At 37.6% G+C, this 72,089-nt stretch overlaps 2 protein-coding genes across 3 annotated transcripts; both read right to left on the bottom strand.

Annotated features, from left to right (window-relative positions):
• Positions 1–28,312: 28,312 nt before the first annotated feature.
• Positions 28,313–35,360, bottom strand: LLPH (LLP homolog, long-term synaptic facilitation factor). 2 transcript variants are annotated; one of them, XM_074226210.1, is made up of 3 exons: positions 34,193–34,369; positions 32,839–33,049; positions 28,313–30,751 (listed from the first exon to the last, which is right to left on the bottom strand). In XM_074226210.1, exons 2-3 carry the CDS (start codon positions 33,041–33,043, stop codon positions 30,579–30,581), a joined length of 378 nt encoding a protein of 125 aa, XP_074082311.1. In that variant the 5' UTR covers positions 33,044–33,049; positions 34,193–34,369; the 3' UTR covers positions 28,313–30,578. The 2 variants fall into 2 exon arrangements, with proteins under 2 accessions (XP_074082311.1, XP_074082310.1); XM_074226209.1 differs by lacking the exon at positions 34,193–34,369 and adding an exon at positions 35,287–35,360 and having other exon boundaries at positions 28,315–30,751.
• Positions 35,361–39,305: 3,945 nt separating this feature from the next.
• On the bottom strand, positions 39,306–67,742 carry TMBIM4 (transmembrane BAX inhibitor motif containing 4). The gene is made up of 7 exons (XM_074226208.1): positions 67,592–67,742; positions 61,782–61,890; positions 59,377–59,482; positions 57,768–57,801; positions 56,696–56,813; positions 54,405–54,450; positions 39,306–48,603 (listed from the first exon to the last, which is right to left on the bottom strand). The coding sequence occupies exons 1-7, from the start codon at positions 67,686–67,688 to the stop codon at positions 48,397–48,399; spliced, it is 717 nt and encodes a 238-aa protein (XP_074082309.1). The 5' UTR covers positions 67,689–67,742; the 3' UTR covers positions 39,306–48,396.
• Between the last annotated feature and the right edge of the window lie 4,347 nt (positions 67,743–72,089).

Genomic DNA, 72,089 nt, shown 5'->3' with positions numbered 1-72,089 from the left:
ATAATTGCCTAGCTGTGTGACCTTGGGCAAATCACTGTTAACTCCATTGCTTTAAATAACTAATTTTTTAAAAAAGAAAACTATTTCCCCTACTCTTAATTTAGTAATCTTGCCCAAAAAATGGAAATGGAAGTATTCTGGTATAGACTGTTTTGAGTAAAGCCATGGTAATTACTGCTTCTCTTTCTATTAAACACAATCAATTGGCATTTATTTAGTTTGAACAACTGTGTTAAGTGCTGGGGATATTAAAAAAAAAAGACAAATGAGAACCCTTGCCCTCCAGGAACTTACAATCTTATTTCTAGATATTTGCCAACTCTCTCTCTCTCTCTCTCTCTCTCTCTCTCTCTCTCTCTCTCTCTCTCTCTCTCTCTCTCTTGTTTTTGCAAGGCAGTGGGGTAAAGTGAATTGCCCAAGGTCATGAAACTAGGTAATTATTAAGTGTCTGAGTTTGGATTTGAATTCAGGTCCTCCTGACCCCAGGGCCGGTGCTCTATCCACTGTGCCACCAAGCTGCTCCCCAACCCTCTCTTTAATGATATTTATAGGATTTTCCTATGATGCCCTGTCAAACTTACCAGTGTATGGCTTGCATTTTTTATTCTCCTCTCCCCCTCCTAAAAAACAAAAATAAGGGACAGCTAGGTGGCGTAGTGGCCCTGACTGGCCCCAGAGTCAAGAGGTCCTGAGTTCAGATGCGGCCTCAGACACATACTAATTACTAGCTGTATGACCTTGGGCAAATCACTTAACCCCATTGCCTTGCAAAAACCTAAAAAAAAATTAAGAATAAACACTATTTACCCCACTCCAATCTACCATTTTCTGTGATCTTTCAATAATTATTCAGCAATTGTATCTGCCCATTTTCTCAGGAACTATAGATAAATGGTTCATTTTTGCCATACCAAATATCAGTGATGAGAATGAGGTCAATTGTGTCCCCCTAGAATTAGTAACTACAATTCCTCTTGTTGTTTAGTTAAACTTTGAACACTTGTATGTGGACCCAAGCAGTTTTTTTTCTTTTTAACCCTTTCTTGGATTTTGTCTCCTCTGAATTTCTAGATTCCTCAGTAATCATTCCTCTTCTTTCTTTAAGGCTATTCTCTAGTATGGGAATCTGGGAATATATAAAACTAATCTTTTCCCTCCTCTTTCACTTTTATTTTAAAGTCTTTTTGATAAAACTCATAAGACACCTGGCAAATACATTCTTTTTTAAATTTATTTTTATTAAAGATATTATTTGAGTTTTACAATTTTCCCCCCAATCTTACTTCCTTCCCCCACCCCCACCCCCACCCCCATGGAAAGCACTCTGTCAGTCTTTACTTTGTTTCCATGTTATACCTTGATCCAAATTGGGTGTGATGAGAGAGAAATCATATCCTTAAAGAGAAGAGAAGTCTAAGAGGTAACAAGATCAGACAATAAGATATCCGTTTTTTTCTAAATTAAAGGGAATAGTCCTTGAACTTTGTTCAAACTCCACAGCTCTTTATCTGGATACAGATGGCACTCTCCTTTGCAGACAGCCCAAAATTGTTCCCGATTGTTGAACTGATGGAATGAGCGAGTCCTTCAAGGTTGAACATCACCACCATGTTGCTGATAGGCTACACAGTGTTTTTCTGGTTCTGCTCATCTCACTCAGCATCAGTTCATGCAAATCCCTCCAGGCTTCCCTGAAATCCCATTCCTCCTGATTTCTAATAGAACAATAGTGTTCCATGACATACATACACCACAGTTGGCAAATACATTCTTACCACTTTTTGTTAGCTATATTCCATAGATCATGAATCTAAGGCTAAATGGGATCTCAAAGGTCATCTAGTCCAACCCCTTCATTTTACAGATGAAGAAACTAATGGACAGTGAAGTTAAGTGACCCAAGGTCACCTCTACCAGAAAGTATAGAGTAAATTCCTGGAACCAGTTACCCTATGTATGTCAAACACCTGGAACAGGTTGAGAATAGATCCCTTATCTTTTGGGGGATGTGGTTCTTTCTGTGTCATTCCAAATATACATTAATTCAGAGAATTAACAGATTCTGAGTATGTTGAATTCTTAGAAGCTAATTAAAATAATAACATCATAAAAAGCAAGATGATTATTTTTAAATGTTTATTTCAGTGTAATTTACAGATTAAGAAACATTGTGTAGTAGATAACATTGGGAGGAAGTTCTGAATCACAATTTCTTCTGAGATATATTGGCCTTATGTATGACACTGGGTCAGCCACTAATGTCTCAGTGCCCTGAGGTCACTCTCTAAGACTCTAGGTGACTTGATGGGTGCCCTTTGACTTGGATGAAGAGAATTCCTTCCCAAACCAGTCCCAATATCAATGAAATCACTAGTCTAGTGACCCTATAAAATAAATAAATGAACCCAGATAATTTACAGATAATAGAATATAGCCCCATTACACACAAACACACACATACACACACACACACACACACACACACACACACACACACCAGACATTGAACCTTGAACCTCCCCTGAAATTAAGTTAAAAAAACAGTCAATGGCATGACTAAGTCTGAGAATGTGTCATAGATTCTGACTTATAGACCCTCCACCTCTCTATTTCTCAAGAGTCTAACAATGCCTTACACATAGTATGCACTTTAAGATTTTTGGTGAATTGAATTGCAAACCTTCCTTGGAGCAGACAAAGCAGTCAAACATTTTTATCTCAATTATCATTATTAGACTGCTATTTTCCCCCTAATTGATGCGAAAAGCACATGTAACTTAAAGGTTCTTTGAGGTCTTGCAGAAAATTAATTCTGAAATGGAAATAAAATCAATTTGAAAAAAAGAAAATTAATTCTATCAATATCATCCTGAACTTTCCCTTAACTAGGTTGTTATTATTGTCGTTCAGTCATTTTGGGGTTTTCTTGGCAAATATACTGGTGTGGATTACCAGTTCCTTCTATTCTTTTTTTACAGATGAGGAAACTGAGGCCAAGAGGGTTAAGTGACTTGCTGATGTTTACACAGTTATTAAGGGTCTGAGGTTGGATTTGAACTCAGGTCTGGAACACTATCCTTTGCATCACCTAGTTTCCCTGACAAAATTCAAAATTCCAAAATTCCAAATTCAAAACAACATTTAGACTGTGTCTATAAAATGCTCTCCTCCCCCCAATCCCCCCCCGCCAAAACTTTATTGATTTAGAAACATTAGTCAGCTGTTCCATCCAACTGTGTTTTTAAAAATCAAATATTCAATGTCATGTTTCAAAAAAACTGAATAAAAAAATGAAAGGGCAGCCAGGTGAAGAGCACTGGGACCCAGTTCAAATCCAGCCTCAGACATTTGATTCTTTCTAGAAAGTCACTTAACCCTAATTGTCTCGCATCCTGGCCCATCTCCAGTCATCCTGATTTATATCTAGCTCCTGAACCCAGATGGCTCTGGAGGAGAAAGTGAGGCTGGTGACTTAGCACAGCACCCCCTCACTCAAATCCAATTCACATGCTTATCATGGCATCATCTCCTTGATGTCATGGTCTTCTTCAAGAATAAAGGACAACACACCCTAACAGCAACATGGAGGTGATGATCAACTTTGATGGACTTACTTATTCCTTCAGTGCAACAATCAGGGACAATTTTGGGCTGTCTGCTATGGAGAATACCATCTGTATCCAGAGAAGGAATTGTGGAGTTTGAACAAAGACCAAAGACTAACCTTCAATTTAGAAAAAAAAAAAAGTTATCTTATTATGTAATTTTGCTATGTCTTACACTTGATTTTTCTTCCTTAAGTATATGATTTCTCTCTCATCACATTCACCTTAGATCAATGTATACCATGGAAACAATGTAAAGAATACAGAATGCCTTCTGTGGGGGGTAGGGAGAGGGAAGCAAGAATGGGGGGAAAAATTATAAAACTCAAAATAAATAAAATCTTTCTAAAAAGTGAAGGACAACAACAACAAGAATAAAGGACAGCAAAAAATGTACAGCAAAGTGAGCAAGGAAGTCCTTTGAAATGAAAATGGTTGACTACTTCAACTCAATATTTTAAAGTGCCTACTATGTGTAAGACTTTAGAGACATGGAGTTAAAAAATGTGAAATGATGCTTGCTCTTTATGAACATATGTTCAGATAAATATTCAGATAAATAAATAATAGAACATACCCCTATTGGTCAGGGGTCAGGAAAGATGGCATTTAGGTTTGAAAAATGGTTGAGGTGAGAGGGAAGTGCATTTCAGACTATGCAAGGATAAAGATACAAGGGATGGAATGCTAGGATAATTTTACTCTTCTTAGGTTCATCCTGTGCATTAAAGGTGATATCTCGGGGCAGCCACTTAGGTGGTGCAGTGAATAGAGGACCAACCCTGAGTTCAAATCCAACCTCAGAGACTTAGCTGTGTGACCTTGGGTAAGTCACTTAACCCCATTGCCTTGCAAAAATCTAAAAATAAACAAAAAAGTGATATCTATTTCTAACATGGGATCTATTCCATAAATATCTATTCCAATATGGAATAAGTTATAGGAAAGAGGGAAGTAATGAGAGAAGATGAAGAAACTGGACAATTTTTAATAAATATGTAGAATTTTTAGAGTGGAAGGTTTTCTAGCCCAACTCCCAAATCAGAGTTCCTCTTCCACTTCTTCAAGTCTTAACAGTAATTTCCTTTGAAGTAAATTTCCAGAACATATACTACCATCAAATATAAATACAAAAAAGTTTGAAAGTCAAAGCTAAATTTATTTTAAGAATGCTTATGTTTCAGCTGCCCTTTATCAGCATAGAAAAATGGACTTGCTTTCTATCAAGATCTCAAACAAGAAGTGCATTGCACATACTACAAGTCTATCAGACAGGAATGCATGAGCCTGGTATCCTGGCTGCTTGGGACTTAAACTCTGGTTGAATCAGCTGTCCAAATACATTTTTAGTTATCTAATTATTCATTGAGACTTAAATGTCCATCATCACCAACCTTGGCTATGAAGTGTAATTGACTCCCTTTTCTGGTTGGAAATCTTCTAAATGCTTGGGGCGGTGGTGGGGGGCACTTCATTCCAAATGAAAAGGGAAATTTTCAATTGATCCTTCAAACCACAGCAGTGCTTAGAGCTTATTCATTTTAAAACTTCTCTGCTGCTTTGGCTGCAGAAATAATCATGTATTTATTAAATTGAAATATTGCCCTATCTTACTGCTTCCTATTCTTTCCTTCCAATTCTTAATACTCTTTTATTACAGGAAATGAAGCAAATCAATAGGGAGTCCAATTATATTCACTATAAGAACAGAAGTGGATAAAAATAAGATTAGTCAAGGCTGCATCTTTAAATCACTTCAAACCACTTACCTTACATGAAATTCTTCATGACAGAAAAGAAAAAAGAACAGAAAAAGACTCAAGGACTGAAAGACATAAATAATGATACTTAATTTTCTTTAAAAATATACATTTGGAGCACTTTCCTTCCTTGAAGAAATGAAAAACGATAAATGAGAAACATTGCATAACCTTCAGACTTATGTATAGTTTAGTTTTGCTTAACTCTTTTTACCCTTATTCATTTCTAATCTTTGCTTAAAGGGATGATTCTCTAGTGAAAAGGGAAAGGATATATTTGGAAAAAAAGTGACACAAAAACAAAGACCTCAATTTTTAAAGTTTTTAAAGTCTAAATGCAAGTGTGATATCTCGGGGCAGCCACTTAGGGGTGGCTTTTTTTTTTTAACATATTCAATGCAAGTGTGAAAAATATTTTCAGTTTTTTTAATTTCTTCTACATGCTTGTAGTTCTTCTCTTTTTATTTTTTCTCTTTCCTCTAGTTCTTTCTTATGCCTCTTTGTTTCTTCTCTTTCTAGCTTTCCTTCCTATTTTTCCTCTCTTTCCTACTAATCATTTGTATGTCTGATAGAATGCCCTTCACTATACAACTAGAGAGACAAAAGAGATACTTGTATCTAAAATAAGAGAATGAGTTCCAATGTGTAATGAAATACAAGGGATCAACCAAACTCAGTTGTAGGTTACTCTATAGCTACTTGTCTTGTTTTTATAGTTAATCTCCTTATTACAAATTCTCAGCTAATCCTGAGGTATGTTTAGATATTTCCCTTTTAATTACTAAAAATTTTGATAGCTCTCAACTGAACAACTAAGCTCTGAGTCGCCATCCCAATTCATTAAATATTATTTCTACAATAAACTTTTAAAAAGCCAGACTCCTTTCCTATAAGTAATATAGTTAAAGGCCCTGGAGGAATGATCACAGAATTTAAATTTTGATCAAGTATAAATTTGGAAGTTGGAGAAAGTAGGACATGCTTCAAGTGAACAAGACTGGGTGAGTTGCTAAAGTTAGAAACAACCCCAAAGAGCCTGTGGGCTGAAGGAAATGGCATTTTGAAAAAGAACTTTGTCAAATCTATAAAAATACCAGTCATTCCCCAGTTGCTCAATGGTCAAAGGAAATCAACAGGCAATTTTCCAATGAAGAAATCAAAGCAATTTATAGTCATATGAAAAAATGTTCTAAATCATTATTGCTTAGAGAAATGCATACCAAAACAACTCTGAGATACTGGCCTTATTTTTCCATGATAGTGGAACAGTGGATAGAACACTGGACCTGGAATCTAGAAGAACTGAGTTCAAACCCAACCTCAAACATTTACTAGCTGTTTGTTTTTGGAACCTAACTCCCAGGCTTATTATAAGGAGCAACTTAGATAATAGTTGTATTATATAAGTATATATGTATGTATATGTGTATATATGTGTATATGCATATGTATATATATATGTACACACACACACACACACACACACACACATATATATATATATATATATATAGGGAGAGAGAGAGAGAGAGAGAGAGAGAGAGAGAGAGAGAGAGAGATTTGCAGTTTTGTGTGCAATCATATTTTTACTATACTATGTTATGGAAATGTTTATTTTATACCAAAAATTAAAAACCAAATATTTTTTAAAAAATAAAAACACTTGGGCATAGTGCCTATCAAAATATAGTTGAAATGGGGCAGCTAGTGATATAGTGGATACAGCACAAGCCCTGGAGTCAAGAAGACCTGAGTTCAAAACCAGGATCAGACACACCTAGCTGTGTGGCCTTGGGAAAGTCACTTAACCCCATTACCTTGCAAACACACACACACACACACACACACACACACACACACACACACACACAAACACGTATGTATTCTTCCTATTCTCTTTCCTTCCCTTTCTTAATTCTGGACAATAAAAAGGAAAAATAATGGGAAAAACTAGAGCACACACAAAGAAGAGTAATCAGGATAGTAAAGAGAATGGAGACTATGCCATATGGGAATCTATCTAAGGAACCAAGGATGTTTAGTCAAGTTAAGAAATGACGAGGGATGATAAGAACATTGTCCACAAGTATTTCAAAGACTAAGTAACTGAAGCACTAAACATGTTCTTTGTTGCCCTTTTCATGGTGACAAAAAGTTGACAAATGCTACAGATCAGGGCTTGATTTATCATTTTGTTGACTGCCCAGATTTGAGAAAGTGATAGAGAAAAAATGTTGATAATTTGGATTAAACTTAATTGAGTTTTACATTAGAAAAAAAATGATCAGTTTTTGGATATGTTGTTAGGCATAGGCTGGATACAACAAATCTCCTCCCAAATTAGATTGCATGATTTGGCAAAAGTATTTATTTCCTGATGTAGCATTTGTGCCTAATTCAGTATGCTAGAGTAATCTCTTTTTTTAATTTTATTTAAATTTTATTTTTCCTTGATTACATGTAAAAACAAATTTTAAGATTCATTTTTTAAATTTTGAAATCTGAATTATCTCCCTTCTTCCTACCTCACTCCCCACTTCCTTAATAGACATGTTGTGAAAATAAACATGGACCCCCCCAAAAAAAAGAAACCTCAAAAAAATTAAGTAAAAAAAATATGCTTCAATCTATATTCAGACACCATCAGCTCTGTCTTTGGTGATGGATAGTATTCTTTATCATAAATGATTCAGAATTGTTTTGTGTCATAGTGTTGCTAAGAAATGCTAAATCGGGGAGACTAGGTGGTGCAGTGGATAGAGCACCAGCCCTGGAGTCAGCCCTGGAGTTCAAATCCGGCCTCAGACACTTAATAATTATCTAGTTGTGTGGCTTTGGGCAAGCCACTTAACCCCTTTTGCCTTGCAAAAAAACTTTAAAAAATGCTAAACCACAGCTGATTATCCTACGATATTGCAATTATGTTCTAAACAGATCATTTCCCCAATGTATCTATTGAAACCTTTCCAAGTTTTACTGAGAGCACTTTGCTCATCATTTCTTATAGAATATCATTCCATCATAATCATAGTCCACATTTTGTTTAGTCATTCCCCAGCTGATGGGCATTCACTCAATTTCCAATTCTTTGTTTCAGAAAAGAGGTCCTTTTCTTTTCTCTTTTTCATCTTTTCTGGAATATAGACCTAGGAGTGGAATGTCATCTTTTCTTAATTCATATAATTCATATTTTTTAAATTTTATTATTTATTTTAAACAAATACAAAAATAAGAAAAAACATTGCCATGTACATAACAAAAAATAAGAGAAAATTCCATATATAAAATAAATTTCCATTTCAAGAAAATCTATGTAATGATTACTAGTCTTTATAATCAAAATTGTCCAGCTTTTTTTGCTTTCTTGTTGGCTTTCTTTTGTTCTTTGCTATATACTTGTTATTTTATTTTTCACTCCCCACCCCCCACCCTAAAAAGGCTACAATTAAGAATAGACATACACACATAAGTATATGTATAAGTATGTAAACATCTATAAATATATACTCATACGCATATGTGTAAAACTGTACTATGCTTATTTTCTTCTATCATCGGTTTCCTGAAGATGAATAACATCTTCATAAGCGTAAATCTTCCCATGTTTTTCTAACTCATCCATTTCATCATTTTCTATGCCACAGAAATATTCCAATCAATTTACTCATCCTGTCTGAGAGATTTTCTATGAAAATGTCTTCCCAACTTTCTGCATTCCTTCTATTCTTGGCTGCATTTATACAAGAAAATTTTAATTTAAAATAATCAAAATTATCCATTTTATAATTTAATAATTCTCTGACCTTATATTATAGTTTAAGTTTTGATACTGCTGTATCTGTTTCCTTTACATCTTTTTTACTGGTTTCTTTGAAGTCCATGACCTTTTGTTCTTCCATATGAATTTTGTTATTATTTTTCCTAACTTAGATAATCCATTAGCTGAATTCATTTTTAATGTATCAGTTTCCATTTTATGGGTAATTTCATCCCAATCACATTCTAAGCTATAATTACCTGTTGTATATTTTTCTTCTTCCTATTTTTCCTCACTAGTCTTCTCATCCTGTCCCTCTTTGCTTTACTTCTACCTGCTACTTTGACTCCTTATTTCTTAATGTAACCATCTCTCCATGACCCTCCCTTATCTTCTTCCCACCCTGACCTCTACCCTAGCTCCCTTATTTGTTTCTGCATTTAGAAGATTTTTATACCTTTCAAGTTATATATCTGTTGTTTCCTCCTAAACCCTTTGCTGATGAGAATAATGTTCCGTCTCTAGCTACTCTCCCCCCCACTTTTTATGTAACAATTTTTTTCCTTTTACGACTCATTTGTATGAGATAAATATTCCTTTTTGTCTCTCCCTACAGTTTTATTTTTTTAGCATCACCAAACATACACAGCTCAGCCCGTCTTTTTTTTCAAATTATCCTATTAATGACAATCATAAGAGTATTTTCACATATAAGAAGCAATCAATTTAACCTCATTGTGTCCCTTTAATATTTACCTTATGTTTCTCCTGGATGTTATATGTTGAATTTTCCCTTAAGTTCTGATGTTTTTGTCATAAATATCTAAAAGTCTTTCAGTTCATTAAATGTTCATTTTTTCCATTCAGGATTATAGTTAACTTAGCTGTGTCAGTTACCCTTGTTTGCTGATAACACCAATTCGTTTGCTCTATGAAATATAGTATTCCAAGATCTATAGTCCTTCAATGCAGTAGCTAGCTGCTAGATCTTGTGTAATCCTTATTGTATCTCCAAGAAATTAAATTGTTTTTCTTATTATTTCCAATATTTTCTCCTTAAGCTGAGAGCTTTAAAACTTGGCTATGATAGTTCCTGTATGTTTTCTTCCTGTGATCTTTTTCAAGTGGAAAAATCAGTAGATTTTTTCCTATCTCTGCTTTGCCTCCTTATTCTGGAACTTCAGGACAATTTTCTTTTATAATTTCTTGTAATATTATATCAAGATTCTTTCATAATCATAAATTTCAGATAGTCTAACTATTCTTTGTTTTTTAGGTTTTGCAAGACAATGGGGTTAAGTGGCTTGCCCAAGGCCAGATGGCTAGGCAATTATTAAATGTCTGAGGTCGGATTTGAACTCAGGCACTCCTGACTCCAGGGCCAGTGCTCTATCCACTGAGCCACCTAGCCGCCCCCATAGTCTGACTATTCTTATATCATTTTTCCTCTATCTGTTCTCTAGATCAGTTTTTTGATGAGATGTTTCACATTCTATTTCATTTTTCTACTTTTGATTTTTTTAATATTTCTTGGATTCTTAAATGTCATTAACTTCCTTTTGCCCAATTCTAGTTTTCAAGAAATTTTCTTCCTTAAGTTGTTGATTCTCTATTTCAAGTTTTTTCCATAATTTTCTTGATTTTCTTGGAGTGGTTTTATTTTTCTTATAATTTTTGCTCTATCTTATTTGATTTTTAAATCATTTTTAAATTCTTCCAAGAATTTTTTTTTTGCTTGGGTCCAGTTGACATGTCTGATTGAAAAAAGGAGTGGGTTTTTGCTATTGTTATCTTTCTCTGACTATGAACCCAGATCTTCTCTATCCTCAAAGTAGCTATCTATAGTTGGATTCTTTCTCCTTTGCTTACTAATTATTTATTTGTTTGTTTGTTTTATTTTTGAGTAGCTATAGGTTTAGTTGAGCTATAGTTTCAATTTATGGGGAATTATACCTCAAGTCTCAAATCCTTCTTACTGTTATTGTCTGAGGTCTATCCAGGACTCAACCTTGGGCTCTCCTCTCCTCTCCTCTTCTGCGTCATGGCTAGGGCCACCAGCCACACTGTCCCTCAGATGATCTTGTTCTCTATAGTCCTTCAGGTGACTGCAAAATACGGCTGTCCTCTCTGCCCTAAAATTGAAACCAGGGACTGCTCTCCTGCAAATGTCCACAACCAGCAGGGTTCCCATCCTCTGCTACTGTATTTGTCAGGTGTGTGCTAGTTCTTTCTCCCCTGCTGACACAGCCTGGGACAAGTCAGTCAGCACTGTTGTACTTGATGTCCTTTGTCAGTGGAAAGACCTTCAGTCTTCTCCTATTCAGCTCAGACCCTCACACTTTTTCTAAAGCTGCCTCCCAAACCCAGTTGTCCAGAAGGCTTGTTGCCTATTGATTCTACAGAATCGCCCAGGAGGTATTTGCATTTCACTCAGGCTGAACCTCTGCCCTTGGAGGTTGGGTCTTTTCTAGGTCTTTTCAAGTTGTCTTGAAACAACTGCTTAACACTAACTTTTGTTTGTTTCTGCTGTTATACATTTCCTCTGAGGTGATGTTCTGTCTTTTTGTGTCAAGGAACACTGGAGAGTTGAAAGCATCTTTACCTACTCTATCTTCCCAGAATCCTCTATTGTTCTCTTAATAAATATCGTTGAGTAACTGTATTTCTTGAAAATTAACCTAATCTCATGGGGTGAGGAAATGGGATTTCTAGCGTCTGAATTCTAAGGGAATTATAATATAAATCCAATTCTCTTCACAATACTTTTCTTAGGGAGTCTATTAAGGTATTATGGGGTCTGGAGGGGATCATAGTCAGAAACATTGATACTATTAGAGACTAACCTATGGTCTATGCAAAAGATTCTGGGAGACTATACTTTGCCCATTTTAGCCTTTACTGGTCCAAGAAAATCACTTCTCTGGCTGTAGATCCTGTGGAACAAATGGTTATTCTATTTACCTGCTCTGATAAGAAAAGAGGCACCAGAATAACAATAGTGTAAGATAATAACAAATATTTCATGGGTATATGATATTGAACATTGTTATCGTTGTTGTCATTTTTAGTATTAGACTCTTCATGACCCCATTCAGAGTTTTCTTGGCAAAGATGCTGGAGTGGTTGGCCATATCTTCTCCAGTACATTTTAGAAATGAGAAAACTGAGGTAAACAGGGTCACACAGTAAATATGTGAGACTAGATTTGAACTCAGGAAGATGGGTCTTCCTGACTCCATGCTTGGCACTCTATCCACTAAACCGTCTAATATAGATCTGATCAAAAACTGATCTTTTGACAAAGTTGAAAGGGCATTCAAAAAAAATCCATTGGAGCCCCAGTCTCCTTCTTACTAGTAAAATGACTTTGGGTAAACTATTCTCTCTAAGCCTTAGTTTTCTCATGAAAAGTTCCCCATACTTTGGAAATATAATTAAACTATATTTATAGCTGCTGAAAACAAAATAAAACAAATAAAAGAATAAATAAAAATGAGTAATAAATTTGTCAGGATTCAATGAGATGTTTCACTAATAATAATAATAGCTAGCAGTTATCTAGAGTTTAAAGTATTTATAAATATTATTTCATTTTATCCTTATAACAACCTTGGGAGGTAAAAGCTATTATCATTCCCATTTTACAGATGATTTAGGAAGGTTACATTCAATGTCTGCAAATACTGGAAGAATTCTCAACTGCAAGAGGGTCTACATCTCAGAACTGTATACAAAGTAACTATAATAATATAAAGGAAAAGAACATTAATAGACATGTAAACTCAGACTAATTTTAATGATCAAGCTTGATCTTAGAAACCCAAATGATGCCTCATAACTAGAAGGTGGAGTACAGAAAGAACTTACTGAAGGAATTCAAGAAGAAGCACTACATAACCACTCTAGGTGAATGCTATTGAAAGAAATGCTGAACCTGAAGTGGGATTAGATGGTTGAGGAATGTATATGTAGACACAGAATAAAGCCACATTGACCTCTGAGATTTCTTCATACACTAAGATTTGATAACAACTCACATCCACAGTTACCATCCTTCCTACCCCATAATTCTCAGAATATTCTCACTATACATCCTGGGGATTCCCATTTTTGTGGGCTACAAAGCACTTTAGCAACCATTCATGATTGCTTTCTGTTAAGTCATACTTTTTGTTCTATGCATTCAAGGAAGATGCTTCTTTAATGAGTATATCTTTCCTGACTCAGGATGGTTCATGACTGCTGTCCCAGAGGTTTGTGATCAAAATCAAGTTCCTGTCAAATCTTCAAATCAGTTGTTAGACTGGTCTGTATCCTTTGTAAAACTTTCAGAAAGGGGGGATAGTTCCCTATTGATTGTTTCAAAGAGATTTTGAGGGGTCCGTGAACTACCCAGGTGAAAGAGCTTGTGAAAGGTGTATGTGTGTGTGCATGTGTGTGTATATATATATATATATATATATATATATATATATATATACATATACATACATATAATCTTTCCATCAATGTTCAATACAGCATCATAAATTATGGAAGTTAAGAGAACTTGAGTGGAATGCAACCCTACACAAAGCCATTGTGAATGGGAACCAGATCTGACAAGATGCAGTCAGAGGAACTCAACTTACTATTAAACATTATGCAGTTGTCTTTTAAGACTTGCACATCTAGCCGTTCCCTCCCTCCTCCAAAAGACTAAAATTAGGTTTAGCTTTATTCTTTTATGGTCCATTGATTGTTTCATTTGAAATTACTCTAACTACTTACCCTGGGTAAACTGAGCCGAATATCACCACCCCCTTCCTCCCTTAAAAAAAAAAGGCTTGTAGAGGATGTCATATAATCTGATTAAAAGGAATATCCCTGCTATACACTGAGGAGAGGAGATGGAAATTACCCTGAGTACACTGCTATTACATAATTTGCATAGACTTGCATATGCTATGGATCAACCCAGCATATGTTCTTTAGATTTAATGAAATAATTTTTTCTCTCTAAAGATGGGTTAGAGTCTCTGTGCTCTCCTATCTGTCTCTCTTCCCATCTGTCTCTTTCAAATGTTATTCCATAAGAAAGTTATGGATTGATGCATAACTTTGAGAAAATATGCTAACAATCTGCATACCGGTAGGGCTGGGAGGTCTTGGAACTGCCTTATTGAGGGTTCCCCCCCCCCACCTTTTCAATCATAGATAATTAAAGGCTCCTTTTACAGCCCTTCAAATGGTTGAACTCAATGCCGTCTGAGCCTTCACTGGGCAATTAAAACTTATCCTCTGGCTCCCCTTCTTCGATGTTTTCCATCATAATGAAAATGGCAACATCATCAAACTAACCCCAGGACTCATTGGGAAGGTGGCATTACTAGATGTTGCTAGTAACTTTTGAGGGCATTGTTAAAATTAGCAGCAAGAAGCATTGTGATCATCAAAAACATTTGAGTGCCTGCTCACCAAAGGTACAAAGCCCTCGACAAATGTTGGCTGCTGTCCATCGTTACCCCCATTTCACAGATAGAGAAAATGAAACCCAGATAGGGGAACGAAGCTCATTAGTGGCCAAAAAAAAAAAATTAGCTCCATGTCTTTTGTATTCTCTGTGGATGCTATCTACATTCACCATTTTTTTCTATAATATTTTAACAGATCTCATGCTCTGTTGTAATGTAGCCAACAGAGGAATTCTAGTGAATTCCCCCACAAAATTACATTAGGATCAAATGTGATCCTTATAAACACTATCCAGATGTTTGGGATGAATGGGATATAACTCTTTAAGCCCCAAATTACAGCATAATAAATGCAAACATAAGGATCTGCCAATGCATCTGAACTCCTTATTGGAAACCAGGTCTGACCTGAGTTTAACTCTACGAGGAACTAAGAGTTTCCCCACTTGGATAGTTATGATGGATCCAAGAGCTGTGTGAGAGCTATATTACAGTATATTTTATCACTTACTTAGAGCATGACTACGTCAGCATTTGGAACCAAGCCAAATTGAATGCAAGTCTTTTATTAACACATTTTAAAAGGAATGAGAATGGCAGCTATAATTAAATATTAAGGTTAGGAAACAAACCCATGAAATGAAATAGGGCATTATGATCCCATTTGTCCTTGATGTAACTCATGGAGTTAAGATATAATAGTTACCAAAAAGCTTACTATGTAATACCACCTATGCAAAACAGCACAGGTCCACAGACTGATAAAATTAGGTAAGAATTTTAGCAGAAATGGAAAATTACTCCTCCGCCTCAGGCACTATACTTCAGGAAACTTATTCTAATTTTTCTGATTTTTACATAGTTAAAAGACTGACATAACCAACATCATCCTCTTCCTGAGTCGGTATTGTGGGCTCTCCCCAAGGATTGATCCTCTTCTCTCTATGTAGTTTTTCTCTCAGCAATTTTAATCACTCCCACAGTTTCAACTATCATTTCTCCCCAGGCAACTCTGCAGTTTATAGCTTTATTCCTGACTTCTCTTCTGAGTTTGGGGACCCATATACCCAATTGCCTAATAGAAATCTCCATCTGGATAATTCACTTGCACCTCAAATTCAACATATGTGGCTCAGTTTATTATCTTTCCTTCTAACCCTAATCTCCTTCTGACTTCTAATATGCCTGTCTGCGGTACCCCATTCTGCTCATTGTCCATGTTTGGAACCTTAAACTATCTTCCTCCCCAACCTTTCATAGCCAATCATTTGGAAAATCCCCTTACTTCCATCTCCTGCATCCAATCCCTCCACTCTATTCCAATGGCTACATCCTAGTAGAGAACCTCATTACTACCTGTCTTGACTATTGCTATAGCCTCTTATCTAGCCTTCCCTCCCTTCTTCTCTCCCCCATTCAAGTCCATCCTACATATCATTGCCAGATTAATGTTTCTTAATCTGGAATATGCCATTCCTCTTCTCAAAAGTCTTCAGTGGCTTCCAATCACTTCTGAAATAAAGTTAAAGCACCTTCACTTGTCATTGAAGACATTCCACAATCTAGCACCAGCCTCTTAGCCTTATCTTGCACTACTTTTCTTTCTGCATTCTGTGATCCAATAAATCTGGATTATTCTTACCACAAAATACCATGTGGTTTTGTGCCTCCATTCTGTTCCCTGTACTGCTTGTGATGTATAAAAAGTTCTACAGTTTCTGGGTAATTAAACATTCTATTATTTATGTCTATGGAATAATTAATAAAAGGATGGTCACTTGGCTTTCTCTTATAAACCAAAAGAGTTATCATATCTTAATGCTTATATACTTTTGGAAAAGTGGCAGGCAGGAATCAGCTCTGGTTAACAATTAATGAGAAAGTGAATATTCTAATGGACTTATTCTAATTAGTGGATGTGACTTTGATTATGTCACTCTTACTCCTAGACCACCCCCAGCCTTGGGGAATCTAGACTTCTCCCAAGAGAACTACCCTCCTCCCAAGTGTATCTGAATAAAACACAATGAGCCCAAACTCACCTAGTTAAGATTCAGTCTCCCTTAGATAAGAGGGTCTTAAATTTTTGGGCAGGTCAGTAATACCCTTTAAAACCTACAGGGGTTAATTTCTAAATGAGGAAATAGAAAGAAAGAGATCTTAATCTCAATTAATAATTGATTATTAATATGAGAGAAATAATCATTGCCCCTAGCTGATGTAACCTACACACTGAATATCCTCTTCTCTCTTCATCTATTAAAACTATCTTCTAAGATCCAAGACAAATGGCATTTCTTCCATTAAGATTTTCCTGAGTCTTTCAAAATCTTCCAATTTCTCTCATACATGCACATATTACCACAGCTTATAGTTATCTATGTTCATGCATTATTTCCCTACCATACAGTAAGCTCCATGAGCTCAGGGATGGTATCTTGTTTAAATTTTGTATCTCCTCATTCATTCCCAGGCTGCATTCCAGATTTCCTCTACCATGCCTGAGAAAACTCTTCCTTCATTCTGAAAACTTATTCCAACCAAGGAATTCACACATTGAAAGGATTCTCTATCCTAGTGGGCTCTCTCTCTCTCTCTCTCTGATTGGATGATTATTTCAAACTTCAATTTAAGGAAGGGGCTGAAGCCAGCCATGTCTTCATTCTTCTCCAGGCTACATTTGAATTCTCCTTCAATTCCATTCTCCCCCAACAACTTTCCACTTTTCTTTTAAATATTGTCTTCCCCCATTAGAATGTAACCTTCTTGAGGGTAAGAGCTGTCTGTTTTTCCATTTGTATTTATATTCCCAGTACTTAACACATTGCCTGTAAAGATTAAAGATTCAACAAATACTTGTTGAGTTAAATTGACAGTTATTAACTGATGGGGCTAAAATTTGAGCTTTAGTTTAGTTTCTGATTCCAAGGCCAGCATAATTCCTAAGTAAGGGAAGGGACAGTTAGAAAGTTAATACAATAATTCTGGTATGTGTGACTAGGTGCTTAGAACAGGGGGTCTACAGTCAGGAAGATTTATCTTCCTAAATTCAAATCTTGCCTCAGACATTTATTAGGGTTGTGACCTCGGGCAAGTCACTTAATCCTGTTTGTCTCAGTTTCCTGGTCTGTAAAATGAACTAAAAAAAGAAATGGAAAGCTATTCTAGTAACTGCAAAAAAAAAATAATAATGCTCCAAATGGGTTTGTGAAACTGGACGTGATTGAAAAATACAATGAGGTGATAAAATCCTAGAAAGATTTTAAAAAGCCATTTTACATATAGTGTTTGAGGAAGGAACACAGAAGAGGTCTGTGAACTTCTGCAGGGCCACAGCTACATGATAGTTACCATGTGTAATCAGTGTAGGAAAAAAACAATAGTTTTCTGGGCCATATCATGTGTATACATTATCACCATTTGTAATTTTTTTAAGATTAAAAAGGACAAATAATTGAGAAAAGTGTCGAGCTAACATTTTAATTACATTTATGCAGCTAAATGTCATAGAGTGGTATAATAGCAAGGTTGTTCTCCCTTCCCACCACCACCCCAGGCATTCCAATTCACAGTGACCCTTTCCTTCACTGATTTCCTACAGCCCTCTTGACAATTTTGCCACATCTCTTTTATTATCTTGTGTGATTATTTAACCAGAGCCATAGCTAGGAATTCCATTGCCTAGGGCAAATTTAGTTGAGTGCAAGTATATAAGAGAGTAGGAGGTGGGGCCCCACAGTGTGGGAGGGAATGGACATTGTACTAAGCTTCTACAGATCTAGATTTGAGTCTAAATTCTACTACCATATAACCCTACTCACCTCTATTAGCCTCTCAAGACCTCAATCTCCTCATCTGTAAAATTAAGAGATTAAATTCTCTTCTAGTTATAATCTTATAAGACTACCTTAATCTAAAAATTAAATTAATGAAATCAACCTAAAATTCATTTAAAGCCATATTTTTGCAATACTCTCCCCTCAGAATCGTGCCATATTGAACACCTTATTTATTCCATTACTTTATATCTCCTTTATACCCTAATTCATCAATCATACCATTGCTAGAAATCAAAAACCTTTCTTATTTATGGCTCTGATGATATCAGTTCTTTGCTCAAAAACTTTTGGTGGCATTTTATTACCTTTCAGGTTCCATTCCTTTGCTTTGACATTCAAAGTCCCTCTCTAACAGGTATCAATCTACCTCCCTAACTTTAATTTCCCATTACTCATCTCCATTTGCTTGACAATCCAGCCATCTTGGTCTACCATCTCCTAAATGAGGCAGGAACCCTTATATCTCTATACCTTTGCTCATCCCATTCCCTATATGCTGATATCAAAGCAGTTGTCAGATCCTGACCTTTCCATCTTCATAATATCTTTTTTTTAGGGTTTTTTTTTTTTGCAAGGCAAATGGGGTTAAGTGGCTTGCCCAAGGCCACACAGCTAGGTAATTATTAAGTGTCTGAGACCAGATTTGAACCCGGGTACTCCTGACTCCAAGGCCAGAGCTTTATCCACTATGCCACCCAGCTGCCCCCATAATATCTCTTGAATAAATCCCCTTCTTTCCTCTAATCCAGTTATCACCCTGGTGAAGCTCATCACTTTATACTTGGGTTATTCCAATTCCCTACTGGCAATGGTTTGTCTTGTTTGTCTGCCACGAGTCTTTTCTCATTCTAGTCCATTCTCCACTTTACTTGTTAAATTGGTCTTCCTAAAGTGCAAGTCTGACCATATTGCCCGTCCCATTCAATAAACTCCAGTGGTTCCCTATTATATCCAGGATCAAATATAAAATCCTTTCATTGACTTTATAACTCTCTCCCTTCCTACCTTTCAAACATTACTCCTTTCCACATATTCTGCCATCCAGTGACACTAGCCTTGTTGTTATTATTAAGACATGTGATACTCTAATCTCTATACTCCAGTCATTTTCACCTGTAGTCCACCATGTGCTCCCTCCTGATCTCTACCTCATCCCCCTCTTTGGTATGTCTTCCTTCAAGTTACAGTTTAAATCCTACCCTCTTCAAAAAGAAATTAGGAAACCCCCCTTAATAGTCAGGTCTTCCAAAATAAAGCTATATATAATCATATCAAAAAAATGCTTCAAATTATTAATGATTAGAGAAATGCAAATTAAAACAATGAGATATCACCTCACACCTATCAGATTAGCCAAAATGAGAAAAAAGGGAAAAATGATCAATGTTGGAGAGGTTGTAGGAGGATTGGGATTTTGATGCATTGCTGGTGGAGTTGTGAATGGATCCAACCTTTCTGGAGAGCAACATTGCCCAAAGAGTAATAAAACTGTTCATACTCTTTGATTTAGCAATTTCAGTTCTAAGCCTATATCCAGAAGAAATCATAAAAAATGGAAAAAGTCCCATATGTTCCAAAATATTCATAACAGCTCTTTTTTTTGTAGTAGCAAAAGAACTGGAAATTGAAGGGATGCCCATCAATTGAGGAATGACTAGGCAAGTTATAGTACATGAAAATTATGGAATATTATTGTCCAATAAGAAACCATAAATGGTTCTAAAGAAGTATGGGATGACATAAAAGATCTGATGCTAAGTGAAGGAAGCAGAGCCAAAAGAACAATGTACACATTAACCACAAAATTGTGAGATGATCAACCTTGATGGAAGCAGCTCCTCCCAGCAGTTCAAAGAGCCAGGACAACCATTTTAGGCCAGCTATGGACAATGTTATCCCAGTCAGGAGGAAGAAAAACAAAACAAAACAAAGCAAAAAACAACCTTCAGAATCTGATGAACACTTTATAAAAATTATCTTATGTATCTCCCTTAATCCATTTTCCTCATATTGAAAATGAATAATCTGTAAACATATTTATGAGGGCAGCTAGGTGGCATAGTGAATAGAGCACTGACCCTGGAATCAGGAGTACCTGAGTTCAAATGTGGCCTCAGACATTTATTATCTAGCTGTGTGACCTTGGGCAAGTCACTTAACCCCATTTGCCTTGCCAAAAAAACCCATATTAATCAAAATATGTATGTGCAATGCTAACCTGACCACCTCTGAGGGGAGGGAAGTGGGAAGGGAGGGTATATAAAAATATACACATGTGTATGGATGAAAAAAAATTTTAAATAGGTCTTCTCTCTGTTGATTATCTCCAATTTAACCTATATAAATCTTGTTTGCACAAAGCTATTTTTCATATTGCTTCCACCATAAGGTTCTAAGCTCCTTGAGAGCAGGGACTGGTTTTTTGTTTTGTATTTGCTTGAATTTGTGGTGTTTGTTTGCCTTTCTTTATATCAACTGCACTTAACTGAAGGTATACCTTAAAAAATCCTCATTACCTATACCTAGAATCACTGCCCTCCCTCTTTGCCTTTTTCATCCCTATTTGTCTTTGAAGGTCCAACTCACAGGCCATCTCCTACTGATCTCCTCCCTGCCGGTAGCAACCTATTTATTCCCTTTTCTCTCATACCTGACCTATTGGATCTTGCAGGTTCTAGGATATTCATCATATAACCTCTTAAGTTATAATTAGCAATGTTTGACTTAGATTTTTAAGCATTAGGAGGGCAAGGATCATGAACAATCTTTATTTATTTTTGCAATTTTTTCCTCTCTCCCTACACTTGCTTTTCAAATTAAGAAAAGCAAACAAGTCTCATTCAATAAACAATACAATAAATACGTAACATATATTTCAATCCTATACTGTAGTCAACTAACAATCGGAGGAAAAGAATAGGAAAAAAAGAGGAAAGGGGAAAAGAGAGAATGGAATAGAAAAACAGCAAACTTTTTTTTTCTATTAAGAGCCACTAACACAAAGAAAAGAATCCCTTCAATTTGTCTAAGGATCTAGGTTATCAATGTGAGAACTCCCTATACTAACTAAAGGAGACTGTAACTCATATAATGGAAACTCTAGATGGCACAAAGGTTGGAGTTCTGGTCACCTAACCCTGTTTGCTTCAGTTTCCTTATCTGAAAAATGAGCTGAAAAAGGAAATGGCAAATCACTCCAAGATCTTCAGCAAGAAAATCCCAAATGGGCTTCAAAGAGTTGGACATGATTGGAAAACTGAACAACAATAACCCATATAATCTGAATTGTACTTGATTCAATTTTACTACTCCAAGTTCAGCATTTGATCCATTCTGCCAGTTCTCCTTTTTTTCATTGTGTACCCCATCCCATCAATTTAAAAAAAAAGTTTACTCAAAGACCTTCATACATGTCTGACACAAAGGGCAGTTAGGCATGGCTGGCTGAGGGCAGAGAGTAACCTTCAGCAATGCCTGCTCTTGGTTTGCCTTAGGTGCATTGCCCATGGAATTACTTGTCTCTTCAATAGTACATCTAGATTCCCAGAGCTTCAGTTCCAACCCCACCCAGAATCCTGAGATATGTCTGAGCCCATTATGGAAGTAAAATTGTATATTTATGAGTACAAACAAGATTGGAAGAGTTAGTCTTATTCCCAGAGAAGAAAGCAAATGGCTAAGCAGTAAAGAATCATAGAATGATTTACAATCAGTTGAGAGGTTAGTATTCAACCCTTGTTAGGATATAGGTAACAAGGTTACTCATAAACTATTTTATGTTTCACCTCAACTAAGTATGACTCTATCAGTACCAAGTGAGCTCATTCTTGACTGTGTATCTAGCTTTAAATAACCCTTATAGTCAGGAAGTCCTTCTTTATATTTAACCTAAATCCCCCTTGTTACAGTTAAGACCCATTTCCTCAGTGGAGATTTGGAACAGCTGGTTCCCATTGTTTTCTTACTACCTTTTCTTTCAGAGTCATTGGCTTAGAGGAGTCCCCCATAATCCACCTTCAAGCAGACTTTACCAAAATAAGTATCTACCTTTCTTATAAACCTCTAAGAAGGGATATTCTTCAATATCCACCAAAAACAAAAGGGATGCCAAGACCAGTCTCTGCTGTAAAAGCAAAGATTGGGGGGGTGGGGATCCAATTTTACCTGAATCACTACAAAACTGGTTCATCAATAACTCACATCTATTGAGTCAAAATATTCTCAAAAAATAAGAAGCACAAGAACTATCATCTCCATTTTATAGATGAAAAAAAGTTGAAGGCAACTTGCCCAGCGTTATGAAGCTAGCGTCAGAGTGGGACTAGAACCTGAGTGATTTGATTCCAAAACTTTTCCACTACATCTTAATTCTATAACCTTTATTGATCACTTGTTGAGTGTAATTCATTTTAATTAATGAATACCTTATTAATCTCAACTTCAGATCAGAATAATGATTAAAACTGATGATGGAGCCCCATGGTTTTGATAGAATATTCTAATATCCCTTCTTAGAAGTTTAAAACACATTTTAAAATAACATATTTAAAAATGTTTAAATCACATGATTTAAAATAACACATTTTAAATGTAAATTAAATTAGCAACTACTTTTCTAACAATAACTCTCCAATGTGGTAATGCAAGTATCAAATTTCCCATTTTACAGATAATAACTGATATTTTCAGGGTGATTTAATGTTTGAAAAGCACTTTATATACATCATCTCATTTGAGTCTCACAATTCAGAGAGGAAAATACTACAAAAATTAATGTCCCCATTTTGCAGATGAAGAAATTGAACCTCTGAGTGATTAAGTCACTTGACCAGAGGGCCATGAAACTAAATGAAATGTATTGAGTAGAGTGCTACACTTGAAGTGAGGAAGACATGCCTTAGATAGCAACTAACTGTGTGAGCCTGAGCAAATCATTTAACATCATTGACAGTTAGACCCAGTGACTTCAAATGTCCCATCCAGTTCTAAATCTATGATTCTAAATCAATCTAACAAGGGAGACAACATGCAAATACCAAATACAAATAAAATATATTCAGGATAAATTGGAGATAATCAATAGAAGGAACATACCAGTCTTAAAGGGAGGAAGGGGTCAAGAAAGGCATTTTCTCTCCATGTGAGGGCAAAATATAATAATCTTAGAGCAGTGGCAAACAGAACCCAAGATTTCTGACTGTCCAAAATACTATTGCACTATAGTTTGGCCCTTACCAGGTCACCAAAACAGAGCACCTCCTTTTCCAATATACTAAAAATTCCAAAGCAACAGGAAAGATCTTCAGCTGACTTTTTAGGAGCAAACAACATATGTTCATGAACATCTATCTGTGCTTTTCCCAAGCTATTTTTTTTCCATTATTGTCAAAAGCAAAGAAATTTAGTGGAATGTTTTCTCCACAGAGGCACAAGTCTATAATACTCCCTGTTGATTACATATAAAGGACACAAAATATTAGTTTATTAAAAGCAGCTTCAACCATTGCAGTACAAAGCAGTTCTCTGATGGAACAGATTTATGAAGTAACAGCTGAAAGGTATGTAGATCACAAGATACATGACAAATGTACTTTATTACATGGAACAGAAATACCATATGTACCCATCTGCACAAACAGTTACTGTACAATGATACACAACACCCAACTAAGACCATTTAAAAGTTTTGCTGATATTGAAAACTATAAAGACATAAAGTGAGAACGTGTTTCATAAGATAGTATGATGCCAAGTCAATTCATCGTCTTGTGAAATTAAATACATTCTACACATTATAAGGGTATTGGGATAGGGACTGGATCTGTGATTTCATTTGGTACAGAAAACTCTCAGGTGAGCATATTCCCTCTGTCAATGCAGGTCAGCACCTTCTCAGTAACTTATGGTCTCAGAGTCTGTCTACTCTAGAACAATGAAAAGTTAAATATCTTGCCTGGGGTCACACAGACAGTATGTTTCAGAGGTGGGAACTGAATTTCTTGGCTATGAGGCCAACTCTCTATTTACTACACCAAAGCCGCCTCATGCATTTTATAAACTTAATGTAATATAAAAGTATGCCATTCTTTAAATTAAAATTTGAAGGACTTTACCCCATTCATTGAATAAAGCAGATGTTTACAAATGGCTCATGTGGACAATAACATTTTTCCATACATTAAAGTGGAACTTCATTGGAATGAATACCAGACAACATTAGTAATCTTGAGAAGATTTCAAGCTTACTTATTTTTTGCCAACAAAACACTTAATTCTGGACTTGTGTAGGGTCTAGAAACCTACAAGAGTTGGTATAGTCCATTACTAAAATACTACAATATTTAACATATCAAATTAGGACTTAGCAATGTGTTGGGTTTTTACTTGGCTCTAAATTGGGGTATCACAGTAATAAGAAACTAGTATTTCATTTATTATATCACTAAAACACCACTTTCCCCAATCTTACCCCAAGTTGGCAAATGTAGAGCAGTTGGAGAGTGGGGAAGACATTGTATTTGGATCCTGGATTTGGATCCATATTTCATTTGTGCTAACTTGTGATGACATTGAGTTTCACCTATTTGGTCTGTTTCCTCATCAATAAAATGAAAGAAAAAGATAAAATTATCTTTAAGGTCCTTTCCAGTTCCAATGTCTGTGTTCTATAAATTCATTCTATTTATCAGTTCGCCAAAGAGGAATTAACTAAGCCATTGTATATTTGCTACCTAATAGAATCACTCAACAATTTATAAATATGTATACCCAAAAATACTTTATGATAAAATAGTAAAGCATTAAATCTCCTTTAGTATTAACTACTTTAAAAAAAATGACTCCCTCTAGTTTCTGCAAGGCAAAGTTTCCTATACTTTCTACATTCACTGAATACTATTTATATGAAGGAAAGTCAATAGAAATTCCTCTTTTTCTCAATATTGGAAATTTTAATCTACATCACATTAGAGCAGGAGTGGGAAACCTTTTTTTTTAACCAAGGATCATTTGGATATTTATAACATCATTCACTGCTATATTTGGTTAAACATTTAATTCACCCCTAAAAATATTCCTAGATTTATTGAATTTCAAGTCCCATCTGCAGTTGCTATGGTAGTGCCAGATCAAATGATTTTGCAACTGGACATTTTTCTGCCCCTGCATTAGACTATGGGGTATTCAAGGACTAGCACCTCTGATATGCCCATCCCTTTGCAGAGATTACCATTCACTTTTGGTATCTATCTGGCATTCAACTCTCACCTGTAAACTATCTCAGTAGGTATTCAAACCGAGTGAGGGTAACCAACAGGGCTCAAATATGTGGGGGTGGGGTGTCTACCTCAAGTATGTGAAGACATGCCCTTGTGAAATGGTTAGATGAGAACGATTTGTTCCAACAGCCATGAAGGCAGCTGCAGCAGGTGCCGGGAGCTCCTAGAATTTGGCTAGACATCAAAGACACCGAGATCATCAAGTACATCCTAAGCCATCACCAGTTGTCTCAACTTTTGTCCTACCACTAGACTTTGATGACTCTGGAAGATTTAATGAGACTGACAACTTTGTGCAATTCTACCTCACTTAAATCCAATTCATATACTGGTCAAGACATCAGTCTGTGATGTCATTGGTTCTCTTTGAAAACCAAGGACAAGGGTCAAAAAGAAATGTGATCAACTTTACTCCAACAATTGAATATAAAGTTTCAAATGCCATTTTAAATCCTTTATTCAATAAAGGCCTTTTGCAGCAATAAAAATCCTACTAACCTTGAAGCAGTATGATGTAGTAGAGTTAATGCATTAGAGAGGAAAGAACCTACTCCAGGATTTTTGCCAATGAAACCTCAATTCAGGTCACAAAAAAGTAGGACTACAGTAAAACAACTGAACAACAAATATACAAAAAAAAACTGGGCATAGGATAAATTGAAAAACACAGAGGGAAGGCACAAGAATTAAAGGGAATCAGGGGAAGCTTCTTGTAGAAAGTAAGATTTTAATTGAGACAAAGGAAAATAGTTTATACAATCAAAAGACCCAGATACAGGCCAGTTTTTTTCAAGTTGTATTAACTATTGAGTTCTCTGAATTAGTGCTTCATCTTCAACACGATATTCTCATTCCACCTTACAGGGCTATAGTAATAATTATGTGAAATCACATGGGTAAGTAAAATACAAACTATTTAATTCCAAATTTGAATTTACAATGGTTCACTAATTTAAAAGTAAGGCATTGTTAAGTTACCTTTAAAATGGGGTCAGCCTATTACCAAGTTTCTGTGAATATTTTGAGACTTAGGAATTTTGAAGGTAGACCGGTATAAAGGCAGGTCTAGAAAATTTAAGTAGTCTCCAAAGATAATGTACATGACCCCAAAGGCTAAGTATTTTGAGGATGAGAAAATGGGGTGCATCCTTTCCCCACACTTGCAAAGGCAAAGGCTGGGCCTACAGTCAGCTTTCTGAGTTCAAATCTGGCTTCAGATATTTCCTAGCTATATGATTCTGGGCAAGTGATTTGACCCTCTTTGCCTCAGTTTCCACCCTTATAAAATTAGCAGAAGGAAATACCAAAACTACTCCAGGATCTTTGCCAAGAAAACTTCAGGGTTGGCTAGGTGGTGCAGTGGATAGAGCACCAGCCTTGGAGTCAGGAGTACTTGAGTTCAAATCTGGCCTCAGACACTTAATTACCTAGCTGTGTGGCCTCGGGCAAGCCACTTAACCCCACTGCCTTGAAAAATCAAAAAAAAAAAAGAGAACTTCAAATTGGGTCACAAAAAGTAGGACACAACTGAACAACAAATGTACTCAGAAAAACACATAGAAGATAAATTAAAAATAATAATCTGGAAAAAGGGTAAAAACATCACTTGTACAAAAATATTCATAGTAGCCCTGTTTGTGGTGGCAAAGAATTGGAAATCAAGTAGATCAAGTAAGTGTCTTTCAATGGCTTAGCAAACTGTGATCTATGTATGTCATGGAACACTATTGTTCTATTAGAAACCAGGAGGGATGGGAATTCAGGGAAGCCTGGAGAGATTTGCATGAACTGATGCTGAGTGAGATGAGAACCAGAAAAATACTGTACACCCTGACAGCAACATGGGGGTAATGATTAACTTTGATGGACACACTTATTTCTTCAGTGCAACAATCAGGGACAATTTTAGGCTGTCTGCAATGGAGAATACCATCTGTATCCAGAGAAAGAACTGTGGAGTTTCAACAAAGTTCAAGGACCATTCCCTTTAATTTAGAAAAAAAAACCTGATATCTTATTGTTTGATCTTGTTATCTCTTATACTTTATATTTCTTCCTTAAGGATATGATTTCTCTCTCATCACACTCAATTTGGATCAAGGTACAACATGGAAACAATGTAAAGACTGACAAATTGCTTTCTGTGGGGGGGGGGTAGAGGGAAGTAAGATTGGGGGAAAAATTATAAAACTCAAGATAAATAAAATCTTTAAATTAAAAAATAATAGATCTGAAGGAAGACACTGAAATTAAGGAGAATCAGAGGCTTTCTGTAGAAAGTAAGATTTTTAACTGAGACTTGAAGGAAGATAGGTTTCCACCTAGGAGGAAAGCATTTCAGGCATGGGAGATAAACAAAAATACCTAAAGCAGGTACATGTTAAAGGGCAAATGCCAATGTCTCTGGACTATAGAATATGTGGAAGAGTACAAGATGTAAGGGAGTTATGAAGACCATTGATTGGCAGAGAATTTTATACTTGATGGTATCAAACTGATATTCCTAAAAAGGTCTGACCGTTCACTTTTGGTATCTGCCCTACTCAATAAATTCCAGTGGTTCTTTACTTATTGAATACTCTAGGATGGAATACTATTTTATCTTTAGTTAATCCTTTTAAAAATGTCTATTTTATGTCAATTTAATAATTGAAATTAATAGTAATTACATAGTTTGTAAATGTACAATGGAATATATGCTCAATTTTAATTTTACTGGAGTAAAGTATTAAAAAAGTTTTGGAGACCACTGCTAAAGGAAAGAGACAAGTTTCTTTGCTAGCTTTTTTCTTTTCCCTTCCCACTTTTAACAGGACCCTTAACTTTTTGAGCTAAAACTATTTTAGGATAGGTACATTGTGCTTTACCAGTCCAGCTAATTTTTCATCATTGCTACCATGTCTTCTTTTAAAATATACCATATTGTTTATGAATCAGAATGGTCTTGGAGAATAGTTTAGTGCTTAGCATGAGCTCCATCTGGTGGTTTAAAGGTAATTGTGGAGAAGATTCTCATTGTCTAGAGACTCAAGCAAAATGGCAAAACGTGAGAGATCATAGATTTAAAGCTGGATTAGAGACTGTCTAAGAAACTAGGGACCAGAGAAATGATTTGCCCAATATCAGACAGGTTGAAAATGATGAAGTCAGGATATATAAAAATAAAACAAAAATACAAGGAAGCAATCCCCAGATCAAAGCAAGGAAGTTCTGAATGGGTTGGATAAATTCCAGGATTTATTTTTTTTCCATGATAAATTGATAGATCTGTCAGGTTCACAAAGTCCAGAACAATGCTGTCCCAGTTGCCTGGCTCCCTGCTCTGGAGAAGACTCTAGAGGCTAGACTTCTTTCCAAGGCAGCACACCTAGCTCAACTTCATCCTAAAGAACAAAAACCAAGGTCCAGAGATGCCATGACACCATTGCAATCATGTCTTCCATCAAGTTAAGAGCAAAACCAGACCTCACACTCTTCCCCTCTGCAAAATGTTGATTCTCCTTTGGATTACCTAATCTGAGGATTGATTTTATTTTTATTAATACAAGTAATTTTTTGGTATGCAAACTTAATAAAGCTAGCATCTAAGATACAGACAAGACAAAAAAATACAGCAGGACATTACTTAACAGATAAGTGGTCAAGGAATACGAATGGTTCAAAAAAATTACAAACTGTCAACCACATGAAAGAAATGCTCCCAATATCCAGTAGTAAAGAGAAATAAGTCAAAACTCTGAGTTTTCACTTTATACTCAGTAAACTGGCAAAAAAGAGTAACAGCCAATGTTGGAAGAGTTGTGGAAGGATAATCAGTCTAATGTTGGTTGAGTTGTGAAATCCAACCATGCTGCCAAGTCATTTGGAATTATTCAAAGAGTGTCTAAAATTTCCATACCTTTTGACCTAGAGATTTCTCTATTAGGCATATACCTCAAGGAGATCAGGAACAAAAAAAGAAAAGCTCCATATGCACCAAAATATTGCACTTTCTTGTGGTAGTAAGGAACTAGAAACAAGATATATTCCCTTGATTGCAAAAGAATTAGTGGTAGATAAATGTAATAGAATATTACTATGTGTGGACCTAGCAATAAATATGGTGAGTAGTGAAAAATGTGAAAACAGTTGCATATGGAAAAAGCGAATATATATACAATAATAAGATTTTAAAAAACTGGAATTTTATAACTAGATTTGAGCCTAAAATTTTTTGCAGAGGTGGGAGACCATGGATGTGGAACTTTTTCAATGTTTGAATTCTGCTATACTTTAATTTTTATTCATTATAAAAGATGGTTCTTGGAGAGGGGACAAGGGAAAAGATTCAGTGGGGAATAACAATAATGTAAAAACAAAGGTGAGCTATAAAAAGATATTTTATAAAAGAACACAATAGTTATCTACCTTAGTGGCAAAGAATTCAATTCTTAATGACATATAAAAGCAATTTCAAACTTCATGATCTAAACACAAAATATAATTTTCTTTATTTTTCTTTATGGAGCAAAAACAATAAAATTGTAGGAACATAAAAAGATAACACCTTTTTCTATCAGGGTGGAGCTAGTTAAAATTTGATAACAGCCTATGTTATATCTTCATCAAAAATATTTCCCAGAAGTTCAGGAACATGTAATGATTACATAGTTCATTTGCTGAAAATTGCTGCAGCAGATTAAGTTAGACAAAAATTTGGTGGAACAGTGATCAAGCAAAAGGAATATTTAATAACAAAAAACCAAATAAACTCTGGAAGATAGATATTTTGTGTTTCAGTTGAAGTAACTGTTGAAGGCAAAATATGGAAGCAAATGATTTCCACTCAAAGTACATATTCTGAACAAATATGTTCGTGTGATTATTTTTCCAGGCCTATTTAAGACTCTACCAGGCCAGACCTTTTGCTGCTTTTGCTGCCTTCACTTTGTTTTTCCCTTTTCCCCGTTTTGCCTTTAATTTTTTCCTTTGTCTCGGGTGCATCCAAACTGGGTACTGTCCATGTTCATCTAAAAGACTCTTTTTGTTTCTTTTAGTATCCACATCCATTTTTGATTCACCTAAAAAGATAATGAAAAATATAATTTTGAAAACTGCAAAATACTAGCAATATTTTGTAGGATTCAGGAAAGAAGCAACTAGCTTAATATAGAAGACTTCAGTTTCTATAAATATTGATTAAATGTTAAAAGTGTCATATTGAGGACCTATAAAGGAAAATGTTATCTACCTCCAGAGAAAGATCTAATTAAGAGAAGCATGCACAGTATGGTCATATATATATATAAATCTGTGCCAAGTAGTGGTCTCTAGGACAGGGAAGGGAGGAAGACAGTTTGGAACTTAAAAATTTAATTAAAAAATTAAATTTTTGGGTAGCTAGGTGGTGCAGGGGATAGAGTACTGGCCATGGAGTCAGGAGGACCTGAATTCAAATCCGACCTGAGATACTTAATAATTACCTAGCTGTGTGAGCTTGAGCAAGTCACAGCCCCATTGCCTTGCAAAAACAAAAACAAAAGAAGTTATGAGTAATAAAGGTATAAGTAGTAAGTAGGAGACATATTTTGGAGAGCATTAAAATGGCAGGCTAAATAAAGACTTTGCATTTTACCTTAGCAATATAGAGCCTCTGAAGGCTAATAAAGTAGAGAGAACAGAGACTCTGAATCAAAGACAACAGTAAGGAAGCTATTAACAATAATCTAGATAGATGATGAGGGTTTGAACGTAAGGGTAGCATCATGATAGGGGAAAAGACATACACAGAATTTATAGATCTTGGCAACTGATTAAATGTGGGGAATAAATAAAAGGGGGAAAAAAATCAAAGACGATTCCAATGGGATGAGTAAGTTTAAGAGTAAAGGAAATTGATATACTGAAATTGAGTTCCAGATGTAGAAGTTTAGCAGATATTTTCTACAGAACTCAAGTTCAGAGAAGGAAAAAAGACTGACTACATATATCTGAGACTCACCTGCATAAAGGTAATAAATAATTAAAGCCACAGAAGTAAATGAACTCACCAAAGGAGAGAATGCAGAGAAAAAAGGGGCTAAAGACAGAGGCACAGGGGAAACCTACATTTATGGACAATAAGTAAGCAAAGGAGAATGGGGGGGGGGGGAGAGATAGCAGTATCACAGCCACCAAGGAAGAAAAAAAAATACCAAGAAAAGAGAGATTTCAATAGTACAAAAATGCTGCAGGAAGTTCAAAGACAAGAACTGAGAAAAGGCCATAGACTGGCAATCTAAGTCTGGTTTGAGCAGAGCTACAAACCTATGTGCTGAGATTACAGTCACAGTGCTGAAAAAGTGGACTTTTGGGTATTTGGGGGTCAGAGAACTTGAGGAGATTTGAAGAAGCCACTATGAGGAGTATGATGATCACATAGCAATAAGGATTCAATGTCATTGTACCTCTATCCCTCCACTATCTCACTATCATCCCTCCTCACTACTCACCTCCTGGAATCAGTAAAATGTCAGATTTTGCCGTGTCTATTCTATCTTCACATCTCTCCTTCTTCTGCTATGACTAAGATATCCTCACCCTCTGCCTGTTCAAATATCACTCATTCTTTCCTCATCTGTATCATCAACTACATGAAGCTTTCCATTTTCTCCACAATTATACTATGCATGAATCATCTTCTACACTAGACTATTGATTTTTAACAGTAAAAATTATATCTCATTCACCTTTGTGAATATAACAAGGGCCTAATAAAAGTGTATATAACAAGGGTCTAATAAAAACATGACAAATAAATGGTTAAATATTGAAAACAAATGTAATAAATAACAGAAAATATAGAACTGAAAGGAAAGAAGAGGCCCTAGTATTAATTAATTAATCAAAGGGCAGCAAGTTTAGTAAAATCTTCTGTAAAGGACCTATTGGAAACAAAAACTGCCCAGGAAGAGACAGGATTAACAAAGTGCAAGCTGTATTGCAGGAAAGATGCCACACAGATAAGATCACAAGTGTATAGGAGGAGAAAGAAAGGGAGGGAGTGTGTGTGTGTGTGTGTGTGTGTGTGTGAGAGAGAGAGAGAGAGAGAGATGGTACAAGAGAGAAAAATAAAAGGGTACAAGAGAGAAAAATAAAAGGGGAGAAAACCATCCACACATGAACTCACCCTCTTGATCTTTCCCCACACAGTCTGTTTTCTCTTTGATTTTTCCAGGTGCTACCACAGTAGCTATGTCTTTTACCTCTTCCATTAAAACATCACCATCTATTTTAAGTATACTTTTTAGGCGACTAAGTTCCTTTGGTGCATTTTTCTTTCTCTTTTCTGCACGCATCTTCCTTTTCCACTTACTCCGTAAGCTTTTTGCCATTTTTGCCTGAAAGTAATATAATAATTTTTTCAAAAATCAGAAAGTTTTCTACTTAATTCATGTAGCAAATATCTGAAAACCAGGTCAATAATTTCAAGTTACAGCCCCCCCCCCCCCAGATTAACAATCTACATTCTGCTTCTGCTGATTTAAAAGAGACCTGAGAACATTATGTCCAATATACTAATTTATAATTAGAAACCAAGAATAGTATTTAAGCTCATTCCCACCCTCCAATTTTTTTTTAGGTTTTTTGCAAGGCAATGGGGTTAAGTGGCTTGCCCAAGGCCACATAGCTAGGTAATTATTAAGTGTCTGAGGCTGGATTTGAACTCAGGTACTCCTGACTCCAGGACCAGATACTCTATCTACTGTGCCACCCAGCCGCCCCCCACCCTCCAATTTTTAAGGGTTTCAATATAGTTTATTGATGAGAATTTTGCTAATAACTGCAGATAAAAGGAAATCAAGTATTTGTCAAGACGAGGAAGGCCCCAGGGAGATATGGGGATACAATTAGTCAACAGCTATTTCTTGCCTTGTTACTTCTGTTTCAGGTGCTGTGCTACAAGTTAGATATACAAATACAGAGGATGAAACAATTCTTATCAGCAGAAAGCTTATATTCTAATGGTGGAGTCAAGGATATAAAAACCTTAATGTTCTCAATATAAGATATAAACAAAAATGTATATATACATAGATACATAGAAAGTAGTATGGGAGGGAGAAATGGGGGGGGGGGGGGGAATTAGGATAGGCTTTAAGCAGAAGATGGGAACTCTCTGCAGCCCAGGTAAGGGAGAAGTAAACTGCAGGCATGAGAGCTGTTAGGTACCAAAATTCAGTAACTGCCACATAATGGATAGAAAATCAATGTCTAGCTGATTGCCTGATCACAGATTTAGAATCGGAAGAAACTCTCTTCGAGCCCCTTCATTTTACAGATGAGAAAAAAAAGGAGAATCAAAGTAGTGAAGTGTCATATGCTGCAGTATTAGAACTCAAACCTGGGTCTCTGACTCCACATTTAGCCTTCTTTTCACTGCCCTCCCAGTGGCTCAGGATCACAATCTTATTATCCTCAACTCCACACTATCTCACCTTCTATATTCAATAACATGTCAGATTTTGCCAAATCAACTCTACCTTCACATCTCTGCTCTAGGAACTTGTCTCTTCAGCAATATAACCTTGGTTCAGGGCCTCATCACCTTTCCTTTAGATTACTGATCCAGTTTCCTAACTGGCCTTGATTCCTCAGTTCTCTCACCATTCCAGTCTATTCCACTGCAAAATAATTGTCCTCATCCAAGAGGGTGAAGACATTCCAGTTAGAGCAGGAGAGTTGTGAAGGTACACATAGCAAAAGAAAAATACTATCCCTACTTCCAGAGAGAACTAGAAAACTCTTGAGAGCACAGAATGAAGCATACTTTTTTAAAACTTCATTTTTCATGGGAGCTTGTGTGTTTTCTCTTGTAACATGGCAATGTCTAGCATGACTTCGCATTCATCGTATTGCCTGCCTTCTCAAGGAATGGGAATAGTTAGAAGGGGAAAAATGTAATTCACAAAATTTTAAAAAATTTTACATGTAGGGGTGGTTAGGTGGCGCAGGGGATAGAAGACCTGAGTTCAAATACGACCTCAGACACTTAACCATTACCTAGCTGTGTGGCCTTGGGTAAGCCACTTAACCCCACTGCCTTGCAAAATCTAAAAAAAATTGAAAAAAAAAGAAGCATCTACACTCTTGGCAGGGAATCTGGGCAGGCACGTGGTAAACAGTTGTGGCTTAATCTATGCATTAGTCAGTGTCAGTAGCCTTGGCAACACGAAGCTTCTCCGTTTCTAAGTCGCCCGAATGTTTCATTGGCCAGAGGTCACGTGGGGCGGCGAAACCAATCGGAACTGCGGGCCCTTCCGGTTCTCTCACCACGTGATCCGCAGGGATTCCCTTTCCCTATCTGGGCCTCGGTTCCTCCCTCGGGGTCTCGCAAGGGTAACCCGGGGCTCTGGCGCGAGCCGGACGGATTGGGGCTGCCCTGGGAGAGAGGTGGGCAGAGAAGGCCGGCGCTGCTTTTCCTCCCTCCGGGCCTCGGAGCCGCCCAGGAGAGCCTGAGGGAGCCTCGGTCCCGCTTTTCCAGGAACCCCCCCCGTACGGGGTCACTGGCCTCCCCGGGTTACAGACGCTGGGACGCGGGAAAAGGGAACCCCCAGCGCCATAGCGCAGCACTCACCTGGAACTCGCGGTCCTCCGAGCCCACGGCGAAAGCTACTTCCGCCCGCTGCCGCACTTCCGCCCAGTGAGCCGCCGCACTTCCGCCCAGTGAGCCGCCGCGGTGGACCCTGGGAGCGGAAGTCGCTTCTTTGACCTCAAGAGGCGTGGCTTTCCCTTGCCTTTGCCCAGTTGAGCACCACCAGCTGCAGTAGTAACTTGAGGCTTACCATGTGCCCTTCGGACACGAGCAGTGTGACCCGGGGCAAGTCACTTCACCCTCTTGGCCTCAGTTTCCTCATCTGTAAAATGAGCTGGAGAAGGAAATGGCAAACAACTCCAGTCTCTGCCAAGAAAATCCAAAATGTGACCAAAGCAGCTACTAACAAATAATCTATTGTGGTCCAGGAGCTTTACAATTATTTTTTTCATTTGATCTTCACAATAATCCTGGGAGGTAGATGCTATAATTATCTCCATTTTACAGGTGAGGAAAGTTAAGTGATTTGCCCAAGGTCACACAGCTAAGCTAGTCAGTGTCTGAGGCAGGACTTGAACTCAGCTCTTCCTCACCACAGACCCATTGAAATACCAGGCTGCCCAGACATGGTTTTGGGGAGGGAGGCAAGAGACAGTGTGGTGGAATACAAAGTAGTCAAGCTTTAGCTGATAGGCAGTAAATGTGATGGCAAGACTTAGCTTGAATTCAGCCTCAGATACTTGGGAATGTCTGTGGAGTCAGAGAACCTAGACTTGAGTGGTCCTCAGACCCAGGGAAGTAGCCTAACTAACCCCTTTGTGCCTCAGTTTCCTTCTCTGAAAATGAGGGGTTTGAACTGATGATCTCTGAGCTCCTTCCAACTCTAAATCTGGATCTCATGACCCTGGATAAGTGACCACCCTCCCCACCCCAGTTCCTTGGGGCCTCAGCTTTCACTTCACCTGTGTGAGATGATTGGATAAAAGGGCCGAATCTTTTCCTTCCTTACAGTTCAAAACTTCAGACAGACACTATAGGTTAGGCATCCTCATCTGCTAAAGCCTCTTCCCTGGATGTGTCCTTCCCCTCCTGGACTCCATCAAATGGAAGTGCCCTCCAACCTGAGGCTTCTCTCTTTCTGATTATCAGTTTCCTCCTAGAATCCCTGTTCTAAGGAGGAAGACAAAGCCAGTGCTCTTCTGACTCTGGTGGACCTTAACAATGGTCCTCGATCCCCCACCCCCACCCCCTTTCACATCCACCATCCACTCTCCACACATTTTTTTATGTTTTTTTTTTGCAAGGCCAATAGGGTTAAGTGGCTTGCCCAAGGCCACACAGCTAGGTAATTATTAAGTGTCTGATACTGGATTTGAACCCAGGTACTCCTGACTCCAGGGCCGGTGCTTTATCCACTACGCCACCTAGCCGCCCCTCCACATACTTTTTGGGAACTTTTATATTTCTTTTCTCAGCATTCAACACAGTGTCTAGCACACAGGAAGGGTTTAATAGATGTTTGTTGACTTATAGACGGCCACAAAAGCTGCCAATCACCAAACACTTATTGAGAGCCTGTGATGTACCAGATGTTCTACTGGGCTCTGGATGCAGAAGCAAAAACAGTCCTTGTGGAGGGGGGAGGGGAGGGGGGAAAGGAAGAGGGGGAGAGAGAAAGAGGAAGAAGGAGGTGGGGGAAAAGGAAAGAGAGAGAAGGGGAGAGAGAGGAAGGAGGAAGAGGAAAGAAAGAGGGGAGGGAGGGGAAGAGGAGGAAAGAGAAAAGAGGGTAGGAATAGAAAGAAGAGAGAGAAGAGAAAGAGGAGGAGGAAAGAAAGTAGAGGAGGGAGAGAGAGAAAAGGAGGGGAAAGGAGATTAGACATTGGTACGGTAGCTGAGTTGCCAGGGTAGTGACCCTTTCTATTAGGTTTTCCACTCTAGATACTGCTTTGGTCATTATTATTCTCCTCTTCCCCTCTCCTCTAAGAATTAGGCAATTAGGTTTTTTCTGTAGTGCTGAGGGAAGTTTACAAAAATAACAAACCCTGCAAACCTCTCAGACTGAAAGGGGCTGTTAGCTGTGTATGAACTTCCTAATCTCATGATTTCTTTCCCAAACGGGAAAGAAGACAGGTCTAGGAATGTCTGTCTATATTTGGTCCTGGATGTTTCAGTGAGGCTTATGAAAGGCTACCATCCATCCCTCCACTTTGCTTCTCCTTCTTCCATCTCTCTTCTAATTTAGCTCAACTAAAAGTGTCTCTTATCTCCCAAAGGGAAAAATCTCTTTTCTTATCTATATGTCAATGCTTTAAAAGAGGCATTTGAGATCTAGTCTTGGGCAGCTGGGTGACACCACAGTTACACAGAATACCAGGCTTGGAGTCAGGAAGACCTGAGTTCAAATGTGGCCTCAGACACTAGCTATTACCCTGGGCAAGTCACTTAACCCTATTGTTATCTATAAAGTGAGCTGGAGAAGGAAATGGCAAAGCACTCCAGTATCTTTGCCAAGAAAACTCCAAATGAGGTCATGAAGAGTCAGACACCACTGAAATGACTAACAATAACAAAATGCAACAAGAATGGGTTTCTTTTAAATTTCACATTTAGTTTTGCCACCTCCATGGTATTTTCAGAAGAATTCACAGTAACATGGATTTGGAGCTGGAATAGAATTGAGGAACCATCTACCCCAAACCCTTCATTTTACATTTGAAGAAACTGTGTAATACAAATAAAAGATTTTACTTCTCAAGATTGTTGTAAAGATCCAAGGAGACAATATGTGTACATCTTTGCAAACCTTAAAGCACTGTATAAATGCAAGTTATTATTGTTTAGTCACTGATGCAGGTTGCCATGGAATGCCCTAATAAAGATTCCTAAACATTTTTGTGTAATAGAGCCCTTTGCCTCAGATATATGGATCCTTTCTCAGGAAATTTTAAATGCATAAAATAAAATACATAAGATTATAAAGAACACTAATTATATTGAAAATTGAACTACATTACAATACAATTTTCAAAAAAAATTTAAGGAAACAAGTTTATGGACCCCAACTTAAAAATTATGATTTACACTATATTATGTCTAAGGCCCATATTGTTCATGTGTGTTTGTTCTGAATGACATCCTGAAATGATTACCTGGGAGACTGAATTAATCATCCTTATTTTGGTAAGTCCTTATGTTTATTTTGATGCTGTGATGTATAATTCCAGAAAATAAGTGAAGCACAGCTGATTTTTCCAGAGACCACAAAATTTCTAATCCTGGGAAGGAATGTAAGAGATTATTGAAAACGAAGTCTGTTTTTTGTTGTTCAGTTGTTCCAGTCATGTCCAACTCTCAGTGACCCCCCCATTTGAGATTTTCTTGGCAAAGATACTGTCATTTCCTTCTCCATTTCATTTTATAGGAAACTGAGGCAAACAGGGATTAAGTGACTTGCCTAGGGTCACTCAGCTAGTAAATGTCTGAGGCTAGATCTGAACTCAGATCTCCAGGCTGGAGCTTTAACTGTGACACCTAGAAGCCTCAACAAAGTTATCCGTACTTATCTGTAAGAGCCTTCAGGAGCCAAGGGATTGTGAAGTTGTTGAGTATTTCAAGGAGGGGGAGGTGGAATTCTTTCTTTTCTCATCTGAAAGGAAGGAAAGGACTGACAAGAGGAGGTAATCCATTCAATTCAGTTCAAAAAACATTTATGTTCCAATCACTATGTTTAAATGCTCAGGATATCAAAAGAGGTAAAAAGACAGTTCCTGCCCTCCAGGAGCTTACAATTTAATATTCAGGATAGGACTGGGCTTCTTGTCAGTGACATGGTAACCTGGACAGAAAGAGGAAGAGAAAGCCAGTGGTGCTTCTGAATCGAAAGTTGTAGCTACTACAGGGACAGAAAAACCTACTAGAGAATATGGAGAGAAGTAAGAGGTTAGAGAAGGTAGCAGTTTTCTGTCCTTTGAGAACCACAGTGGTGAAACCTCCTCCTCTACCTCCTACTTTATACTGGCCTCCCACTTAGGCTACTTCCCATTCCTTTTTTTTCTTTTAAATAAATAATGTGTTCACTTTCTGTATTAGCCAAATATTCTGAAAAAAGAAACCATTTTCTCTAAGATAACATTCCATTTGTGGATAAAGGAAAAGTCTATGGGGATGGGAGGACAGGAAAAAGGGGTGTGTGTGTGTGTGTGTGTGTGTGAAAGAGAGAGGAATAGGAAAAGGGAGTAGGGAGGGAGGGGGAAAGAGGGTGGAAGGAAGAGAGGAAGAGAGATATAGAAGGAGAGAGGGGGAGAAAGGGACAGAGAAAGAGGGAAAGGAGGAGAGAGAGATTTGGTTCAACCCAAATTACTCCTCAGTATCATTATTTTCCCTTCCCCTCCCCCAAAATGGGGAGAAAACATGAGAACCCATATTAGTCCAAAAGAATGAGCTAAGCAATTGTATATTAGGTAACATATTTAGTAAACAGGAGGAAGCTTCCTGCAATACAGTGGCTTTGAGCAATTTTTCTCCCCATTGTTCTGCCCTGATCAGGTAAAAAGAAAGGAACCTCATCTTTTTTTTTTCTTCCCCTACTCCACAGTAGCAGAGTCAAAGGATATGACTAAAGGAAAAGTCATGGGGAGGCTTAAAAGCAGAATAGAGAAAGAGTGTCTATGTTCCTACAAGGGTGTGGACCCTAAAAACAGAATGGTGTTCTTGTTAAATGAAACATCTCCACGTTGCAGCCACAGTTTCTTAGAGTAATACTTCACAACTGGAAAACAGAATAGAGAATGGAAATTTCATTCAGGACCCTGGGAACCTGGATGTTGGAGGAAGTATTACCAGTGCCACAGCAACCCTTGTGACTTGTCAATTAAGCAGTGATGGTTCTAACACTAGCGATGATGATGATGATGATGATGATGATGATGATGACAATATTTGTCCTTCATTCTTCAAGACCATGACTTCAGAGAGATGATGCCTTGACAAGCACATTAATTGGATTTGAGTGAGGGGATGCTGTGCTAAGTCACGGAGTCATCTGGGCCCAGTGACCAGATGGATCAGGATGACTGGAGGTGGCCCTGGGTTTGAGGCAGCCAGGGTTAAGTGACTTGTGCAAGGTCACACAGCCTCTAAGTGTCTCAGGCTGGATTGGAACTCAGGACCTTCTGACTTCAGGGCCAATGCTTTACCCACTGTGCCATCTAGCTGCCCTATCTAGCAATGAAAACAAAGGGATGTCAGCAGGCATTGATCTTGGTACCACTTATTTCTGTGTGAGAGTCTTCTAATATGGAAAAGTAAAATTTGTAGCTAAAGAAACAAGAAAATAGAACCACTCTGAACCACATTGCCTTCACCAACATATAAAGTTTGATAGGTCATGCTTTAAAAGCAATAACATTGCAGTGAGCCTACCAGTATTTGATAGTGCCAAGCATCTGATTGGTCACATATTTATAATATAATCATATATTCAGATGTGAAGCCTACACCATTCACAGTGCCTAATGACCTAGTACAAAAAAAATAACAGAAGTTTCTATCCAGAAATTTTTATATGGTTTTGACCAAGTTGAAAGAAATTATTGATGTTTTGAGACTTACAAATACTATACCATCCAACCTCAATGATTCTCAACATCAGACCACCAAGGATATTGGAATTTTCATTGACTTCAATGATCATGAATGAGTCAACTGTTGTTGCTGTTGCTTATGATTTGGATAAAGAGCCTGGTGAAAAAAGAAACATGCTGATCTTTGATCTTGGAGGTGGCACTTCACTTTAGATGTCTCCATCCTTCCATTGAAGATGGAATCTTTGGAGTCAAGTCCATAGCTTGGGATATCTTCTTGGGTTCAAAGAACTTTAGTGCTCACATTTCATTATTGGGTTCAAGTGCAAGTAGTAAGGACACCAGTAAGAACAAGATGGCTTTCGACTGCCTTCACAACCCATTGTGAACATGCAAAATATACTGTCTTCCAGAGCCTCTCTCCTTTCCTTTCTCCTCTCTTTCTCTATCACCTTTGACCATTTGAAGAGCTAAATTAAAGACCTCTTCTGGGACACACTGAAGGAAAAAGGATCTAAGAAATACCAAACTAGCTAAATCACAGATCCATGACATTGTTTTAATGAGTGGTTCCACTCACATCCCTAAGATCCAGAAACTTTTGCAACATTTCAGTGGTAAGGAGCTGAATAGGAATATCAATGATGATGAGGCTATAGTGCCCCTCTCTAGGCTGCCATCTGCTGTGGGGATAAAATTTGAATGCTCATCCAGATTTAAGAAGGTTGAGAAAGCAGTTTAGTGACAAGTGGTAACAACCTACCTATCAGTTTTGAGTTCACAGAAATCTTCTCCCCCATTCCCTATTGTGCTTAAGAGATTGAAGTGTTCAAATTGATGCAAATGGCATCCTCGATGTACCTGTTGTGAACATGAACACAGAGTAAGGTTGCCATCACTAATAATAAGGGCTGCCTGAGCAAGAAAGATGGTCCCAGTAGTCACAGAAGCTGAGAAATTACAAGGTTAAAAATGAGCAGAGAAAGGTGTCTTCCAAGAACTTAATAGAATTTTGTGCCCAACATGAAATCTGCAGTGAGGATGAGAAACTCCAAGGGAAAATTAGTGATGAAAACCTTAAAGATTGTAATGAAATAATCAACGGGATCAATAAGAACCAGATTTCCAAGGAAGAATTTAAGCCTCATCAGAAAGATGTTCTGCACTGCCATCAAATTACTACGCAATCCCAGAGAGCAGGGGTTGTACCAGGAGGCATGCCTGGGGGATTCCCAAGTAATGAAGCAGTTTCTTCTGGTGGTTCCTCTTCTGGACCCCATTCATGAACCAAAAGAGAAAGCATTCTAAATAGATTTTGAAAACCCCCAAAGGGTTCAAATTTGTAGCCAAAAGTGGGTGCAATGGCAGATTAAAAATAACATCTGTGCTGCTCTGTAAATCTGAATATTTGGAGAGGGATAGAAGTGAATATTGAATTTCTTGGGACTGTAAAATGAAAATGCAATTCTTGTCAGAGAACAGAAATTTTCACTTTGTTTTGCACACACACACACACACACAAGATTAAGTAAGAATAGGTGCCTTAAAATATTGAACGTTTTTGGCTGCAAGTAGCAAAACTAGGACTAACAAGAGTTAATTGCAAGAAGACTTACTTTAGCCTACATAAGGAAAAACAATCTAAAGCTATCCAAAATAGAAATGGATTGGAAGACCAGGGGAAAAGAAAGGTCACTGAAGGCAACAGATAATCTAAAACTGGATAATCATCTGTTGGGGAGAAAATATTCTAGACGGGATTCATAATTTTGCTAAAGTTGGAAGATCTGAGGACCTGTTTCTATTTTGAGAATCTGGTACTATGAGAAATGTTTTAAACTTTATAAATAAAAGCTGTTAAGGAACTGCTCTTAAAAAGAGATAGGTAATTTCTGATGTTTTAAAACTTTGTTGAAGTTTTTGATTTATCTTTTGTGTGTGTGTGTGTGTGTGTGTGTGTGTGTGTGTGTGTGTCTGTGTATGTGTGAGACAATTGGGGTTGAGTGCCTTGCACAAGGTCACACAGCTAGTAAGTGTCAAGTGTCCAGGCCTGAATGTGAACTCAGGTTCTCCAGACTCCAGAGCTGGTGCTGCATCACCTAGATGCTCCTTGATTTAACAAATAACGAATTTAAAATATGTTCTTAAAAACTGAGGAACCATTGTATTTAACCATTGTATGAAACCACTAAATTCTCAAGTCTATTTTAAGAGGTTATGAAAATATTGGTCTATGTATATATGTATAAAAATGATCATGACTACTTTAGATTTAATTCTATAGAAGTGAATTTTCATTTTATAACAGTCATAAATCTAAAGTCTTTTACTTTATAATTCAAAATACTTTCCTTAGTACAGATTTTTGAATTAAGAAAAACAGAATTGTATGCACTACTTAATCACATTCCAAGACCCTTTGTAGGCCAGTAAAACCAAAACAAGTACCTATTATTAAAATATTAATTGTAGCATTAAAATTTATCCAAAATCATCTTATTTTCAAGTCAAGTGCTCTACTTACTTCCCTGAATATGATGTTCTGTTGATATTCATGGAAAAGCACCTGGCAAATTAAAGGTCATCTTACAAAACTGACTGGTCAACGTTGATGTCTTCTTCACCATCTTTCAGCATCCCTGCTTTCGAGCCTCTCCTCTGAAACTAAACTCAAGCTGCCACCCTAGGCAGATTCCCTGCTCCTTTTCCAGCCTGAGAGTTTTATCCCTTTTAAGCAGCCTGATAGGCTCCTTCTCTTGGAAACCACCATATTGGTGATGAGCTAAGTTTGGACATCTCATACACTTTACAGGTTTAGAGCTCCCAGACTCAACAATCCACCAGCCTCATCCTCTTCAATGACAAGAATGACATCACTACATCAGGTTAATTCTAGTTATCTTCACACTGTCATCAGAAGTGGAATTTCCTTCCCTTGGGAAGCCCATTTAGGCCTCTACAAAACCTCAACATTTTAGGGAATGCTCAATTATCCCTTAAGAAAAACCTTCAAAAAGAGCAGTTAGGTGACATAGTGGATAAAGCACCAGCCCCTTCTAGCTGTGGGACTTTAGGCAAGTCACTTAACTCCAATTCCTTGCCAAAAAAAAAAAAAACCCAAAGAAAAGCCTTCATAATTATAAAAATTAGAGTTATATAGTAGAACGCTAAACCCTTACTGGCTATGTGAGTCAAAGCAAGTCATTTAATCTCTATGCAGCCCAGGCAACTCCCTTTTTGTTCCTCCATTGTGTCTGACTCTTCATGACTCCCAGGCCCATGGCACACCAGGCCCTTCTATCTCCACTGTCTCCAAAGTCTAAGTTAATGTACATGGTTTCCATGACACTCTATCCATCTCACCTTCTGCTATACCCCTTTCCTTTTGCCTTCACTTACTCCCAACCTCAAGGTCTTTTCCAATGAGTCCTGTCTTCTCACTGGCTTAAATATTACTACTTTAAAACTGACAAAACTGAGGTCCTGAAAGGTGAAAGAGCTTCTGTATGGTCCTACTGACAGTACATAATAGAATCAGGAATCAGAATCATGCTTTCTAACTCCCAAGGTCTGTGCTCTGTATCTAAGAGATATTAAGTTAACTTGTTGCATGCACTTGACCCAGAATTCCCAAATAAAACCACAAGGTACATCTTTCTGCCTACATTTTGAAATGTAGGTTGTTTAATAGCATATGCACATCCTAAATACATGTGAACACAGTTTGAATTTACAGTTAAATATATATATACAGCATTTAAATATTTGTCATTTATACTTTATATTTTTTATCTTAAAAGTTGTTCTTTTTTTAAATACTTATATATTTGAATGTAAAATTGCATCAAGGATGATCTAAAATCAGTTTTATTACAATACTGAATATTTTGAAAGTTTCAGTTGCACAACTCCAAAATGTTCAATTACATAACTTGTTTCTGATTAAGATTAATGGAACTAAAGTCTTCAAAACATAATGTGAATCAAATAAAAACTTTCAGAATAATACTTATGAAAAACGATAAAAAATTAAAATCACTCTATAAAGTCTTAATTTTACATTATGTATTCATGAAACAAATTCTGAAACCTATGTCAAATTTAAGGGAGGAAAAAAATGAGAAGATTTTTATTGACTCATTACTGAAATAAAGGCAACAAAATATTTTAATTAAGAATTTCCTTGGGGGGGGGGCAGAGCCAAGATGGCAACAAGAGAGGAAAGTCTCTTAGGCACTCTCTCATAAAACTTCTAAACTAAGGACTTTAACTAAATTTTCGAAAGACAGAACCCACAGAGGGACCCAATGAGGCAGTTCTCCTACTCAAGGTAACCTGGAAAAGAGCAGAAAGACTCTGCTTCCCGGGGTTGGAGGGGCAGCCACCAGAGGAGTGGCCCACCAGAGCAAAAGAACTTCAGCCTCCCGGAGGCAGCCCCAGAGCGCTGGGAGCCGTGGCTCACAGCAGCAGGGGAGTTTCCTGAGCTACACCCCAGGGAGCACCAGGCACAAATTGGGGGAACAGCAGGGGACCTCTGCCAGAGCAAGCGCGTGAAGCCCAGCCCTCAGGGCACACAGCAAGCAGTGAGCAGCAGCATGCCCAAGGCAGACCAGGAAACAGAAGCAGGCAGCCCGGTAAGCAGGAGCCCCCAGGGCATGACCCCATTGAACTCAGGGAGGGGAGAGAGACTGCAGAGCTCTGCCCCTGGAACAAGAATCTGGGGCTCTGACCACATTCAGATCCTAATCACAGTCTAGGCCCCCCCCCATAGAAAAGCAGGGCTCCCCACCTCAGCCCTGTGGCAGAGGGGGGCCATATGGTCATTCACAGACCAGGAGGGAGGACATAGCCTCACACACTGAGACCCTTGTGGGAGTGTTCCAAAAGCTCAGGAAGCACCCCAAAACAGGCCTAGGCTGGGAAAATGAGCAAGCAGAGAAACAAGAGGAACACCATTGAGAAATATTTTGCATATGAGCCCAAGAAGGATCAAAATACTCAGTCTGAAGATAAGGAAGCACAAGCTCCTGCACCTAAAGACTCCAAGAAAAAACAGAAATTGGGCTCAGGCTATGACAGAGCTCAAAAAAGACTTTGAAAATCAAATGAGGGAGTTAGAAGAAAAACTGGGAAAAGAAATGAGAGAGATACAGGAAAAACATGAAAATGAAGTCAGCAGCTTAGTCAAGGAAATCCAAAAAAATGCTGAAGAAAATAGCATGCTAAAAACCGGCTTGGGTCAAATGGATAAAACAGTTTAAAAAGTTACTGAGAAGAAGAATACTTTAAAAAGCAAAATTGGCCAAATGGAAAAAGAAATAAGAAAACTCTCTAAGGAAAACAAATCCTTCAGACAAAGAATAGAACTCAGGGAGATTGATGAATTTACGAGAAATCAGGAATCAATACTTCAAAACCAAAAGAATGAAAAATTAGAAGAAAATGTGAAACATTTCATTGAAAAAACAACTGATATGGAAAACAGATTTAGGAAAGCTAATTTAAAAATTATTGGAATACCCGAAAGTCATGATCAGGAAAACAGCCTTGACATCATTTTCAAAGAATTACTACAGGAAAATTGCCCTGATATCCTAGAAGCAGAGGGCAAAATAGAAATGGAGAGAATCCACCGATCCCCCCAAGAAAGAGATCCCAAAAAACCAACGCCCAGGAATATTATAGCCAAGTTCTAGAATTCCCAAGTCAAAGAGAAAATATTACAAGCAGCCAGAAGAACACAATTCAAATACTGTGAAGCTGCAGTCAGGATCATACAGGACTTAGCAGCAACTACATTAAAAGCTCATAGGGCTTGGAATATAATATACCAGAAGGCAATAGAGCTTGGAATGCAACCAAGAATCAACTATCCAGCAAAAATGAATGTCCTCTTCCAGGGAAAAAGATGGAATTTCAATGAACCAGGGGAATTTCAAATGTTCCTGTTGGAATGGCCAGAGCTGAACACAAGGTTTGATCTTCAAATACAGGACTTAGGTGAAGCATAGAGATCGGAGGAGAAGGGGGAAATATGAGGGACTTAATGATGATGAACTGCATGTATTCCTGTATAGAAAAATGAAACTGATGATACTCATATGAACCTCCTCAGTTAATAGAGCAGGTAGGAGATTTTATAGTTGAAGCACAGGAGAAAGCTGAATTTAAAGATAAAATATGGTGTAAAAATGGAGTCAATAGAAAAAAAAAGGAAAATGTAATGGGAGAAAGAAAAAAGGCAAGGGGGAATAGGCCAAGATATTTCATATAAGATTTTTCTTTATCACAATGAACTATTGCAATGTTATGGAAGGGGGGATAGCAAGGGGGAATGAGGGAATTTTCACTCTCATCAGAGGTGGCTAGGAGAGGAAACAGCATATATACTCAATGGGGTATAGACATCTGAAGTAAGAAGGAGGGGGGGACAGGGGGAAGGGGGGGATGTGAGTGATGGAGGAGAGAATGGAGCATGGGGGGAGAGTGGTCAGATATAACACATTTTCTCTTTTACTTCTTGCAAGGGGCTGGGATTGCATGGCCTGTCCAGGTCAGGTGGATGCCGGGCCTAAGGGGTGGTAGGGGGGCTTGGGGCCTCTTGGCCCCAGGGCCAGGGATCTGTCTGCTGCGCCACTCAGCTACCCTACAGCAGAGTCAGAGTGAGAGAGAGAGAAAATATAGTACATGGTAGTGGAGAAATACAAAAGGAGGGAGTTGCAATCAGCAATGGCAACAGTGGAAAAATATTGAAGTAACTTTTGTGATGGACTTATCATAAAGAATGTGATCCACCCGCAACAGAGTTGTTGGTGTTGGAACAAAGACTGAAGCACATTTTTTATTATTATTTTTTTGGTGCCTGAGGCTGGATTGGGACCTGGGTGCTCCTGGCTCAAGGGCCAATGCTCTGTCTGCTGCCCAGCCAACCCCTACTATTATTACTATATTATTTTATTTGGTTTTTTTTTTCCTTTTTTTGGTTTTTGCAGGGCAGTGGGGTTGGGGTGGCTTGCATGTCACACAGCTGAGTGATTATTGCGTGTACGGGGCCAGATATGGGCTCTGGTGCTCCTGGCTCCAGGGCTGGTGCTCCATCCATTGTGCGACCTGGCCATACCTACAATTATTACTATTTTTTTTTTAGTTTAATTTTTTTTCTCTCCCCTTTATCGCTCAAGCAAGTCTATATTTTTTTGGGGGGGGGTATTTTGTTTAATCTTAAACAAGAATATTTTATTAATGTATTAAAAAATATTTGTACAAAATGAGAATAAACATTACAAAAAAAAAAGAATTTCCTTGGGTGCAAAACCTAATTGTAGTCTTTACACAAGAATAAATATTGTTAAAGTTATTAAGTTTAAATATTTTGAAGGAGAATCCAAAATGAAATGTAGAACAATGTGAAACATTATTCATAAGTTCTAAATCAAAAATCTGTAGCAGGTAGATTAAAAAAAATAGCAAAGCTTCAATCTCACAAATAGTAATTAGAGATCAAAACAATTTTTAACAATATTTTTCAAGCTTCATTATTTAATCAAACTATTGTTCTTATTGTTCTCAATCATTTTTTATTAAATGCTTCTAATAAACGCAATAGATGTAAGAATAGATTGATGATATCCAAGTAGAGATTGATGGCAGCCAATATATACTCTTCAGGGGACAGTTTATGCATCAGTAGATGAGTATCATAAATGATGAATCCACAGAACAGAAGAGCTCCCATTGCAGAAAAGATTATCTCCACTAATTCATTATCATAGAAGAACTATAGGTTAAAAGATAAATGTTTGTAGGTTAAAATTTGAAAAAAGTATTTGTAGGAGACTTTAAGTTACCTTCTATAAATAATAGTTATTTTTATATTATCACTAGTCACAAAAATAACAATTTTTAAAACAAAATTTTAAAAACACATAAATTCCAAATGTAGAATAAAAAATTTTAAATGCTTTATAATAATATAATAGTATAAAATAAAATTTACAATTAACTTGTTTTGGAGGGATTTTGCAAAGCTACCTAAAATTCCATAGCAGCATCCCAAATGTAAGTCTTTATTATAAAAATCCTAGAAGTCTAAAAGACAAAAAAGTAATTTTGTCTCTTTTCTATAGATGCCCATCACAACCTGTATATAGTGGTCTACGGGATGCACTATAGTTGAAAAATTCACCACTTTGCAAACAATCTGATAATGAACTTCTCCAACTTAGCTCAACTTGGTCTTTTGACAACTTGCCTATTTGATCATCACCAAGCCCAAACTTGAAGCCTTTTCCAATTTGTTAGAATATGTGATCTATCACCAATCTTCAAGAATTCAGAATCACCTCCAAATCAATATATTTGAAAACTTCTTCAAAATTCAATATTTTACTTTTGCATCCCAAATATTTTCTTTTGAAAGGTGGCAATCCAATTCAATTGAGATTTCCTAAAGAATATTAGAGAACTTCATTATCTATAATTCTATTAGCTCATTTGCCCATTTATTTATAAAACATACACTGGGCACCTACAATGAGAAAACCAGATATTTTAGAGGTAGATAATACAAAGATAAATAAGGTAATCTCTACTTTTGACAAATCTAAAATCTAATAGGCAAAAAATAGATATAAAAATAATTGTACTAGAAGATCATACTGACAAGTGGTTTTAAGGAGAGGTTCAAGAAAAGTATAGTCGGGTTTAATAACAATTTGATCAGAGGTTTCCTGGAAGAGGAAGCAGTAAAATGGCCTTTTTAAGGTGGTTAAGAGATGAAAGGCAAGGCAGAGAAAAATGGTAGGAATAATGAAGTAGGAAAACAAGCTGCCCCTAGCAGAGAATATGAAGTATACATAGTGAAGAAGTGGGATAGAGAACTGAAAATATGAAACCAGACCTGGGGTGAGGCTGAGGACAGAGGTGAAGACATAGAAATAGAGGAAGTGGAATGAAGTCTGAAGGGAAAAGGGAAAGATCTGAGAGAGCCATAGTATTAAAGAGTTAAGGGAAAGGGAGGCACATTTTAGAGACCGAATAATAATTAGGAAGACTGTGGTACTATAAGGTGTCATGACCCTATGGAGGGCTGGGAGGAAGGACAGCAAGACAAGCTATTGTACAGCTATTGTATAGGTATCGTACTACTGTCCTTGTGCATGTCTAGGAAATCAAATTTCTTCCTTATAGATTGGTCACAAAAAAGGTTTGGCAGGGAAGGGGCAGCTCAGCTTAACAGGCAGACTTGGAGTCAAGAAGGCCTAAATAATCAGGGTCAACCAGGTTCCAGATGCATGGCCTTTGGGAATAAGGTATCTCTGATGTTAATCTAGGGTAGCAACTACAGAAGTTAAATTTTTTTTCCTAAAGAGTAGAAGAAGGCCAACAATTAGCTAACAAAAAAAGCAAACCAGAACTTTTAGAGGTCATATCCACTGAGACCTCCAGGAAGATAAAAGAGATTATTTAAGTCAATCCACTAAGGAAACTATGAGGACAAAATCCTTGTAAATTAAGTAAAGAAGTGCTTTTCTCAGTTAGGGGGCAGAGGTGAGGGCAAATCTCAATAGTCCCTGAGACAAAGTGTAAAAGGCAGACTGCAAAGTTCTTGCAGAATGACTGGTAATTAAGGGAAGCATGACCAGGGTTGGGTAAAAGCTTCAATAAGTTGTTATTAAAAGAACCAGAGGAAAGCCTCCAGTCTGTTTTAAAAATCCTTTGTAGAGGATTTATGGAAAAGAAAAAGGACAATAATAACAAAAAACAGGAGTGCATGAGCTGGGAAGAGACCTCAAATCTCAATATTTCCCTGTTGTGATTAGCAATAAAGGTCGATAAAAACACTTTAGGACCCTTGGAAGAGATATGTCCTGATTTCAGAGGCAACAGGCAAGGGAAAACATTGAAAACCTCAATTCCATTCCAAAAGTAACAAAGGGAAAGCTGACCTAAGAACAATGATCGTGTGAAACCAGCAGAGGGCGCTGCCACAAGAACAGCAGCAAAAGAGGACTCCCAAAGCTACAGTTCCAACTCTAACCTCTCTGAGTGGTGGTCTCACAGATCTCCATTCTGGGCTCAAAAGGCAACACGTCCAAACTGTGACAATGTTTTTCTTTAAATTTTTTACAATTACTTCTCAAGGGAAAAAATTCTTCCTCCCTCTACACAGAACATTACCTTTATAATATGGAAAAACAAGTAAGCAAAACACCAAACACAGTTACCACACTAATAGCCCACTCTACTCTGCCATTAAGGGATGTTTCATTAGCTCTTCTCAGAGACCTCCACTGATTTTTTCTATTACTAAAAATTTGGCTTAAATGACATTTTAATTCTATTTTATTCTCTATTGCCATCTTCTCATTCAATCTAGATTCTGGTGACCCTATATCACTGACTGCCAGGTCATTCTCCCTTCTGGTTCAGTCTTTCTCCATTTTCCTCTTGCCCACATATTGGGACAAAATATAAATGTTAATACTCTAACATCTTAACCTCCCAGCTCAACTCCTATAACATACTCATCAAATACCAGCTACACCTAGGGATAGCCATCCCCTTGGCCTACTATTACATATAGGAGATTTACTTCCAAGAACAAGAACTTTGAAATTATTTAGTCAAAATCACCTCTTGATCTACCCCTTCTAGCCCTGTTCTTCATGCTTATATGTTCTTATTTCTCTCCTCCTCTCTGCATATTGACAGACCAGGACCCCTGCACTGGCAAAATGTTCCTCTCTTCCTAATCTCAACCACTTGAACCAGTTCACTTGGCACTGTCCTCTACTCTTAAATCTCTTGCACACATGTTCCACCACTGTTCCCACTCTGGAAACCCTGGTCCCACATCACTCCCACAATTTGTGATTGAGGCCACCATGGATTTTATCTGATCTCAATAGAGTACTCACTGCCTTAAGACAATCCTTTGACCTCTTCTAGATTGTACATCGCATTGTTCACATCACATTGAATCCTGTCTGCTCTCTTGAAATCTCCCACAAGGTCATTGGCCAAAAGTTCATTTTCCTTCCCTCATTTCAGGGTTTGTGACATTATCTGCTTTCTCTTAGTTTCCTCCACTTTCTCTCGAGGTGATTTCACTAGATTTCATGGAGGCAATTATTCCCATGAAGATGATGCCCAGACCTAAATTACCAGTCCTGGTCTCTCTCCTAAACTCCAGTTTCATCTCACCAATTCCCTTCTAGTCATTTCAAATGCATTTTTTTTTTAGACTCTTCAAGGCAGTAGGGTTAAGTGGCTTGCCCAAGGCCACACAGCTAGGTAATTATTAAGTATCTGAGGTCTGATTTGAACTCAGGTACTCCTGACTCCAAGGCCAGTGCTCTATCCATTGCGCCACCTAGCTGCCCCCTCAAACACATTTTTAATGAGAGAAGCTGACTTCTCAATATATTTTATACTCCAAATCATCCATTTTTCTAAACTATATTTCTTTCAAGACTACCAATGTCCTTCCAGCCACCCAAGTCTGCCACCTCAGTGTAATCTGTAACTCCTCACCCCGCTATACACAATAAGCTTCTAGAGTCACCTTTGCCTTTTCCTTTCTCATCAAATCACCATTCAGGCACATGTCACCTCTCCTTTAGGCTATTGACTTCTCCTATTTAGTCCCTCATTTCTCCCCAGTTGAATTCATCTTCCACATAGTTACAAAATGATTTTCTAAATGCAGAGGTCTGGCCATGTCACTTCCCTACTCAATAAACTCTCATAGTTCTCTATTAGTTATAGAATTAAAGATAAACTATTCCATTAGGTATTTCTATCTTCCCAGTGTTCTCTCTTCCATGAATTTTGTAATTGAGTCTCATCTCTCATCTCTGTGTCCCATACTTGTAATGAACCCTCTCCTCATCTGTATCTCACAAATTCTTACTTAGGGTGAGATGGAGACCCACAAGATCCTGCCACTGTCTAACCATCTGCTCCAACTCTCTGTCCTACATGTCTCTCAGCACTGATATCTAGACAGCCTGAAACAACTCTGTTGTGTTAAGAGTCAGCTCCTACTAATATGCAAGAGTCAAATGTTAGTTTTCAGCTTGAATACTTGTACCATGAAACAAATCAAGTCTTGATTCATTTTTCTGTAAATTGTCTAGTCTTAATGAAATGATTAGGAAAATGTTAATGATGTAGATTAAATGTTAAAGTGTATGACTGGCACACTGCCATCTGAGGAAGCCTTGTCATCTGCTTCTCTGGAGGAGTCTTAGGACATCAGGGCATTTCCAGGAGCACCACAGCTCCAATTTCATGTCCCCCCACAACTGGACTGACTGGTTTTTCTCCATCTGTACCCTGGCATTTCACTTAGTGCTCAGCATAGTTAGTGTTTCCAGAGATCTCTTCTTTTATCCATACTCCCCCAAAAGCAGCCTCCTCCCTCCCAATGGTGCTCAGTGTGTATCTATCCTGCAAGGAGGAGCAGTCAGACTTTTGGTTTTGTAACCCTCATGCCCTGGTGCTTCACTTGGTGCCTAGCCCAGAACATGGGCTTCATTCTCTATTAATGTCATCCAAGTACAAAGTGCATGTGAATGTCTGTGTGTGTGTGTGTGTGTGTCTGACACACACACACACACACACACAAACAGCTTGTTGAGTCTGCCTGGTGAGCATGAGCCTTCACAATTCCTATTATTTCTATAGTGCTTACTATTATTTAGTATTAACTGATCCTCACAGCAACCTTGGGAGGTGAAGTGCAATTAATTTGGATTAATTATTATTACATTTAATAAACTGGGATGGGCTGATAACCAGATCTCTGAATGATGAAGTTTTTTGGCTACAACTGCTCTTGAAAACTATCTACCAAACTACAAGGAAATTAAGATCTAAACTTGCAGATAGCAAATAGATCTGATAGATAAAATCAGAAACCTAAAATTAAAATATATCATGAAATTATAGCTTTTAAAAATTGTAGATACCATTTTAAAGATCTCACAAGAATGCTAAAGAACAAACCAATTCCATCAATACTGTATTATCTTAGTTGAATTTTTATCAATCTACAATTATAGCATTATAACCCCACAAGTTAAAAACTGAGAGGATCCCCATTGTACAGATGAAGAAGCTGGCAGAAAGAGGTTAAGAGGCACTCATAGAGCCAGTACAGATCTGAAGCTCTCTCTGAACAGAGAGGGTTTCCTAACTCCTGGCTTGGTGCTCTAGCCACTGTAGCACTGGTTTCTTATATGAAGAAAGGCATTTAGCACATTATTATCAATTGGGACTTTGATAAAATTGAACATAGCACATTCAAACACTTTAATTGCTAACATATTTCATAGTAACTTATCACTCAAATGATTTTTCTAGTAATTAACAAAAATTATTCAGTTATATAGCAATAGTAACGGTCAACATGAGGCCTTGACTTGTTTAAAGGGAGTACTAAAGCACTATTCATTACTGAAGTATTCTATATTATATGTGGTATGTTTCATTTTATTAATATGTTGTGATACTTAAGATTAACTTGTAATGAACCATTAGGAATTCTTTTTAGACTGTTCTAAATGAACTTACCCTCAAGAATCCTGACAAAATCAAAATAAACAAACAGGCGAAGAGTCTGTGAAAATAGAAGCATTAATAGGTTAGAGTATATTTTCAGTTTTCTTCAAGATTTAAGTCACATTTTAAAAATAATTGATTTCTACCAAATAGTCATTTTAAAATGTATAATCATATTCCTACATCAATATTAAAAATCTATTTTTATATTCAACACATTTTATTAAAATGCCTATAACTTGCAGGGCTCTTGAAGACAGAAGCAGCTTTAAGATGCATAATCTCTGACAGCAAAGAAGAGATGAACGAGACTCAAGAGAAAGCTAGCCCTGACAATGTGATGTTGAGCATCCTCAGGGTAAAGACTCTGGGAGCCCTTCGAAGCAAGGACCAAGGGATTGGGAGGAGGCAGAGACTCTGCAGTAAAGAAAGGCCTGTGAAGCCTGGCAGTGTCCAAGGGATGTGTATGTGTTTATTACAGGTCTGCCTCCCTCCACTATCCCGTCTTACCCATAGAGGGTAAGGTGTCCAGATGAACTTGGCAGACTGGAAGGAAGTTCAGTAGAAGGGTTTATGGGGAAAGGGTTGTTCTATTTTGTACATGTTGAGTCTGAGATGCCTATGGAACATCCAGTGTTGTATGTTCATTAGGGAAGCTTACAAAAATGGAACTTAGAGAGTAAGGTGGATATAGACAATGATGATGAGGAGGAGAGAATTAACACAGTCCTTTAAGGTTTGCAAAGTGCTTTATAAATTTTTCATGTTATCATTACAATAACCCTAAGGGTTGGTGCTATTTTTATAGCTTACTTGTAGATGATAAATAGGGAAAGAATTAGAAGGGAGGAGACTGAGGATTAGAGAAGGAGCCAGGGCAGAAGACAACAAGGGCAATCTGATGAACAGGAAAAAATGGGCCCAAGGGAACCTGAGAAGGGATTGCCTTTGGTAAGAGGGGCTTCCTCTTCATCAGAGCCTGAAAGAAATGAGGAAATGGTAATGACTGATGTCAAGGGGCTGTGAGAGGACAAAGTAGGAAAACAAAGAAAATCTTGGAAATAGTCTTGATTTTCTCAATAAGTATGAAGCAAGGACCTCAGTTGAGAGAATGAAATAAAAAGTTTGGAACATTTGTTATAAAAAGGGAGTAAGAATCAATTAGAAAAGAGTAGAAAGATTGCCTGGTCGCAGTGAGGGCCCAGCTGAAATTAAATAATCAACCAACAGGCCTTTTTTAAGCCAGACGAAGTACACTTGTAAGGGACCTAGCAAATATGGCTAGTGCCTTCCTCTGGCTTCCTCCCTCATCACTGTGAATGGAAGGGAAGATAAAAGATGTTGGAATTAATTCTGGTCTAAGCTTGGTCAAGGCTAGAGCTGCCACAGGACAAGGGAGCAAGGGATTTGAGAGTTAAGGACAGCAGAGGTAAAATAGTTCATTAAAGGGTTTAGATTAGAAAGAGAAGGGAAAGTAGCCAGAACACCAAGTGGCAAAGGCTAGTAGGCAAAATACAAGGGGTTACTTTAGATAAGAATCAAATCAAATGCCATTCAAATGAAAACAACTTAAGCAGCTTTCCCAGCAAAGTCAAAGCTGGGAAATATGCCAGTCTACCCAATATTGGACCAGAGTACTGAATCATGCTGGCTGAATAAAATGTCTGAGAATAAAATAAAGTGAAGTAAACTCATAAAAATCCATTGCTCTAAGTGATGATGAAACATAATAAGGAACAATAAAAAGGGCTTTTTCTTTTCTTTTTGGTTTAATTTTGTAAAGAAGTAGACTAGTTAATCATGGATGAAATTTTAGGAGTGCCTCAACAATTGGCTGGGTTAGGCAATCTACTTTTGAAAATCGAACCAACTAGACTAACTTAACTTGCTTTCTGTACCATAACAGAAATCCTGTGGTTGGTCCTAATTGTTTTTATGGTTTTTCCAGTCTTCTAATAAAACTGATCACCCTTAGCAAATAGACTTCTGACTTCCAACTTTCCTCAAAAAAAAAAAAAAAAAAAGAAAAAATAGAAAACTCAAAGATACTTTTCTCCATTTTAGCTCTAAGCTCTACTCAGCCAGCAGTAGTCAGGGCAAATTCTTTAATGTCATTTTCTGCCACAAACCACTTTGGAAAAAATAGGGCCTGACCCCCCAAATATAAAAGTATATTATCCCCCTGATAATGACAATTTCCTCTATTGGTAGGGAATATCCAGATCTTTCACTATTGCTCATAGACTGCAATAAAAGAAAGAAAGAAAAAAAGCATATATTTTATAGTAGAGAATAAAACCTACCCTGCTCCAAATTTGCTGAAATCTCTCTTGGATTGTAAAGTGTACAGAGTCAAACCAAAAAATACTGCAGTAGTCAACATAAAAGCATGTAGAACAACAACCACATCATAGAATGTCACTGTAAAATAAAAACATGCATTTGTTCATTAAATAATGTACATATAATATACCAACTACAGGACAGGCCTAGCCAGGATTTAATAGAAAGTAAAGCTCCACTGTGCTGCAACCTCCCCGCTCCATACCCCCATTTTGTACTTGTCCAATGATAGCCAAAATGATCCTTGCCCTGTCTAGAACAGGGACATATTAGCACAGGGACCACTGTGCACTGTGAAATATTTTGTCCCAAAAGAATATGTTTGCTCTTTGGCCTTCTTCAGTGAGGTAACTTTTGGTTATTCCTCTACTAAAGTAGAAAGTGAAATAAAAGCAGGTCATTTGCTACTTAACTGTGAGGGAAAAAATTTTTAAGAAAATTCAGGGGGAAACCTGTGCTCTTTCCTAAGTACTCATTATCCTCCCCATACCACTTCATTCTCTGCAATCAAAAACTGACTCATGGGTAGTAGAAGGATATAATTTCTTGTCTAATTAGTACAGTTTAAAAAACAAAACTTATTTCTTAAACCTCCTACTGACATAAAGTGTAATATGAAACATTATCGATCATACAAAAACACAATTAAAATTGAAATTAAAATCTTTATTTTGTTTGTTTTAGTTTAAAGGATAGATAGGAATTAACTTAATTTTATAGATATAGAAACACATAGGAAATCACTTTGGTTTCCTCATAGTCTTCATAGCCTCTAGCTAAATCAAATTTTCTGTGTGAAGTATATGATTAACCTTTGATTCATTATATACTGGTATGTTTTGCCTTATCATGTAGTTATTATATTTCCTGTATATATTATATATTATATTATATATATTATATTTATATATTATATATTTTATATATATATTATATATCCTGTATATATTATATACAAGAAATGCTAAAGTTTAACCAAGAGTATCATTTTAAATCTGAGAATTTGTAGTGTATAGAATAATTATGGCTTACCTGCTACAGCAACAGTCAAAGATTCTAAAAGTGTCTATGAAAAATGAAAAGTTGTGAATTACATAAATGCACGCAAAGCTTATTAGTTTGCTGAAATATTGCTTGGAAAGGAGTTGAAAGTACTTTCTGTCACATTTATTCTAAGACTAGTCTTTAAGGAACCAAAAAAGACTAGTCTTTAAGGAACCAAAAAAAGAGTATTACACCCTGAAAACAAAAAGGTCATTATGATGAAGAGAAAATATTGAGAAAAATATTATTGTGCTCACGTGGACACCTCCTAAACAGCTGATTTCCACCCCATTGTAATGATTTGTTCAGGGTCAACCAGCTAGTGGTTGTCTGAGGCTGGATTTGGACTCAGTTTGACTCTGGTTTATGATCCACCCACTTCCCCTGGAGCTGGAAAGGTCCTTAGAGATAATTTCGTCCAACATCTTTTTTTCTTTTTTTCCCACAAATGAGAAAACTGAGGTGGAGAGAAGTGACTTAACCAAAACCACACAGCTAGTTAAGTGGCAAGAGCATTTAGACAGAGGTCTTCTAATTTTTAAGTCAAATATTCTTTTTATTATACCATTGTTTCTAATATAAAATTAATTTGGAGTTTTAAAACAGCTAATTGAACTGAACTGTGGAGCACAACATCTTCATCAACTGATGGCTTTTTAATAGTTTTAAATATGCATATCATTTTACAGGTTTTGAGATGTACTTATGTACAACTTTACTTATTTCCTTCCCTTTCTATTATTTGAGAAAATTAAGGCCCAGGGAGATTACAAGAGTTGCCCATGGCCACAGGGCAAGGTAGGATCTGAACCCATGTCCTGGGATTACAGAGCCAGTCCTTTCCCCACAGTTACTTCCAATTTTCCATAGATTGGATACTTAAGCAATTTTTCAATTCAAAACTGAAAAATTAACCTAGGTTTGTACTGAAACTAAAGGAGAAAGAAAATAAATATAAAGCAAATCAAAACCCACTGCTTAGAACTGTAGATAGCTATATCTATATCTATATCTATATCTATATCTATATCTATATCTATGTTTGTCTGATGAATTTTTATCTTGATCTATAGTGCTCCTTCCTGGCCATTACATCAAAATAAATTTTTAATAGATTTTTTTTCTTTATATAAGAGAGAGATATACAACCCTCCAACCATGTTTTTTGCAAAGGCACATCACCTTAGCAAAATGAATTTGAAAAGGAGAAATTACCAAGCAATGGTGAGCCTGGAAAAAGCCACCAGAAAAGTCTGGGCTTGAATCTATGTGCAATAACAGATATCTAAAAGGAAGGAATTGGAGAGCTCATATAGGCCTGCCCCCTCAAATGAAGGTGAGAAAAGTTAAATTGCTCTTTCATGAATCTTGTCAATAGCAGGGCCCAGTCTCTCAGGCCACTGTTCTTTCAAATACAGCATAAAAAGCTAATAAGTAAATTGACCAACTAAAATATCAAAAATTTTAAGAACTGAGAAAAGAGACCAAATAATTCATTTTTCCCCTCCTAGATATAGATTTAAAAAATTAAAGGAAAATAATTTTTTACAAAATCAAACTACTTATTCAAAAGAATAAAAGGTATAAAAATACTCACAAATCCAAAAAGCAGGTATAAGTTAAGAGGATGTTTATGTCTATTTAACATCAATGCCAGAATCAAACCCAAAGATCCAAGGAGAGACACCAAGATCAATGCAGGGCTATTTATAAGAAAGAAAATATTTTAAATTAAAGATACTGAAATTTTATATTAAATTAATTAAAATATCATTAAACACTTATAATTTAAAAATATCTGCTTAAGTACCTACTGTACCCTAATGACAAGCTTTTAACAAAGGATACAGAGCTAGAGTTGCTCTAATGTATGTTGCAAACTGCATCAAATCATGGAAAATTACTGTGCTGTAGTAAATAATGAATGTGATGAATAGAGAAGCATGGAAAGATCTACATGAACTGACAAAGGGAAGTAGGCAGTCAAGAAAAAAGTATATACAATTACAACTATGTAAACATAAAGAACCACCAAAAAAAATTAAAAGTGAATTACAAAGAACCAGCATGATTTGAAAGAAGAAAAGTAAGAAGACATTCCTATCCATACTTCATCTCTGTAGAGATGGGAGGTTCACTGATGTGATTCACTGCACTGTAATTATTTTCATGCTTTTGCAAAGTATTGTTCTTTTGCTGATTTTTCCCTTTTTTGTCTTTAAAAAATAATATTTATAAAATGTGGTGGATCTGTTGGAAGGGAAAAGAAGGTATTTTGGGAAAAATCTTCATGACATATCCTTACTCCTTTAACAATCTATCCTGGGTCATCGGCCCTGCTAACAATAGTCCCATATCTCTTCTGTCCTTTGTGATTAGGCTCCTTGAACACTCCATAAGTACCTCCACTTTCTGTCTTTTCACTTACTTGTTCTCTTAAAATCTGGCTTCTAACTCCATTATTCCAACAAAATTGTTCTTAGTTGCCAAATCCTGCAGCTTTTGAATTTGTTGATCATTCTCCCTAGATTTGGGGTATGGCTCTTTCTCCTGGAACTCCTCCTATCTCTTTTGGTTTACTTTGTTGGATCATCCTCCACATCACATTCTCTAACCTCAGGTATCCCCAGGGCTCTGTTCTGTGCCCTGTTCTCCTCTACTATACTATTTCACTCAGTGATGCCATCAGTTCCCATGGATTTAAGTACCATACATGTACTGATGATTTTCCTTCCCCAGACTCTGATGACCTCCAATCTTGTATCTCCAACTGTCTTTCAGATGTCTCAACTGGATCCAGTAGACATCTTAAACTCACCATATCCAAAACTGAACTCATTGTCTTTCTCCAAAAGCCCCTTTCATCTTCTAGCATCACCATTCCTCTAGAGGACAACACCAATCTCCCAGTCCCTCAGGCTAGCACCTTAGGATTCATCTTGGATTCCTCACTCTCTCTCTCACCCTTCTTATCCAATCTGTTGACAAGGCCTGTTGATTTCACTTTTGCAACATCTCTTGAATACAGGCCCTCATACCTGTTGGTGGGTCTGCCTACCTCAAGTCTCTCTCTATGCCAATCCAACATGTATTCAGTCCTAAAGTCCACATTTGATCATATCACTTCCTTCTATTCAATAAACTCTGGTGGTTTCCTCTCTGTTATTCCAAGTCCTTTCTAGTCTTTCAATAGGTACTCAGTGCCACAATCTCTTTGATCCACTGTTACACTGTCCTGGATGTTCTATGAATAAGAAACTCCAGCTTTCTCTGGTTAACCCTCAGGCCTGGAACTTCTCTTTCATCTCAGCCTTTCAACTTCCTTTAAGTCCCATGCAAAAGTCCATTTTCTATCAGAAGCCTTTCCCAACCCCTCTTAATTCTACTGTTTCTTTTAATTATTTCTATTAATCCTGCATTTAGTTTGTAGTTGTTTGTTTGCTATCTCCTTGAGGGTAGAAACTCTCTTCTGCCTCTTCTTGTATTTCCAGTGCTTTGCACAGGGTCTGGCACATAACAGGCATTTAATAAATGTTTACTGATTGATTAGAGGTATAAATTATTCAGTTCTTTAATTCTCCCTTCAGAACAGGACATGTATGAATGAGCAGTAAGTTCTAGTTCAATCCTGTGATGATGGGTTGGACATTAATTATAAGTTCAGGCTTCTTCACATTTTACTCAGATTCATAGTTAATCAATATGAACTCTAAAATAACATCTTCCTTGGTCACTAACTAAAAATAATTTCAATTTAAAAAAAAGCTAGGTGTCACAGTGGATAAAAAACTGTGAGGATCATTCACTAGTATAACCAGCAAACATATTATTAGGTAAAAAATAAAACTCCACAAAAAAACCAAAAATCAACCCAACTCTAATGTATTAGGAGAGCAAGCTAACCTCTCCAAATGGATTTAGAATGGGACAGAACATAGTTTCACTCCCTACTTACGATGCTTTTAGGAGCTTGAAAATAGTTCAAGGTCATCAGTAACTTACCTTTTAACTATAAATACCTGGATGCTATCAAAGTACATAAAAATTGCTGATGTCACAGTTGTTAAAAGAACTTGAAGAAAAACAATGCTGTAGACTTTCCGCAGAAATCCTGTAAATGAAAACATACATTTTTACTTTCCTAAGCTTATACAATAAAACTACAAAAACAAATTTTGTTTTGTTTTAAAAAAACTGAATCTTGTCAAATGCATTTTCACCAGTTCTGATCCAATATTTTTGATAGCTTATAACTGATCAAATTCTTGAATTTCAAATTTCAATATGGATTAGAAAATTCTTATTCATAAATATCCAAGAAGCTTTACGAAAAAAACCAAAACAAAACCTCCACTCTTTGAGAGTCAAAAATGTCTTCATTTTACACACATAAAAATTATTTCACAAATATTTTCAAATGGCATTCAGAGCAAGCAGGTGGGTATGGTTGGCAGTCAGCTTGCCTGGGGCTCTCTGGTTCTCCCTAGTGCTTGCTGCTCACAGCTGGCTCCACTACACTGAGGCTTGTGGCTGCTATTCCCCACCAACTTTTCCAAGCTTCCACTTTCTCCTCCCCCCTTGTGCCTTTCTTCCTTCTTTGTGTCCTTGTCCTGATGTTTCTCTTATACTTTCTGGCACATAAACAAAGAGGACTGCCGGAGCAAAGGGACTCCTTTCCTTTCAGCAGCTAGAGACCATAAGGTATAATTTTCATGTCTTGACCTCTGGCCTGCCAGATCCAGGATTGTTTCCTGCTTCACAGCACCTGATGAATTTCCTCTTGCCTCCTGGATCCAGAACAGTGATGGACAATGGAAAGAGCCAAAGTCAGAGTTGTATATAATGAAGGTTTGACTGCAGTGTGACTATGGACTCATGACAGCTGTTCAACTCTAAACTGAGAGAAGCCTGGTCAGCTCTCCACTGCTAGGCTTTCCTAGCTTCTTGCTGTCCTGAGGCTGGCTTATTTTCCCTCCCTCAAATTGAAAATCTGAAATTTAAAATACCTAGATTCTAGTTCAGCTCACCATTTACTAGATAGGCTTCGTTTCTATAAAAGGGGCCAAGAATTGCTACTTTGTATCCCTCAGGACACCATATGCAAATGAGAACATGTGTTTGAAAAGCCTGTAAACTTTCAAGGGCTCTACCAGCAGCTTATTTTGTAGTTTTTAACTTTCAGTATACTAGCAACTATTCTTCACTTTATTTTCAGGAAAGAATACCCAACATGTAGGAATGTGTAAAGGCTTTCTGGGCTTGACTCATTTAGCAAAGCATCTTCTGCAGATAAGTGCACCTTATTATCTTTTAGCAGTGCAAAGAATCTAGCTGACAAAATTAGCTGAGAGTGAAGATGAGGAAAAACTGACAACATTCTTGTTAATTATGGTACACAAAATTTACAGAATATTAATTGCCCTGAAAGAAAATACAAAAGAGGTTTCAGAGAAACCCAAAAGACCTTTATAAAATGAGCAGAACTAGAACAATTTATGCAGCAATAACATTGTAAAGAAAAACAATTCTGAATGACTTAACAATTGATTGATGCAATGATTTCCAAAGGATTGTAGATAAAGCAGAGGGGTGGTAGGCTCAGGATGCAAAAGTGGACATGACAAATGCATAGATTTATTTTGCTGAGTTAAACTGTTATTTGTCTCTCCCTTCCTCCCACCCACTTTCCCCATTGAGAAAACAAGTTACTTGATATGGGTTAAAAATGTGTAGATGATGTTATTTGTTACAGGGACTGTTTGCCTTCATTTTTTGCCTAGAAGCAAGTGGAAGATGAGAGAGAGAGAGAGAAAGAGAGAGAGAGAGAGAATGAGAACAAGAACAAAACTAATAAATCTCTTCCCCTTCCCACACCCCCAAAAAGAGTCTTTGGAGTCTTTTTTAAAATGCATAGATCAAAACAGAAGGAAGTTCAGAAGATAGCAAAAATAAGTAGGGCAGCCTAGAAAGTTATATGCTGATATATACATATATATGTATGTATGTATGTATATATGTATGTATGTATGTGTGTGTGTGTGAAATTTTTGTTTCACCTTAAAACCAAAACAAAAAAGAAACAAACAACTATTACTTTCTGATGGTAATGCTAAGACCAACAGTAAAAACATATTATTTACAGTTAAAAGCAAACCAAGCAGGTAGACAAGGATCAGGAGTCCCTAATTTTACAAGCACTTTTCTATGGGAAAAACACTTCATCAACAAATGATTGATGACCTCTAGTCCTGAGCCTGGCTTTAAAATTTATGGAACAATTCTGAATGTCTCCCCTTATTCCAGGGAAATCTAGGAGAAAAAAAATATTAGCTCTAAGTTTTTTATTTAAGACAGTGGGGTTAAGTGACTTGCCCAAGGTCACACAGCTAGGCAATTATTAAGTGTCTGAAGTCAAATTTGAACTCAGATTCTCCTGCCCCTTGTTCTAAGTTTTTTAAACAACTTTAAGAAACCTATACCAGCCCAAGCATACTCAAAAAGCCATTCTCTATACTAACATGACAATGTCAGTTTATGTTTAATTGATATTATTGCCAGTATATTTGTTTCAGATGAGATTTCTGAGACAAGTAATTTTTATATGATAATAGCTCTACTTTGTAGTACATTAACGAAGAATGTATATTTACATCCATTTTATGATCTATTATAATATACCTAATACCTATTATCTGGTATCCTGGGGGACTGAAGTAGTCATCTTCTCCACTGTCCTTACTGTGTGGGTTTCTTGCCTCTTTTCCTAATAATTCTCCCACATTTCTGAGTATTCCTTTTCTATTAATCTTCTGTTCTATTTGGTAAACTGAATTTTCCAGAGATAATATATATAAAATAGATTTCTAAGTGCTTGAATTTTATTAAAACCTTCAAAAAGATAGAAAGTTTTCTAAAATGAAATGGATATCTCTCTTGAATGTAACTGACTGGAGAGATAGAGGATCTAAAAATTTCATTTCTAACATTTCTTATCCACATCCATGCTCCTATAATCCTGTGTACTCTAGGGGGAAAAGGTCAACTTAAGACTATATACCAAAAAAAAAACCCCTATCTTATTAGTTTCCTGCTAAAGAACAGTACCATTGGTGGGGGGGGAATAAAAATAGGAAGAGTATTGATGAGGCAGATCATTAACAACTACAATTGATCTTCTATTGAGGATTAAAGGACAAGGAAATTAGGAAAATAAAGACAAGAATTACATGGGCATCTAGAACGGAGTTAAAGAGGAAAGTCAAAAGATTTTTAGGTCTCTTGATGGCACAGAAAGGACCTTTGAAAGAAAAAGAAACAAAGGCTTAAAGAGAACAAATGGTGCATTGTCAGGTTGTGGACAACTAGCCAGAAGGGAGTGCTCTTATTGACTGATGATAATTAAGAAGGAAACTTTTATCCAAAAGCTGAGAAAAATAAAAGCAGGGAAAGAAAACAAATTAAGAATAGAATAGTAGAGAGTAAAATGAATCAGTGTCCAGAGTTATGAATGGTGGCAATAGCAAGAGGAGGAATTCAAAACAGTACTAGACAACCAGACCAAATGCTTACTTTGCCCAGCACTATACACATCTTATACCTCAATCAGAAAAGGAGAGAGAGCTAGTAGCAAATGAAATAAAAGTGGCATGAGGGCAAAGAGAACTCTCTTAAGATGCTCAGAATGCAATAGTGCTCCTACAAAGGTGGGGATTCAATGACACCAGAAATGTAAAATAACCTACCACACCTGAGAAGCTGCTGGCACTGCTCTGAACCTGGAATCCAGACTCGAGGTCTTGTGCTAAGTGACTCTGCCTCTAAGTCAAGCTATTAAAAGCTTTTTGTGCCCTGAATGTCTTGTCTTAACCTGTAAAGTGATGAAGCTGAAGTAAATTATCTCTATGATCCCTTCTGCTTCCCTACCCCAGTAGTCTTGGAGGGCATTTTTGTGCCTCTCCTTAGTAGCCTTGGAGTATTTAATTATGTTTGTAATGATGATCTGAAGGCCTCAAGAAAAGTTTAAATTGGGATCATAGCTCTAAACACACAAAAAAGACAGAATCATTTAACTTATTTTACAAATGAAGAAATGAAGCCCAGGGAGATTAAATGACTTTCCAGAGTCTCAGGAAACATCAGAGGGAGAATAAGAACTCTGGTCCTATAACTTCTAGGTTTCTTATCTCCTTTGGCTGGTTTTTGTTTTTCTCAGCCTTTGGATTAAAGTTTCCTTCTATAACTTTCCTTCTATAACTATCATCAGTCAATAAGACTAACTACTAGTCCGCTACTACTGCTCCTATTGGTCCACAAAGTGCACCATGTGGACTCTTCAAGCCTTTGGTTCTTTTCTCTTCAAAGGCCCTTTCTGTATCATCAAGACATCTACATTTGACTTTCCCATTTAGCTCTGTTCTAGATGCCCATGTAATTCTTGTCCTTGTTTTGTATTAATCCTCTGGAGGATTGACTGGAGTTGCTGATGATCTGTCTCATCAATACTCTTCTCTTCCTACTTGTATCTCTTTCCCCCTCTAACTGGTACTGTTCTTTAGCAAAAAAAAAAACCACAACCCTGTTATTTCCATACACACACACACACACACACATACATATATACCCATTTGCAAACACGTGTATCCATCCACGTGTATATGGGTACATATATTCATGGATATTTGTGAGTATATACATATGTGTATAAAGCTTGTTATATAAATACATGCACATGTTACATATATGTAGGTATCTAATGGGTATATATAAATGTATAGATTATAAATCTGCAAGTTATGTGGAGACACTTGTGATATGCGTGTGCACCCACACATGCAGGTATCTACACATATGTTGATTATAAACATAGGACAGCACAGGTCTAAGAGTCGGAGATGAAGGGAGTACAATACAGTCTAATAAGGGGAAGACAGCTTGCAAGCAACTACATGCAGGATACCTATAGTCAGGGTAAATTAGTGAGAATTAGCATAGGAACAATAACAGATAATTAAAAGAAAACTAGTTTTAAGAGGAGGTGGGAACAAATTAAAATTAGTTTTGGGGACGGGAACAAATTAGAACTAGTTTTAGGGGGTGGGAACACATTAAAACTAGTTTTGGGGGCGGGAACAAATTAAAACTAGTTTTAGGGGCGGGAACACATTAAAACTAGTTTTAGGGGGCGGGAACAAATTAAAATTAGTTTTAAGGGGCAGGAACACATTAAAACTAGTTTTAGGGGGTGGGAACACATTAAAACTAGTTTTGGGGGCGGGAACAAATTAAAACTAGTTTTAGGGGGCGGGAACACATAAAACTAGTTTTGGGGGAGGGAACACATTAAAACTAGTTATAGGGGGCGAGAACAAATTAAAACTAGTTTTGGGGGCGGGGACACATTAAAACTAGTTTTAGGGGAGGGAACACATTAAAACTAGTTATAGGGGGCGAGAACAAATTAAAACTAGTTTTGGGGGCGGGAACAAATTAAAACTAGTTTTGGGGGCGGGGACACATTAAAACTAGTTATAGGGGGCGGGAACATATTAAAGCTAGTTATAGGGGCGGGAAAAAATTAAAACTAGTTTTAAGGGGCAGGAACACATTAAAACTAGTTTGGGGGCGGGGACACATTAAAACTAGTTTGGGTGGAGGGAGGGCACATCAAGGCCAATTTTGGGGCGGGCTGGGCCAGCCGGAGGGGGAGGGGCAGCCCGGAAGGCGGCCGGAGTCCCGGCCTAGGCCCCAGCCCCCTCTTCTCCCCTCCCCCTCCGCCCCGGGGCGCAGCCAGGGCCGGGGGCCGCCGCTCCTACCCATTCGGATGTGGACGCTGGCCGAGGCCACGCTGGTGCCGTAGTTGAAGTCATCCTCGAGGGACAGGCGAGAGCAGCCGGGCTCCGGGGTGGCCATAGCCGCGACGGCGCCGTCCGGGACAGAGCTCGGCCCCGCCCCGCCCCCGCCCCCGCCCCCGCCCCCCGCGGGATGGCGTTTACCCCGACTTCCGCGTCCGAGCAATCGAACTCCGAGCGGCCTCGGAGTCCCGGCCAATCGAGCCCCGAGGCCATCGATTTCCCTCCCTTCGGCCCCTCCCGAGGGCGGGGGCTCCAGGCTTTCCCACGTGCCCGGCCTCCCCCCCCCCCGCGGTTCAGAATCCCGAGTGTTTTGTGGGCGCCCTGGGGATGCAATGGCTACAGCTGGGTCAACTTTGATACAAACAGCAAATCCTATATATCAATAGAATCCGATTTACTCATGGATTTCCGAATCACGCCTTATGTCCCTTATCCAGTTCTGTTCCTTCTCTTCTCCCAGCGCCCCCTCCAAGAAGCCTTTCCCAATCTGCCTTGCCTCTGAGATTATCTCCAAATCCTCCCGAATATCTCGTTTCTACATAGATTGTTTACATGTTGTCCCCCCCACCACTAATTCTCCCATTAGACTCTGAGAGCCTGGTTTTCCTTTGAGAAGATATCAAATTTATCTTGCCTATATCTTCTTTGCATCCTCTCTTCTCCATTAGACTACATTCTATGAAAGCCTGGATGCTAAAGGCTTTCCTCTGAGATTATCTCAGAAAAAAATATTTTATTTTATGTAGTTGTTTACAGCCTGTCTCTTCCCTTAAATGTACCTTCTACGAGATACTACAGGCTAGAGGCATTCCTTTGAGATTATCCCCAATTTATCCTGCAAATATTTCTTTTTATGTAGTTGTTTGCATCATGTCTCCTCCATTAGATTGTACTCCTTGAGATACCGAAGGCTAGATCATCTCTAAATTGTCCTGCAAATATTTTGTCTGCATATAGTTGTTTAAATGTGTTCCCTTTTTCTCCCACCCTCTTTGAGAGCAAAAACTTTTTTATTTTTCATCACCAGCATTTAGCATGACACCTGTATATATAGGAGACTAATAAATACTTGTTGACTAAATGAATGAATGAAGAAGCATTTATGCCCTTACTCTCATCCAATCACCATGCTAAGCATTAAGGATAAAAATGCAGTTATCCCTTCCACATCTCAACTTTCCTCATCTCAGTTTCCTTCTATCCTGGGCCAACATAAGAAATTAAATGGAAGAGCAGCTGGGTGGTACACTGGATGGAGCACCAGCCCTGGAGTCAGGAGTACCTGAGTTCAAATCCAACCTTAGACACTTAATAATTACCTAGCTTTGTGACCTTGGGCAAGCTACTTAACCCCATTGCCTTGCCAAAAAACCTAAAAAACAACAAAAGAAATTAAATGGGAATTTGGGGGAGCTTTTTGAAAGACACAGATAACTCAGAAAAAAGTTTAAAAACTCAGAAATGCATAAAATATATGGACAATAATATATAATATCAACATATTTTATCTTTTAATGTCATACTGATTTAGTCTTCTCTGGTACAAAAGGAAAAGCCAAAAATTGGTGGGGTGGTAATAGGGGTTGGGGAAGTAGCCCCTAATCCCTTCCATTTAGAAGGAATAACTGAATTAGCAAACTACAGTTTCTCCTATCTAGGAATTTACATTCTAATAGAGGTAACACATAAGGGAGTGGTAACCAGGGTGAAGTGTTTTGGTCAGAGAAATCTTTGGGATGGTGTCTATAGCCATAGGGTTCCAACAACTGGTCCTTTTCAAGGAAGGGTATTGTTGACTTGATTCCTCTTTTTGTTGGGGGGGAGGGCTGTTGCCAATTTCAGACTGAGAGATCTTGAACAGTGAAAAAATTCACATATAGCCCTAGAATTTTAAAACCACTCAGAATTTATCATACAAGCCTGCAAAATTGACAGATGAAAAGCTTTTCTCCTCCTGGAGAAGCAGCATGGAGTTTGAGGATAGGATGAGTAGCAAAGGACCAGGCCAGGTGCCTGAAGAAAAAAAGAAAGTGGAAAGGAAAATACCCTGGAGACCTGGCTGAACTGAATGTGAGAGGGAAAAGGAGAGATGACCTTAAGGGCTGACTTAGATGGGCCACCAAGGGCCACATAGTTATTCAGCTGCTCTACACTGGGAAGTGGTATTATTAAGGAAGGAAAGAGAGGAAGGGAGGGAAAGAAAGGGGGGAGGGAGGGAGGGATGGGGGGGAGAAAGAGAGGGAGAGAGAAAGATACCCATTCTTGCAGGTAAAGATAAGCTGAAGAAGGGAGAGAGAGAGAGTTTCTCTTCCAATATAACTTAAATGATCTTCTGTAGAGGGTTGGACAAGGGTGGTGCTTGAGGACTTGACTAGCACCTAGCTCCAGGTATTCTCCAATAGGCAAGCTACCTACTGGTCATTCCTATTCCAAGGTGCATGACCTCTAAGTATTTCCTGTCATGCCAATACAAATGTGACCCATCAATGACCAAGGTCAGGTAGCCTGGAAACCAGAAGTTGGAGGAAAGGGAACAAGCCAAGACTGCTTCCTTCTGGACCAAATTTACATTCAACAATGGAGCCATTTCCAACAACAGGGAGTTCCCCAGATAGGCACAGACAATATTTTTCCTTCTACAAAATTTGTTTCCAATCACAACATCCTTACCTCATTTTCATAACTGAAACTCTGTTGCCTTAGGTTTTCTAGCTGAGAAAATTTAAGCCTTATTTTTCTCATCTGTAAAAAAATGGAAGTAATAATTATATTGAACTTACCTCTTCATTGTGGAAAAATGAAAATGATATCACTTATTTAAAATATTTTGTAAACTTTAAGACAGTTATATGAAAGTTAGCTAATTTGTCAGTGGAAATAACTTTAAAGTATACTCCTTGATCTGTTTAATAAATATATCCTAAGGGTCAGCAGATCTTTCTAATGTTCTACACCTGTTACTTCTTTCATCTGAATGAGTTTCATTAAACATAGGGAGGGTCTCCACTTTTCTATCTCCCAGTCTTAACACAAGAGTTTCTTTTAACCAAGAAATCAATAAAAGTGATGACCTCTGTGAGTTTGACCTTAATAAAGAATTAAATTAAACATGATATTAACTTCCAGTGTTTATCCTAATAAGGACAAATGTGAACTTCCAGAGTTTGGTCTCAAGAAAGAACAAACAGAATTAGGTTAACATACATGTTTATTAGATTTCTCCAACCTTAGGTATTATGCGCACCTGCAAACCAGCTAGAAAACTCAGCCCAAAAAAGGAGTTCTGGGGGCTGGGGAATCCTCCCCCTTTCAGGATGTTGGCTTCATTCAGTGACCTAATGAAGAGATTCATGTTTTTTTTATTAAAGAGAGAAAAGTAGATTTTCACAAGTGTGGTCATATACATTATGACCTAGTTTTGAAAAACATGAATTTGTTCCAAACAGATACACACACACACACACACACACACACACACACACACACACACACACGACAGAACAAGTTAAGCATAACACTCATAGTTTTGGTTTGCTTATAAGAGATTACTCCAGAGATACAAGAAGACAATGAACCACATCCCTCTACATCTGGTGTCACAACTTTCCTTTTAATTTCAAATAACTCTTCTTCCACCCTTTCACAATAGTTCACAAACTTCAACCTTCATGACTCTCTTCAATGAGCAACTTTAGGTCTCTTTTAAAAGGCTACATTTATTGTATTATCTGCCTTGAGCAGAGGGAAGCTGCTCTACATGCACCCAACTAGCCCAGTACTTTCCATCAAAGCTATAGGCATCAACTTTGCCAGCCAGGACCCAGTTTAAAAAAAAAACAAAACCTTAATATTCCTCAATAGCTCAATGATTTTTGAGGAATACATTCAGGTGTTAGAGCAGAACTGACCATATTTAATAAGTACCTACTATGTGTCAGACTGTTGCCAAGGAAAATTGTAGCCAGCTAAAGTTTGAGGCAGGGAACATGAAAGAATTCATGTGAAAGACCAACTTTGACCCAGAAGGAATTTTTAGGGACAAAAAGTTTATTTAAATATTATTGTGATTAGCAAGAGCTAGAGGAAAAGAGAGACCAAAGGGTAAGAAGTCACTGATCCCTAAGCAGCCTCAACAACCTGAACCACCCTGAGAGGAGGAACAGTAAGGAAAGGTATAGGAGCAACATCAAAAACAGAAGCTACCATGAGAGGTTAAGCTGTAAGTAAAAGTCTAGGAGCAAGAGAGTTTACGTGGAGAATGGCACTCCCCAAGAGTGGTCTCCTCCAAAGAATCGTGAGCAAATTAACTGAGGAGGGAGGGAGCATTTTAAGGAGAAAAACCTAGGGAGAGGTAGGTGGGGGTAGGTGCTCAGAAGGCAGAGCCTGAGGTAAAGAGAGATATGTTGATGAGGGGCAGTAACTGAGACTTAATCCCTTCTGGCTAGGGCAGGGATCTTAG

Source organism: Macrotis lagotis, chromosome 2, assembly GCF_037893015.1.
Source record: "Macrotis lagotis isolate mMagLag1 chromosome 2, bilby.v1.9.chrom.fasta, whole genome shotgun sequence".
Taxonomy (NCBI): Eukaryota; Metazoa; Chordata; class Mammalia; order Peramelemorphia; family Peramelidae; genus Macrotis; species Macrotis lagotis.
This window is presented reverse-complemented; position numbering and strand designations above follow the sequence as displayed.

Bases quoted from the DNA above. Each gene is read 5' to 3' on its own strand.
- TMBIM4 (XM_074226208.1), bottom strand. From the start codon at position 67,688: ATGGCCACCCCGGAGCCCGGCTGCTCTCGCCTGTCCCTCGAGGATGAC. The intron at 61,891-67,591 runs GTAGGAGCGGCG...TTTCATTTACAG, and splicing joins CAGCGTCCACATCCGAATGG to GATTTCTGCGGAAAGTCTAC. The intron at 54,451-56,695 runs GTAGGTTTTATT...CTATTTTCACAG, and splicing joins TTCAGCAAATTTGGAGCAGG to ACTCTTCGCCTGTTTGTTTA.
- LLPH (XM_074226209.1), bottom strand. From the start codon at position 33,043: ATGGCAAAAAGCTTACGGAGTAAGTGGAAAAGGAAGATGCGTGCAGAA. The intron at 30,752-32,838 runs GTGAGTTCATGT...TTATCTTTTTAG, and splicing joins TGTGGGGAAAGATCAAGAGG to GTGAATCAAAAATGGATGTG.